Raw genomic sequence first — 71,448 nt, 5'->3', positions numbered from 1 at the left:
TCAGTTTGCAGGAGGCACTTGGCACTCTCAAATCAGCCACAGTTGCCTGCGGTGGTACTTTCGGTCTCGGAGGTATCGTGATCCGTGTGGAATTTCAGCAGGCAGCAGGCCACTCCGGGCCACCGGGCACTGCACACGATCTATGGCCTTTCCCCAGAGAAACAAAAGCACCAGGCCAGGTTCCTGATGTCAGTTTGCAGGAGGCACTTGGCACTGTCAAACCAGCCACAGTTGCCTGTCGTGGTACTTTCGGTCTGGGAGGTATCCTGATCCATGCGGAATTTCAGCAGGCAGCTGGCCATTGCGGGCCACCAGGCCCTGGACATGAACCATAGCCTTTCCCCAGAGAAACAAAAGTCACCAGGCCAGGTTCCTGATGTCAGTTTGCAGGAGGCACTAGGCACTGTCAAACCAGCCACAGTTCCCTTTTGGGTCTCCTTTCATCTTGGAGGTATCCTCAACCGTGAGGAATTTCAGTAGGAAGCAGCCGCCAACTGCGTGCCAAAGGGCACTGGGCACGAACGATGGCCTTTCCCCAGAGAAACAAAAGTCACCAGGCCAGGTTCCTGATGTCAGTTTGCAGGAGGCACTTGGCACTGTCAAACCAGCCACAGTTGCCTGTGGGAGCACCCTGCATCTGGGAGGTATCCTCAACCGTGAGGAATTTCAGCAGGCAGCCGGCCACTCCGGGCCAGCGGGCCCCGAACAAGAATGATGGCCCTTTCCCAGAGAAACAAAAGTCACCAGGCCAGGTTCCTGATGTCAGTTTGCAGGAGGCACTTGGCACTCTTAAACCAGCCACAGTTGCCTGCGGTGGTACTTTCGGTCTGGGAGGTATCGTGATCCGTGTGGAATTTCTGCAGGCAGCCGGCCACTCCTGGCCACCGGGCACTGTACACGATCTATGGCCTTTCCCCAGAGAAACAAAAGTCACCAGGCCAGGTTCCTCATGTCAGTTTGCCGGAGGCACTTGGCACTGTCAAACCAGCCACAGTTGCCTGTGTGGGCACATTGCATCCGGGACGTATCCTGATCGGTTCGGAATTTCAGCATGCAGCCGGCCACTCCGGGCCACCGGGCACTGGACATCATCTATGGCCTTTCCCCAGAGAAACAAAAGTCACCTGGCCAGGTTCCTGATGTCAGTTTGCAGGAGGCACTAGGCACTCTCAAACCAGCCACAGTTGCCTGAGGTGGTACTTTCGGTCTGGGAGGTATCCTGATCCATGCGGAATTTCAGCAGGCAGCCGGCCATTGCGGGCCACCATGCCCTGGACATGAACCATGGCCTTTCCCCAGAGTAACAAAAGCCACCAGGCCAGGTTCCTGATGTCAGTTTGCAGGAGGCACTTGGCACTCTCAAACCAGCCACAGTTGCCTGCGGTGGTACCTTTGGTCTGGGAGGTATCGTGATCCGTGCGGAATTTCAGCAGGCAGCCGGCCACTCCGGGCCACCGGGCACTGTACCCGATCTATGGCCTTTCCCCAGAGAAACAAAAGTAACCAGGCCAGGTTCCTGATGTCAGTTTGCAGGAGGCACTTGGCACTGTCAAACCAGCCACAGTTGCCTAGTGGGGGCATCTTGCATCTGGGAGGTATCCTGATCCGTGCGGAATTTCAGCAGGCAGCCGGCCACGCCGGTCCACTGGGCACTGGACAAGAATGATGGCCCTTTCCCAGAGAAACAAAAGTCACCAGGCCAGGTTCCAGATGTCAGTTTGCAGGAGGCACTAGGCACTGTCAAACCAGCCACAGTTGCTTGTGGTGGTACTTTCGGTCTGGGAGGTATCCTGATCCGTGCGGAATTTCAGCAGGCAGCCGGCCATTGCGGGCCACCAGGCCCTGGACATGAACCATGGCCTTTCCCCAGAGAAACAAAAGTCACCAGGCCAGGTTCCTGATGTCAGTTTGCAGGAGGCACTTGGCACTCTCAAACCAGCCGCAGTTGCCTATGGGGGCACCTTTAATATGGGCGGTCCTGATCCGTGCGGAATTTCAGCAGGCAGAAGGCCACTACGGGCTACCGGGCCCTGGACACGAACGATGGCCTTTCCCCAGAGAAACAAAAGTCACCAGGCCAGGTTCCTGATGTCAGTTTTCAGGACGCACTAGGCACTGTCAAACCAGCCACAGTTGCCTGTCGTAGTACTTTCGGTCTGGGAGGTATCCTGATCCATGCGGAATTTCAGCAGGCAGCCGGCCATTGCGGGCCACCTGGCCCTGGACATGAACCATGGCCTTTCCCCAGAGAAACAAAAGTCACCAGGCCAGGTTCCTGATGTCAGTTTGCAGGAGGCACTTGGCACTGTCAAACCAGCCACAGTTGCCTGTGGGAGCACCTTCCATCTGGGAGGTATCCTCAGCCGTGCGGAATTTCAGCAGGCAGCCGGCCACACCGGGCCAGCGGGCCCCGAACAAGAATGATGGCCCTTTCCCAGAGAAACAAAAGTCACCAGGCCAGGTTCCTGATGTCCGTTTGCAGGAGGCACTAGGCACTCTCAAACCAGCCACAGTTCCCTTTTGGGTCTCCTTTCATCTTGGTGGTATCCTCAACCGTGTGGAATTTCAGCAGGAAGCAGCCGCCAACTGCGTGCCAAAGGGCACTGGTCACGAACGATGGCCTTTCCCCAGAGAAACAAAAGTCACCAGGTCAGGTTCCTGATGTCAGTTTGCAGGAGGCACTTGGCACTCTCAAACCAGCCACAGTTGCCTGCGGTGGTACTTTCGGTCTCGGAGGTGTCGCGATCCGTGTGGAATTTCAGCAGGCAGCCGGCCACTCCGGGCCACTGGGCACTGTACACGATCTATGGCCTTTCCCCAGAGAAACAGAAGTCACCAGGCCAGGTTCCTCATGTCAGTTTACCGGAGGCACTTGGCACTGTCAAACCAGCCACAGTTGCCTGTCGTGGTACTTTCGGTCTGGGAGGTATCCTGATCCATGCGGAATTTCAGCAGGCAGCCGGCCACTGCGGGCCACCAGGCCCTGGACATGAACCATGGCCTTTCCCCAGAGAAACAAAAGTCACCAGGCCAGGTTCCTGATGTCAGTTTGCAGGAGGCACTAGGCACTCTCAAACCAGCCACAGTTCCCTTTTGGGTCTCCTTTCATCTTGGAGGTATCCTCAACCGTGTGGAATTTCAGCAGGAAGCAGCCGCCAACTGCGTGCCAAAGGGCACTGGGCACGAACGATGGCCTTTCCCCAGAGAAACAAAAGTCACCAGGTCAGGTTCCTGATGTCAGTTTGCAGGAGGCACTTGGCACTCTCAAACCAGCCACAGTTGCCTGCGGTGGTACTTTTGGTCTGGGAGGTATCGTGATCCGTGTGGAATTTCAGCAGGCAGCCGGCCAATCCGGACCACCGGGCACTGTACACCATCTATGGCCTTTCCCCAGAGAAACAAAAGTCACCAGGCCAGGTTCCTGATGTCAGTTTGCAGGAGGCACTTGGCACTGTCAAACCAGCCACAGTTGCCTAGTGGGGGCACCTTGCATCTGGGAGGTATCCTGATCCGTGCGGAATTTCAGCAGGCAACCGGCAACTCCGGTCCACTGGGCACTGGACAAGAATGATGGCCCTTTCCCAGAGAAACAAAAGTCACCAGGCCAGGTTCCTGATGTCAGTTTGCAGGAGGCACTAGGCACTGTCAAACCAGCCACAGTTGCCTGAGGTGGTACTTTCGGTCTGGGAGGTATCCTGATCCATGCGGAATTTCAGCAGGCAGCCGGCCATTGCGGGCCACCAGGCCCTGGACATGAACCATGGCCTTTCCCCAGAGAAACAAAAGTCACCAGGCCAGGTTCCTGATGTCAGTTTGCAGGAGGCACTAGGCACTGTCAAACCAGCCACAGTTCCCTTTTGGGGCTACTTTCTTCTTGGAGGTATCCTCAACCGTGAGGAATTTCAGCAAGCAGCCGCCAACTGCGTGCCAAAGGGCACTGTACACGATCTATGGCCTTTCCCCAGAGAAACAAAAGTCACCAGGCCAGGTTCCTGATGTCAGTTTGCAGGAGGCACTAGGCACTGTCAAACCAGCCACAATTTCCTGTGGGGGCACCTTGCATCTGGGATGTATCCTCATCCGTGCGGAAATTCAGCAGGCAGCCGGCCACTGCGGGCCACCTGGCGCTGGACATGAACCATGGCCTTTCCCCAGAGAAACAAAAGTCACCAGGCCAGGTTCCTGATGTCAGTTTGCAGGAGGCACTAGGCACTGTCAAACCAGCCACAGTTGCTTGTGGTGGTACTTTCGGTCTGGGAGGTATCCTGATCCTTGCGGAATTTCAGCAGGCAGCCGGCCATTGCGGGCCACCAGGCCCTGGACATGAACCATGGCCTTTCCCCAGAGAAACAAAAGTCACCAGGCCAGGTTCCTGATGTCAGTTTGCAGGAGGCACTAGGCACTGTCAAACCAGCCACAATTTCCTGTGGGGGCACCTTGCATCTGGGATGTATCCTCATACGTGCGGAATTTCAGCAGGCAGCCGGCCACTGCGGGCCACCTGGCGCTGGACATGAACCATGGCCTTTCTCCAGAGAAACAAAAGTCACCAGGCCAGGTTCCTGATGTCAGTTTGCAGGAGGCACTAGGCACTGTCAAACCAGCCACAGTTGCCTGAGGTGGTACTTTCGGTCTGTGAGGTATCCTGATCCATGCGGAATTTCAGCAGGCAGCCGGCCATTGCAGGCCACCAGGCCCTGGACATGAACCATGGCCTTTCTCCAGAGAAACAAAAGTCACCAGGCCAGGTTCCTGATGTCAGTTTGCAGGAGGCACTAGGCACTGTCAAACCAGCCACAATTTCCTGTGGGGGCACCTTGCATCTGGGATGTATCCTCATACGTGCGGAATTTCAGCAGGCAGCCGGCCACTGCGGGCCACCTGGCGCTGGACATGAACCATGGCCTATCCCCAGAGAAACAAAAGTCACCAGGCCAGGTTCCTGATGTCAGTTTGCAGGAGGCACTAGGCACTGTCAAACCAGCCACAGTTGCCTGAGGTGGTACTTTCGGTCTGTGAGGTATCCTGATCTATGCGGAATTTCAGCAGGCAGACGGCCATTGCAGGCCACCAGGCCCTGGACATGAACCATGGCCTTTCCCCAGAGAAACAAAAGTCACCAGGCCAGGTTCCTGATGTCAGTTTGCAGGAGGCACTAGGCACTGTCAAACCAGCCACAGTTCCCTTTTGGGGCTCCTTTCATCTTGGAGGTATCCTCAACCGTGAGGAATTTCAGCAGGAAGCAGCCGCCAACTGCGTGCCAAAGGGCACTGGGCACGAACGATGGCCTTTCCCCAGAGAAACAAAAGTCACCAGGCCAGGTTCCTGATGTCAGTTTGCAGGAGGCACTTGGCACTCTCAAACCAGCCACAGTTGCCTGCGGTGGTACTTTCGGTCTGGGAGGTATCGTGATCCGTGTGGAATTTCAGCAGGCAGCCGGCCACTCCTGGCCACCAGGCACTGTACACGATCTATGGCCTTTCCCCAGAGAAACAAAAGTCACCAGGCCAGGTTCCTGATGTCAGTTTGCAGGAGGCACTAGGCACTCTCAAACCAGCCACAGTTGCCTGTGTGGGCACATTGCATCCGGGACGTATCCTGATCGGTTCGGAATTTCAGCAGGCAGCCGGCCACTCCGGCCACTGGGCACTGGACATCATCTATGGCCTTTCCCCAGAGAAACAAAAGTCACTAGGCCCGGTTCCTGATGTCAATTTGCAGGAGGCACTTGACACTGTCAAACAAATCGCAGGTGCCTGTGGGGGCACTTGTATCTGGGAGGTATCCTGATTCGTTCGGAATTTCAGCAGGCAGCCGGCCTCTCTGGTCCAACTGGTCCAGGATATGAACCATGGCCTTTCACCTGAGAAACAAAAGTCACCAGGCCAGCTTCCTGATGTCAGTTTGCAGGAGGCACTAGGCACTGTCAAACCAGCCACAGTTCCCTTTTGGGGCTCCTTTCATCTTGGAGGTATCCTCAACCGTGAGGAATTTCAGCAGGCAGCCGGCCACTCCGGGCCAGCGGGCCCCGGACAAGAATGATGGCCCTTTCCCAGAGAAACAAAAGTCACCAGGCCAGGTTCCTGATGTCAGTTTGCAGGAGGCACTTGGCACTCTCAAACCAGCCACAGTTGCCTGCGGTGGTACTTTCGGTCTGGGAGGTATCGTGATCCGTGTGGAATTTCAGCAGGCAGCCGGCCACTCCTGGCCACCGGGCACTGTACACGATCTATGGCCTTTCCCCAGAGAAACAAAAGTCACCAGGCCAGGTTCCTGATGTCAGTTTGCCGGAGGCACTTGGCACTGTCAAACCAGCCACAGTTGCCTGTGTGGGCACATTGCATCCGGGACGTATCCTGATCGGTTCGGAATTTCAGCATGCAGCCGGCCACTCCGGGCCACCGGGCACTGGACATCATCTATGGCCTTTCCCCAGAGAAACAAAAGTCACTAGGCCCGGTTCCTGATGTCAATTTGCAGGAGGCACTTGGCACTGTCAAACAAATCGCAGGTGCCTGTGGGGGCACTTGTATCTGGGAGGTATCCTGATTCGTTCGGAATTTCAGCAGGCAGCCGGCCTCTCTGGTCCAACTGGTCCAGGATATGAACCATGGCCTTTCCCCAGAGAAACAAAAGTCACCAGGCCAGGTTCCTGATGTCAGTTTGCAGGAGGCACTTGGCACTGTCAAACCAGCCACAGTTGCCTGTGGGAGCACCTTCCATCTGGGAGGTATCCTCAGCCGTGCGGAATTTCAGCAGGCAGCCGGCCACACCGGGCCAGCGGGCCCCGAACAAGAATGATGGCCCTTTCCCAGAGAAACAAAAGTCACCAGGCCAGGTTCCTGATGTCCGTTTGCAGGAGGCACTAGGCACTCTCAAACCAGCCACAGTTCCCTTTTGGGTCTCCTTTCATCTTGGTGGTATCCTCAACCGTGTGGAATTTCAGCAGGAAGCAGCCGCCAACTGCGTGCCAAAGGGCACTGGTCACGAACGATGGCCTTTCCCCAGAGAAACAAAAGTCACCAGGTCAGGTTCCTGATGTCAGTTTGCAGGAGGCACTTGGCACTCTCAAACCAGCCACAGTTGCCTGCGGTGGTACTTTCGGTCTCGGAGGTGTCGCGATCCGTGTGGAATTTCAGCAGGCAGCCGGCCACTCCGGGCCACTGGGCACTGTACACGATCTATGGCCTTTCCCCAGAGAAACAGAAGTCACCAGGCCAGGTTCCTCATGTCAGTTTACCGGAGGCACTTGGCACTGTCAAACCAGCCACAGTTGCCTGTCGTGGTACTTTCGGTCTGGGAGGTATCCTGATCCATGCGGAATTTCAGCAGGCAGCCGGCCACTGCGGGCCACCAGGCCCTGGACATGAACCATGGCCTTTCCCCAGAGAAACAAAAGTCACCAGGCCAGGTTCCTGATGTCAGTTTGCAGGAGGCACTAGGCACTCTCAAACCAGCCACAGTTCCCTTTTGGGTCTCCTTTCATCTTGGAGGTATCCTCAACCGTGTGGAATTTCAGCAGGAAGCAGCCGCCAACTGCGTGCCAAAGGGCACTGGGCACGAACGATGGCCTTTCCCCAGAGAAACAAAAGTCACCAGGTCAGGTTCCTGATGTCAGTTTGCAGGAGGCACTTGGCACTCTCAAACCAGCCACAGTTGCCTGCGGTGGTACTTTTGGTCTGGGAGGTATCGTGATCCGTGTGGAATTTCAGCAGGCAGCCGGCCAATCCGGACCACCGGGCACTGTACACCATCTATGGCCTTTCCCCAGAGAAACAAAAGTCACCAGGCCAGGTTCCTGATGTCAGTTTGCAGGAGGCACTTGGCACTGTCAAACCAGCCACAGTTGCCTAGTGGGGGCACCTTGCATCTGGGAGGTATCCTGATCCGTGCGGAATTTCAGCAGGCAACCGGCAACTCCGGTCCACTGGGCACTGGACAAGAATGATGGCCCTTTCCCAGAGAAACAAAAGTCACCAGGCCAGGTTCCTGATGTCAGTTTGCAGGAGGCACTAGGCACTGTCAAACCAGCCACAGTTGCCTGAGGTGGTACTTTCGGTCTGGGAGGTATCCTGATCCATGCGGAATTTCAGCAGGCAGCCGGCCATTGCGGGCCACCAGGCCCTGGACATGAACCATGGCCTTTCCCCAGAGAAACAAAAGTCACCAGGCCAGGTTCCTGATGTCAGTTTGCAGGAGGCACTAGGCACTGTCAAACCAGCCACAGTTCCCTTTTGGGGCTACTTTCTTCTTGGAGGTATCCTCAACCGTGAGGAATTTCAGCAAGCAGCCGCCAACTGCGTGCCAAAGGGCACTGTACACGATCTATGGCCTTTCCCCAGAGAAACAAAAGTCACCAGGCCAGGTTCCTGATGTCAGTTTGCAGGAGGCACTAGGCACTGTCAAACCAGCCACAATTTCCTGTGGGGGCACCTTGCATCTGGGATGTATCCTCATCCGTGCGGAAATTCAGCAGGCAGCCGGCCACTGCGGGCCACCTGGCGCTGGACATGAACCATGGCCTTTCCCCAGAGAAACAAAAGTCACCAGGCCAGGTTCCTGATGTCAGTTTGCAGGAGGCACTAGGCACTGTCAAACCAGCCACAGTTGCTTGTGGTGGTACTTTCGGTCTGGGAGGTATCCTGATCCTTGCGGAATTTCAGCAGGCAGCCGGCCATTGCGGGCCACCAGGCCCTGGACATGAACCATGGCCTTTCCCCAGAGAAACAAAAGTCACCAGGCCAGGTTCCTGATGTCAGTTTGCAGGAGGCACTAGGCACTGTCAAACCAGCCACAATTTCCTGTGGGGGCACCTTGCATCTGGGATGTATCCTCATACGTGCGGAATTTCAGCAGGCAGCCGGCCACTGCGGGCCACCTGGCGCTGGACATGAACCATGGCCTTTCTCCAGAGAAACAAAAGTCACCAGGCCAGGTTCCTGATGTCAGTTTGCAGGAGGCACTAGGCACTGTCAAACCAGCCACAGTTGCCTGAGGTGGTACTTTCGGTCTGTGAGGTATCCTGATCCATGCGGAATTTCAGCAGGCAGCCGGCCATTGCAGGCCACCAGGCCCTGGACATGAACCATGGCCTTTCCCCAGAGAAACAAAAGTCACCAGGCCAGGTTCCTGATGTCAGTTTGCAGGAGGCACTAGGCACTGTCAAACCAGCCACAATTTCCTGTGGGGGCACCTTGCATCTGGGATGTATCCTCATATGTGCGGAATTTCAGCAGGCAGCCGGCCACTGCGGGCCACCTGGCGCTGGACATGAACCATGGCCTATCCCCAGAGAAACAAAAGTCACCAGGCCAGGTTCCTGATGTCAGTTTGCAGGAGGCACTAGGCACTGTCAAACCAGCCACAGTTGCCTGAGGTGGTACTTTCGGTCTGTGAGGTATCCTGATCCATGCGGAATTTCAGCAGGCAGACGGCCATTGCAGGCCACCAGGCCCTGGACATGAACCATGGCCTTTCCCCAGAGAAACAAAAGTCACCAGGCCAGGTTCCTGATGTCAGTTTGCAGGAGGCACTAGGCACTGTCAAACCAGCCACAGTTCCCTTTTGGGGCTCCTTTCATCTTGGAGGTATCCTCAACCGTGAGGAATTTCAGCAGGAAGCAGCCGCCAACTGCGTGCCAAAGGGCACTGGGCACGAACGATGGCCTTTCCCCAGAGAAACAAAAGTCACCAGGCCAGGTTCCTGATGTCAGTTTGCAGGAGGCACTTGGCACTCTCAAACCAGCCACAGTTGCCTGCGGTGGTACTTTCGGTCTGGGAGGTATCGTGATCCGTGTGGAATTTCAGCAGGCAGCCGGCCACTCCTGGCCACCAGGCACTGTACACGATCTATGGCCTTTCCCCAGAGAAACAAAAGTCACCAGGCCAGGTTCCTGATGTCAGTTTGCAGGAGGCACTAGGCACTCTCAAACCAGCCACAGTTGCCTGTGTGGGCACATTGCATCCGGGACGTATCCTGATCGGTTCGGAATTTCAGCAGGCAGCCGGCCACTCCGGCCACTGGGCACTGGACATCATCTATGGCCTTTCCCCAGAGAAACAAAAGTCACTAGGCCCGGTTCCTGATGTCAATTTGCAGGAGGCACTTGACACTGTCAAACAAATCGCAGGTGCCTGTGGGGGCACTTGTATCTGGGAGGTATCCTGATTCGTTCGGAATTTCAGCAGGCAGCCGGCCTCTCTGGTCCAACTGGTCCAGGATATGAACCATGGCCTTTCACCTGAGAAACAAAAGTCACCAGGCCAGCTTCCTGATGTCAGTTTGCAGGAGGCACTAGGCACTGTCAAACCAGCCACAGTTCCCTTTTGGGGCTCCTTTCATCTTGGAGGTATCCTCAACCGTGAGGAATTTCAGCAGGCAGCCGGCCACTCCGGGCCAGCGGGCCCCGGACAAGAATGATGGCCCTTTCCCAGAGAAACAAAAGTCACCAGGCCAGGTTCCTGATGTCAGTTTGCAGGAGGCACTTGGCACTCTCAAACCAGCCACAGTTGCCTGCGGTGGTACTTTCGGTCTGGGAGGTATCGTGATCCGTGTGGAATTTCAGCAGGCAGCCGGCCACTCCTGGCCACCGGGCACTGTACACGATCTATGGCCTTTCCCCAGAGAAACAAAAGTCACCAGGCCAGGTTCCTGATGTCAGTTTGCCGGAGGCACTTGGCACTGTCAAACCAGCCACAGTTGCCTGTGTGGGCACATTGCATCCGGGACGTATCCTGATCGGTTCGGAATTTCAGCATGCAGCCGGCCACTCCGGGCCACCGGGCACTGGACATCATCTATGGCCTTTCCCCAGAGAAACAAAAGTCACTAGGCCCGGTTCCTGATGTCAATTTGCAGGAGGCACTTGGCACTGTCAAACAAATCGCAGGTGCCTGTGGGGGCACTTGTATCTGGGAGGTATCCTGATTCGTTCGGAATTTCAGCAGGCAGCCGGCCTCTCTGGTCCAACTGGTCCAGGATATGAACCATGGCCTTTCCCCTGAGAAACAAAAGTCACCAGGCCAGGTTCCTGATGTCAGTTTGCAGGAGGCACTAGGCACTGTCAAACCAGCCACAATTTCCTGTGGGGGCACCTTGCATCTGGGATGTATCCTCATACGTGCGGAATTTCAGCAGGCAGCCGGCCATTGCGGGCCACCTGGCGCTGGATATGAACCATGGCATTTCCCCAGAGAAACAAAAGTCACCAGGCCAGGTTCCTGATGTCAGTTTGCAGGAGGCACTAGGCACTCTCAAACCAGCCACAGTTCCCTTTTGGGTCTCCTTTCATCTTGGAGGTATCCTCAACCGTGTGGAATTTCAGCAGGAAGCAGCCGCCAACTGCGTGCCAAAGGGCACTGGGCACGAACGATGGCCTTTCCCCAGAGAAACAAAAGTCACCAGGCCAGGTTCCTGATGTCAGTTTGCAGGAGGCACTTGGCACTCTCAAACCAGCCACAGTTGCCTTTGGTGATATTTTCGGTCTGGGAGGTATCCTGATCCGTTCAGAATTTCAGCAGGCGGCCGGACACTAGGGGCCACCCGGCCCTGGAAACGTACAATGGCCTTTCCCCAGAGAAACAAAAGTCACCAGGCCAGGTTCCTCATGTCAGTTTGCAGGAGGCACTTGGCACTCTCAAATCAGCCACAGTTGCCTGAGGTGGTACTTTCGGTCTGGGAGGTATCCTGATACATGCGGAATTTCAGCAGGCAGCCGGCCATTGCGGGCCACCATGCCCTGGACATGAACCATGGCCTTTCCCCAGAGTAACAAAAGTCACCAGGCCAGGTTCCTGATGTCAGTTTCCAGGAGGCACTTGGCACTCTCAAACCAGCCACAGTTGCCTGCGGTGGTACTTTTGGTCTGGGAGGTATCGTGATCCGTGCGGAATTTCAGCCGGCAGCCGGCCACGCCGGTCCACTGGGCACTGGACAAGAATGATGGCCCTTTCCCAGAGAAACAAAAGTCACCAGGCCAGGTTCCTCATGTCAGTTTGCAGGAGGCACTAGGCACTGTCAAACCAGCCACAGTTGCTTGTGGTGGTACTTTCGGTCTGGGAGGTATCCTGATCCGTGCGGAATTTCAGCAGGCAGCCGGCCATTGCGGGCCACCAGGCCCTGGACATGAACCATGGCCTTTCCCCAGAGAAACAAAAGTCACCAGGCCAGGTTCCTGATGTCAGTTTGCAGGAGGCACTTGGCACTCTCAAACCAGCCGCAGTTGCCTATGGGGGCACCTTGCATATGGGCGGTCCTGATCCGTGCGGAATTTCAGCAGGCAGAAGGCCACTACGGGCGACCGGGCCCTGGACACGAACGATGGCCTTTCCCCAGAGAAACAAAAGTCACCAGGCCAGGTTCCTGATGTCAGTTTTCAGGACGCACTAGGCACTGTCAAACCAGCCACAGTTGCCTGTCGTGGTACTTTCGGTCTGGGAGGTATCCTGATCCATGCGGAATTTCAGCAGGCAGCCGGCCATTGCGGGCCACCTGGCCCTGGACATGAACCATGGCCTTTCCCCAGAGAAACAAAAGTCACCAGGCCAGGTTCCTGATGTCAGTTTGCAGGAGGCACTTGGCACTGTCAAACCAGCCACAGTTGCCTGTAGGAGCACCTTCCATCTGGGAGGTATCCTCAACCGTGAGGAATTTCAGCAGGCAGCCGGCCACTCCGGGCCAGCGGGCCCCGAACAAGAATGATGGCCCTTTCCCAGAGAAACAAAAGTCACCAGGCCAGGTTCCTGATGTCCGTTTGCAGGAGGCACTAGGCACTCTCAAACCAGCCACAGTTCCCTTTTGGGTCTCCTTTCATCTTGGTGGTATCCTCAACCGTGTGGAATTTCAGCAGGAAGCAGCCGCCAACTGCGTGCCAAAGGGCACTGGGCACGAACGATGGCCTTTCCCCAGAGAAACAAAAGTCACCAGGTCAGGTTCCTGATGTCAGTTTGCAGGAGGCACTTGGCACTCTCAAACCAGCCACAGTTGCCTGCGGTGGTACTTTTGGTCTGGGAGGTATCGTGATCCGTGTGGAATTTCAGCAGGCAGCCGGCCAATCCGGACCACCGGGCACTGTACACCATCTATGGCCTTTCCCCAGAGAAACAAAAGTCACCAGGCCAGGTTCCTGATGTCAGTTTGCAGGAGGCACTTGGCACTGTCAAACCAGCCACAGTTGCCTAGTGGGGGCACCTTGCATCTGGGAGGTATCCTGATCCGTGCGGAATTTCAGCAGGCAACCGGCAACTCCGGTCCACTGGGCACTGGACAAGAATGATGGCCCTTTCCCAGAGAAACAAAAGTCACCAGGCCAGGTTCCTGATGTCAGTTTGCAGGAGGCACTAGGCACTGTCAAACCAGCCACAGTTGCCTGAGGTGGTACTTTCGGTCTGGGAGGTATCCTGATCCATGCGGAATTTCAGCAGGCAGCCGGCCATTGCGGGCCACCAGGCCCTGGACATGAACCATGGCCTTTCCCCAGAGAAACAAAAGTCACCAGGCCAGGTTCCTGATGTCAGTTTGCAGGAGGCACTAGGCACTGTCAAACCAGCCACAGTTCCCTTTTGGGGCTACTTTCTTCTTGGAGGTATCCTCAACCGTGAGGAATTTCAGCAAGCAGCCGCCAACTGCGTGCCAAAGGGCACTGTACACGATCTATGGCCTTTCCCCAGAGAAACAAAAGTCACCAGGCCAGGTTCCTGATGTCAGTTTGCAGGAGGCACTAGGCACTGTCAAACCAGCCACAATTTCCTGTGGGGGCACCTTGCATCTGGGATGTATCCTCATCCGTGCGGAAATTCAGCAGGCAGCCGGCCACTGCGGGCCACCTGGCGCTGGACATGAACCATGGCCTTTCCCCAGAGAAACAAAAGTCACCAGGCCAGGTTCCTGATGTCAGTTTGCAGGAGGCACTAGGCACTGTCAAACCAGCCACAGTTGCTTGTGGTGGTACTTTCGGTCTGGGAGGTATCCTGATCCTTGCGGAATTTCAGCAGGCAGCCGGCCATTGCGGGCCACCAGGCCCTGGACATGAACCATGGCCTTTCCCCAGAGAAACAAAAGTCACCAGGCCAGGTTCCTGATGTCAGTTTGCAGGAGGCACTAGGCACTGTCAAACCAGCCACAATTTCCTGTGGGGGCACCTTGCATCTGGGATGTATCCTCATACGTGCGGAATTTCAGCAGGCAGCCGGCCACTGCGGGCCACCTGGCGCTGGACATGAACCATGGCCTTTCTCCAGAGAAACAAAAGTCACCAGGCCAGGTTCCTGATGTCAGTTTGCAGGAGGCACTAGGCACTGTCAAACCAGCCACAGTTGCCTGAGGTGGTACTTTCGGTCTGTGAGGTATCCTGATCCATGCGGAATTTCAGCAGGCAGCCGGCCATTGCAGGCCACCAGGCCCTGGACATGAACCATGGCCTTTCCCCAGAGAAACAAAAGTCACCAGGCCAGGTTCCTGATGTCAGTTTGCAGGAGGCACTAGGCACTGTCAAACCAGCCACAATTTCCTGTGGGGGCACCTTGCATCTGGGATGTATCCTCATACGTGCGGAATTTCAGCAGGCAGCCGGCCACTGCGGGCCACCTGGCGCTGGACATGAACCATGGCCTATCCCCAGAGAAACAAAAGTCACCAGGCCAGGTTCCTGATGTCAGTTTGCAGGAGGCACTAGGCACTGTCAAACCAGCCACAGTTGCCTGAGGTGGTACTTTCGGTCTGTGAGGTATCCTGATCCATGCGGAATTTCAGCAGGCAGACGGCCATTGCAGGCCACCAGGCCCTGGACATGAACCATGGCCTTTCCCCAGAGAAACAAAAGTCACCAGGCCAGGTTCCTGATGTCAGTTTGCAGGAGGCACTAGGCACTGTCAAACCAGCCACAGTTCCCTTTTGGGGCTCCTTTCATCTTGGAGGTATCCTCAACCGTGAGGAATTTCAGCAGGAAGCAGCCGCCAACTGCGTGCCAAAGGGCACTGGGCACGAACGATGGCCTTTCCCCAGAGAAACAAAAGTCACCAGGCCAGGTTCCTGATGTCAGTTTGCAGGAGGCACTTGGCACTCTCAAACCAGCCACAGTTGCCTGCGGTGGTACTTTCGGTCTGGGAGGTATCGTGATCCGTGTGGAATTTCAGCAGGCAGCCGGCCACTCCTGGCCACCAGGCACTGTACACGATCTATGGCCTTTCCCCAGAGAAACAAAAGTCACCAGGCCAGGTTCCTGATGTCAGTTTGCAGGAGGCACTAGGCACTCTCAAACCAGCCACAGTTGCCTGTGTGGGCACATTGCATCCGGGACGTATCCTGATCGGTTCGGAATTTCAGCAGGCAGCCGGCCACTCCGGCCACTGGGCACTGGACATCATCTATGGCCTTTCCCCAGAGAAACAAAAGTCACTAGGCCCGGTTCCTGATGTCAATTTGCAGGAGGCACTTGACACTGTCAAACAAATCGCAGGTGCCTGTGGGGGCACTTGTATCTGGGAGGTATCCTGATTCGTTCGGAATTTCAGCAGGCAGCCGGCCTCTCTGGTCCAACTGGTCCAGGATATGAACCATGGCCTTTCACCTGAGAAACAAAAGTCACCAGGCCAGCTTCCTGATGTCAGTTTGCAGGAGGCACTAGGCACTGTCAAACCAGCCACAGTTCCCTTTTGGGGCTCCTTTCATCTTGGAGGTATCCTCAACCGTGAGGAATTTCAGCAGGCAGCCGGCCACTCCGGGCCAGCGGGCCCCGGACAAGAATGATGGCCCTTTCCCAGAGAAACAAAAGTCACCAGGCCAGGTTCCTGATGTCAGTTTGCAGGAGGCACTTGGCACTCTCAAACCAGCCACAGTTGCCTGCGGTGGTACTTTCGGTCTGGGAGGTATCGTGATCCGTGTGGAATTTCAGCAGGCAGCCGGCCACTCCTGGCCACCGGGCACTGTACACGATCTATGGCCTTTCCCCAGAGAAACAAAAGTCACCAGGCCAGGTTCCTGATGTCAGTTTGCCGGAGGCACTTGGCACTGTCAAACCAGCCACAGTTGCCTGTGTGGGCACATTGCATCCGGGACGTATCCTGATCGGTTCGGAATTTCAGCATGCAGCCGGCCACTCCGGGCCACCGGGCACTGGACATCATCTATGGCCTTTCCCCAGAGAAACAAAAGTCACTAGGCCCGGTTCCTGATGTCAATTTGCAGGAGGCACTTGGCACTGTCAAACAAATCGCAGGTGCCTGTGGGGGCACTTGTATCTGGGAGGTATCCTGATTCGTTCGGAATTTCAGCAGGCAGCCGGCCTCTCTGGTCCAACTGGTCCAGGATATGAACCATGGCCTTTCCCCTGAGAAACAAAAGTCACCAGGCCAGGTTCCTGATGTCAGTTTGCAGGAGGCACTAGGCACTGTCAAACCAGCCACAATTTCCTGTGGGGGCACCTTGCATCTGGGATGTATCCTCATACGTGCGGAATTTCAGCAGGCAGCCGGCCATTGCGGGCCACCTGGCGCTGGATATGAACCATGGCATTTCCCCAGAGAAACAAAAGTCACCAGGCCAGGTTCCTGATGTCAGTTTGCAGGAGGCACTAGGCACTCTCAAACCAGCCACAGTTCCCTTTTGGGTCTCCTTTCATCTTGGAGGTATCCTCAACCGTGTGGAATTTCAGCAGGAAGCAGCCGCCAACTGCGTGCCAAAGGGCACTGGGCACGAACGATGGCCTTTCCCCAGAGAAACAAAAGTCACCAGGCCAGGTTCCTGATGTCAGTTTGCAGGAGGCACTTGGCACTCTCAAACCAGCCACAGTTGCCTTTGGTGATATTTTCGGTCTGGGAGGTATCCTGATCCGTTCAGAATTTCAGCAGGCGGCCGGACACTAGGGGCCACCCGGCCCTGGAAACGTACAATGGCCTTTCCCCAGAGAAACAAAAGTCACCAGGCCAGGTTCCTCATGTCAGTTTGCAGGAGGCACTTGGCACTCTCAAATCAGCCACAGTTGCCTGAGGTGGTACTTTCGGTCTGGGAGGTATCCTGATACATGCGGAATTTCAGCAGGCAGCCGGCCATTGCGGGCCACCATGCCCTGGACATGAACCATGGCCTTTCCCCAGAGTAACAAAAGTCACCAGGCCAGGTTCCTGATGTCAGTTTCCAGGAGGCACTTGGCACTCTCAAACCAGCCACAGTTGCCTGCGGTGGTACTTTTGGTCTGGGAGGTATCGTGATCCGTGCGGAATTTCAGCAGGCAGCCGGCCACGCCGGTCCACTGGGCACTGGACAAGAATGATGGCCCTTTCCCAGAGAAACAAAAGTCACCAGGCCAGGTTCCTCATGTCAGTTTGCAGGAGGCACTAGGCACTGTCAAACCAGCCACAGTTGCTTGTGGTGGTACTTTCGGTCTGGGAGGTATCCTGATCCGTGCGGAATTTCAGCAGGCAGCCGGCCATTGCGGGCCACCAGGCCCTGGACATGAACCATGGCCTTTCCCCAGAGAAACAAAAGTCACCAGGCCAGGTTCCTGATGTCAGTTTGCAGGAGGCACTTGGCACTCTCAAACCAGCCGCAGTTGCCTATGGGGGCACCTTGCATATGGGCGGTCCTGATCCGTGCGGAATTTCAGCAGGCAGAAGGCCACTACGGGCGACCGGGCCCTGGACACGAACGATGGCCTTTCCCCAGAGAAACAAAAGTCACCAGGCCAGGTTCCTGATGTCAGTTTTCAGGACGCACTAGGCACTGTCAAACCAGCCACAGTTGCCTGTCGTGGTACTTTCGGTCTGGGAGGTATCCTGATCCATGCGGAATTTCAGCAGGCAGCCGGCCATTGCGGGCCACCTGGCCCTGGACATGAACCATGGCCTTTCCCCAGAGAAACAAAAGTCACCAGGCCAGGTTCCTGATGTCAGTTTGCAGGAGGCACTTGGCACTGTCAAACCAGCCACAGTTGCCTGTAGGAGCACCTTCCATCTGGGAGGTATCCTCAACCGTGAGGAATTTCAGCAGGCAGCCGGCCACTCCGGGCCAGCGGGCCCCGAACAAGAATGATGGCCCTTTCCCAGAGAAACAAAAGTCACCAGGCCAGGTTCCTGATGTCCGTTTGCAGGAGGCACTAGGCACTCTCAAACCAGCCACAGTTCCCTTTTGGGTCTCCTTTCATCTTGGTGGTATCCTCAACCGTGTGGAATTTCAGCAGGAAGCAGCCGCCAACTGCGTGCCAAAGGGCACTGGGCACGAACGATGGCCTTTCCCCAGAGAAACAAAAGTCACCAGGTCAGGTTCCTGATGTCAGTTTGCAGGAGGCACTTGGCACTCTCAAACCAGCCACAGTTGCCTGAGGTGGTACTTTCGGTCTGTGAGGTATCCTGATCCATGCGGAATTTCAGCAGGCAGCCGGCCATTGCAGGCCACCAGGCCCTGGACATGAACCATGGCCTTTCCCCAGAGAAACAAAAGTCACCAGGCCAGGTTCCTGATGTCAGTTTGCAGGAGGCACTAGGCACTGTCAAACCAGCCACAATTTCCTGTGGGGGCACCTTGCATCTGGGATGTATCCTGATCCGTGCGGAATTTCAGCAGGCAGCCGGCCACTGCGGGCCACCTGGCGCTGGACATGAACCATGGCCTTTCCCCAGAGAAACAAAAGTCACCAGGCCAGGTTCCTGATGTCAGTTTGCAGGAGGCACTAGGCACTGTCAAACCAGCCACAGTTGCCTGAGGTGGTACTTTCGGTCTGTGAGGTATCCTGATCCATGCGGAATTTCAGCAGGCAGACGGCCATTGCAGGCCACCAGGCCCTGGACATGAACCATGGCCTTTCCCCAGAGAAACAAAAGTCACCAGGCCAGGTTCCTGATGTCAGTTTGCAGGAGGCACTAGGCACTGTCAAACCAGCCACAGTTCCCTTTTGGGGCTCCTTTCATCTTGGAGGTATCCTCAACCGTGAGGAATTTCAGCAGGAAGCAGCCGCCAACTGCGTGCCAAAGGGCACTGGGCACGAACGATGGCCTTTCCCCAGAGAAACAAAAGTCACCAGGCCAGGTTCCTGATGTCAGTTTGCAGGAGGCACTTGGCACTGTCAAACCAGCCACAGTTGCCTGTGGGAGGACCCTGCATCTGGGAGGTATCCTCAACCGTGAGGAATTTCAGCAGGCAGCCGGCCACTCCGGGCCAGCGGGCCCCGGACAAGAATGATGGCCCTTTCCCAGAGAAACAAAAGTCACCAGGCCAGGTTCCTGATGTCAGTTTGCAGGAGGCACTTGGCACTCTCAAACCAGCCACAGTTGCCTGCGGTGGTACTTTCGGTCTGGGAGGTATCGTGATCCGTGTGGAATTTCAGCAGGCAGCCGGCCACTCCTGGCCACCAGGCACTGTACACGATCTATGGCCTTTCCCCAGAGAAACAAAAGTCACCAGGCCAGGTTCCTGATGTCAGTTTGCAGGAGGCACTAGGCACTCTCAAACCAGCCACAGTTGCCTGTGTGGGCACATTGCATCCGGGACGTATCCTGATCGGTTCGGAATTTCAGCAGGCAGCCGGCCACTCCGGCCACCGGGCACTGGACATCATCTATGGCCTTTCCCCAGAGAAACAAAAGTCACTAGGCCCGGTTCCTGATGTCAATTTGCAGGAGGCACTTGACACTGTCAAACAAATCGCAGGTGCCTGTGGGGGCACTTGTATCTGGGAGGTATCCTGATTCGTTCGGAATTTCAGCAGGCAGCCGGCCTCTCTGGTCCAACTGGTCCAGGATATGAACCATGGCCTTTCACCTGAGAAACAAAAGTCACCAGGCCAGCTTCCTGATGTCAGTTTGCAGGAGGCACTAGGCACTGTCAAACCAGCCACAATTTCCTGTGGGGGCACCTTGCATCTGGGATGTATCCTCATACGTGCGGAATTTCAGCAGGCAGCCGGCCATTGCGGGCCACCTGGCGCTGGACATGAACCATGGCATTTCCCCAGAGAAACAAAAGTCCCCAGGCCAGGTTCCTGATGTCATTTTGCAGGAGGCACTAGGCACTCTCAAACCAGCCACAGTTCCCTTTTGGGTCTCCTTTCATCTTGGAGGTATCCTCAACCGTGTGGAATTTCAGCAGGAAGCAGCCGCCAACTGCGTGCCAAAGGGCACTGGGCACGAATGATGGCCTTTCCCCAGAGAAACAAAAGTCACCAGGCCAGGTTCCTGATGTCAGTTTGCAGGAGGCACTTGGCACTCTCAAACCAGCCACAGTTGCCTGCGGTGGTACTTTCGGTCTGGGAGGTATCGTGATCCGTGTGGAATTTCAGCAGGCAGACGGCCACTCCTGGCCACCGGGCACTGTACACGATCTATGGCCTTTCCCCAGAGAAACAAAAGTCACCAGGCCAGGTTCCTGATGTCAGTTTGCCGGAGGCACTTGGCACTTTCAAACCAGCCACAGTTGCCTGTGTGGGCACATTGCATCCGGGACGTATCCTGATCGGTTCGGAATTTCAGCATGCAGCCGGCCACTGCGGGCCACCGGGCACTGGACATCATCTATGGCCTTTCCCCAGAGAAACAAAAGTCACTAGGCCCGGTTCCTGATGTCAATTTGCAGGAGGCACTAGGCACTGTCAAACCAGCCACAATTTCCTGTGGGGGCACCTTGCATCTGGGATGTATCCTCATACGTGCGGAATTTCAGCAGGCAGCCGGCCATTGCGGGCCACCTGGCGCTGGACAAGAACCATGGCATTTCCCCAGAGAAACAAAAGTCCCCAGGCCAGGTTCCTGATGTCAGTTTGCAGGAGGCACTAGGCACTGTCAAACCAGCCACAGTTCCCTTTTGGGGCTCCTTTCATCTTGGAGGTATCCTCAACCGTGAGGAATTTCAGCAGGCAGCCGGCCACTCCGGGCCAGCGGGCCCCGGACAAGAATGATGGCCCTTTCCCAGAGAAACAAAAGTCACCAGGCCAGGTTCCTGATGTCAGTTTGCAGGAGGCACTTGGCACTCTCAAACCAGCCACAGTTGCCTGCGGTGGTACTTTCGGTCTGGGAGGTATCGTGATCCGTGTGGAATTTCAGCAGGCAGCCGGCCACTCCGGGCCACCGGGCACTGTACACGATCTATGGCCTTTCCCCAGAGAAACAAAAGTCACCAGGCCAGGTTCCTGATGTCAGTTTGCCGGAGGCACTTGGCACTCTCAAACCAGCCACAGTTGCCTGTGTGGGCACATTGCATCCGGGACGTATCCTGATCGGTTCGGAATTTCAGCATGCAGCCGGCCACTCCGGGCCACCGGGCACTGGACATCATCTATGGCCTTTCCCCAGAGAAACAAAAGTCACTAGGCCCGGTTCCTGATGTCAATTTGCAGGAGGCACTTGGCACTGTCAAACAAATCGCAGGTGCCTGTGGGGGCACTTGTATCTGGGAGGTATCCTGATTCGTTCGGAATTTCAGCAGGCAGCCGGCCTCTCTGGTCCAACTGGTCCAGGATATGAACCATGGCCTTTCCCCTGAGAAACAAAAGTCACCAGGCCAGGTTCCTGATGTCAGTTTGCAGGAGGCACTAGGCACTGTCAAACCAGCCACAATTTCCTGTGGGGGCACCTTGCATCTGGGATGTATCCTCATACGTGCGGAATTTCAGCAGGCAGCCGGCCATTGCGGGCCACCTGGCGCTGGACATGAACCATGGCATTTCCCCAGAGAAACAAAAGTCACCAGGCCAGGTTCCTGATGTCAGTTTGCAGGAGGCACTAGGCACTCTCAAACCAGCCACAGTTCCCTTTTGGGTCTCCTTTCATCTTGGAGGTATCCTCAACCGTGTGGAATTTCAGCAGGAAGCAGCCGCCAACTGCGTGCCAAAGGGCACTGGGCACGAACGATGGCCTTTCCCCAGAGAAACAAAAGTCACCAGGCCAGGTTCCTGATGTCAGTTTGCAGGAGGCACTTGGCACTGTCAAACCAGCCACAGTTGCCTGTGGGAGCACCCTGCATCTGGGAGGTATCCTCAACCGTGAGGAATTTCAGCAGGCAGCCGGCCACTCCGGGCCAGCGGGCCCCGAACAAGAATGATGGCCCTTTCCCAGAGAAACAAAAGTCACCAGGCCAGGTTCCAGATGTCAGTTTGCAGGAGGCACTAGGCACTCTCAAACCAGCCACAGTTCCCTTTTGGGTCTCCTTTCATCTTGGAGGTATCCTCAACCGTGTGGAATTTCAGCAGGAAGCAGCCGCCAACTGCGTGCCAAAGGGCACTGGGCACGAACGATGGCCTTTCCCCAGAGAAACAAAAGTCACCAGGTCAGGTTCCTGATGTCAGTTTGCAGGAGGCACTTGGCACTCTCAAACCAGCCACAGTTGCCTGCGGTGGTACTTTCGGTCTGGGAGGTATCGCGATCCGTGTGGAATTTCAGCAGGCAGCCGGCCACTCCGGGCCACTGGGCACTGTACACGATCTATGGCCTTTCCCCAGAGAAACAGAAGTCACCAGGCCAGGTTCCTCATGTCAGTTTACCGGAGGCACTTGGCACTGTCAAACCAGCCACAGTTGCCTGTCGTGGTATTTTCGGTCTGGGAGGTATCCTGATTCATGCGGAATTTCAGCAGGCAGCCGGCCATTGCGGGCCACCAGGCCCTGGACATGAACCATGGCATTTCCCCAGAGAAACAAAAGTCACCAGGCCAGGTTCCTCATGTCAGTTTGCAGGAGGCACTAGGCACTCTCAAACCAGCCACAGTTCCCTTTTGGGTCTCCTTTCATCTTGGAGGTATCCTCAACCATGTGGAATTTCAGCAGGAAGCAGCCGCCAACTGCGTGCCAAAGGGCACTGGGCACGAACGATGGCCTTTCCCCAGAGAAACAAAAGTCACCAGGTCAGGTTCCTGATGTCAGTTTGCAGGAGGCACTTGGCACTCTCAAACCAGCCACAGTTGCCTGCGGTGGTACTTTTGGTCTGGGAGGTATCGTGATCCGTGTGGAATTTCAGCAGGCAGCCGGCCAATCCGGACCACCGGGCACTGTACACGATCTATGGCCTTTCCCCAGAGAAACAAAAGTCACCAGGCCAGGTTCCTGATGTCAGTTTGCAGGAGGCACTTGGCACTGTCAAACCAGCCACAGTTGCCTAGTGGGGGCACCTTGCATCTGGGAGGTATCCTGATCCGTGCGGAATTTCAGCAGGCAACCGGCAACTCCGGTCCACTGGGCACTGGACAAGAATGATGGCCCTTTCCCAGAGAAACAAAAGTCACCAGGCCAGGTTCCTGATGTCAGTTTGCAGGAGGCACTTGGCACTGTCAAACCAGCCACAGTTGCCTGAGGTGGTACTTTCGGTCTGGGAGGTATCCTGATCCATGCGGAATTTCAGCAGGCAGCCGGCCATTGCGGGCCACCAGGCCCTGGACATGAACCATGGCCTTTCCCCAGAGAAACAAAAGTCACCAGGCCAGGTTCCTGATGTCAGTTTGCAGGAGGCACTAGGCACTGTCATACCAGCCACAGTTCCCTTTTGGGGCTCCTTTCTTCTTGGAGGTATCCTCAACCGTGAGGAATTTCAGCAAGCAGCCGCCAACTGCGTGCCAAAGGGCACTGTACACGATCTATGGCCTTTCCCCAGAGAAACAAAAGTCACCAGGCCAGGTTCCTGATGTCAGTTTGCAGGAGGCACTAGGCACTGTCAAACCAGCCACAATTTCCTGTGGGGGCACCTTGCATCTGGGATGTATCCTCATACGTGCGGAAATTCAGCAGGCAGCCGTCCACTGCGGGCCACCTGGCGCTGGACATGAACCATGGCCTTTCCCCAGAGAAACAAAAGTCACCAGGCCAGGTTCCTGATGTCAGTTTGCAGGAGGCACTAGGCACTGTCAAACCAGCCACAGTTGCTTGTGGTGGTACTTTCGGTCTGGGAGGTATCCTGATCCTTGCGGAATTTCAGCAGGCAGCCGGCCATTGCGGGCCACCAGGCCCTGGACATGAACCATGGCCTTTCCCCAGAGAAACAAAAGTCACCAGGCCAGGTTCCTGATGTCAGTTTGCAGGAGGCACTAGGCACTGTCAAACCAGCCACAGTTCCCTTTTGGGGCTCCTTTCATCTTGGATGTAAACTCAACCGTGAGGAATTTCGGCAGGAAGCAGCCGCCAACTGCGTGCCAAAGGGCACTGGGCACGAACGATGGCCTTTCCCCAGAGAAACAAAAGTCACCAGGCGAGGTTCCTGATGTCAGTTTGCAGGAGGCACTTGGCACTGTCAAACCAGCCACAGTTGCCTGTGGGAGCACCCTGCATCTGGGAGGTATCCTCAACCGTGAGGAATTTCAGCAGGCAGCCGGCCACTCCGGGCCAGCGGGCCCCGAACAAGAATGATGGCCCTTTCCCAGAGAAACAAAAGTCACCAGGCCAGGTTCCTGATGTCAGTTTGCAGGAGGCACTTGGCACTCTTAAACCAGCCACAGTTGCCTGCGGTGGTACTTTCGGTCTGGGAGGTATCGTGATCCGTGTGGAATTTCTGCAGGCAGCCGGCCACTCCGGGCCACCGGGCACTGTACACGATCTATGGCCTTTCCCCAGAGAAACAAAAGTCACCAGGCCAGGTTCCTCATGTCAGTTTGCCGGAGGCACTTGGCACTGTCAAACCAGCCACAGTTGCCTGTGTGGGCACATTGCATCCGGGACGTATCCTGATCGGTTCGGAATTTCAGCATGATGCCGGCCACTCCGGGCCACAGGGCACTGGACATCATCTATGGCCTTTCCCCAGAGAAACAAAAGTCACCAGGCCAGGTTCCTGATGTCAGTTTGCAGGACGCTCTAGGCACTGTCAAACCAGCCACAGTTGCCTGAGGTGGTACTTTCGGTCTGGGAGGTATCCTGATCCATGCGGAATTTCAGCAGGCAGCCGGCCATTGCGGGCCACCAGGCCCTGGACATGAACCATGGCCTTTCCCCAGAGAAACAAAAGTCACCAGGCCAGGTTCCTCATGTCAGTTTGCAGGAGGCACTAGGCACTCTCAAACCAGCCACAGTTCCCTTTTGGGTCTCCTTTCATCTTGGAGGTATCCTCAACCGTGTGGAATTTCAGCAGGAAGCAGCCGCCAACTGCGTGCCAAAGGGCACTAGGCACGAACGATGGCCTTTATATAGAGAAACAAAAGTCATCAAGCCAGGTTCCTGATGTCAGTTTGCAGGAGGCACTTGGCACTCTCAAGCCAGCCACAGTTGCCTGCGGTGGTACTTTTGGTCTGGGAGGTATCGTGATCCGTGTGGAATTTCAGCAGGCGGCCGGCCACTCCGGGCCACCGGGCACAGTACACGATCTATGGCCTTTCCCCAGAGAAACAAAAGTCACCAGGCCAGGTTCCTGATGTCAGTTTGCAGGAGGCACTTGGCACTGTCAAACCAGCCACAGTTGCCTAGTGGGGGCACCTTGCATCTGGGAGGTGTCCTGATCCGTGCGGAATTTCAGCAGGCAGCCGGCCACTCCTGTCCACTGGGCACTGAACAAGAATGATGGCCCTTTCCCAGAGAAACAAAAGTCACCAGGCCAGGTTCCTGATGTCAGTTTGCAGGAGGCACTAGGCACTGTCAAACCAGCCACAGTTGCCTGTCGTGGTACTTTCGGTCGGGGAGGTATCCTGATCCATGCGGAATTTCAGCAGGCAGCCGGCCATTGCGGGCCACCTGGCCCTGGACATGAACCATGGCCTTTCCCCAGAGAAACAAAAGTCACCAGGCCAGGTTCCTCATGTCAGTTTGCAGGAGGCACTTGGCACTGTCAAACCAGCCACAGTTGCCTGTGGGAGCACCCTGCATCTGGGAGGTATCCTCAACCGTGAGGAATTTCAGCAGGCAGCCGGCCACTCCGGGCCAGCGGGCCCCGAACAAGAATGATGGCCCTTTCCCAGAGAAACAAAAGTCACCAGGCCAGGTTCCTGATGTCCGTTTGCAGGAGGCACTAGGCACTCTCAAACCAGCCACAGTTCCCTTTTGGGTCTCCTTTCATCTTGGAGGTATCCTCAACCGTGTGGAATTTCAGCAGGAAGCAGCCGCCAACTGCGTGCCAAAGGGCACTGGGCACGAACGATGGCCTTTCCCCAGAGAAACAAAAGTCACCAGGTCAGGTTCCTGATGTCAGTTTGCAGGAGGCACTTGGCACTCTCAAACCAGCCACAGTTGCCTGCGGTGGTACTTTCGGTCTCGGAGGTATCGCGATCCGTGTGGAATTTCAGCAGGCAGCCGGCCACTCCGGGCCACTGGGCACTTTACACGATCTATGGCCTTTCCCCAGAGAAGCAGAAGTCAGCAGGCCAGGTTCCTCATGTCAGTTTACCGGAGGCACTTGGCACTGTCAAACCAGCCACAGTTGCCTGTCGTGGTACTTTCGGTCTGGGAGGTATCCTGATCCATGCGGAATTTCAGCAGGCAGCCGGCCATTGCGGGCCACCAGGCCCTGGACATGAACCATGGCCTTTCCCCAGAGAAACAAAAGTCACCAGGCCAGGTTCCTGATGTCAGTTTGCAGGAGGCACTAGGCACTCTCAAACCAGCCACAGTTCCCTTTTCGGTCTCCTTTCATCTTGGAGGTATCCTCAACCGTGTGGAATTTCAGCAGGAAGCAGCCGCCAACTGCGTGCCAAAGGGCACTGGGCACGAACGATGGCCTTTCCCCAGAGAAACAAAAGTCACCAGGTCAGGTTCCTGATGTCAGTTTGCAGGAGGCACTTGGCACTCTCAAACCAGCCACAGTTGCCTGCGGTGGTACATTTGGTCTGGGAGGTATCGTGATCCGTGTGGAATTTCAGCAGGCAGCCGGCCAATCCGGACCACCGGGCACTGTACACGATCTATGGCCTTTCCCCAGAGAAACAAAAGTCACCAGGCCAGGTTCCTGATGTCAGTTTGCAGGAGGCACTTGGCACTGTCAAACCAGCCACTGTTGCCTAGTGGGGGCACCTTGCATCTGGGAGGTATCCTGATCCGTGTGGAATTTCAGCAGGCAACCGGCAACTCCGGTCCACTGGGCACTGGACAAGAATGATGGCCCTTTCCCAGAGAAACAAAAGTCACCAGGCCAGGTTCCTGATGTCAGTTTGCAGGAGGCACTAGGCACTGTCAAACCAGCCACAGTTGCCTGAGGTGGTACTTTCGGTCTGGGAGGTATCCTGATCCATGCGGAATTTCAGCAGGCAGCCGGCCATTGCGGGCCACCAGGCCCTGGACATGAACCATGGCCTTTCCCCAGAGAAACAAAAGTCACCAGGCCAGGTTCCTGATGTCAGTTTGCAGGAGGCACTAGGCACTCTCAAACCAGCCACAGTTCCCTTTTGGGGCTCCTTTCTTCTTGGAGGTATCCTCAACCGTGAGGAATTTCAGCAAGCAGCCGCCAACTGCGTGCCAAAGGGCACTGTACACGATCTATGGCCTTTCCCCAGAGAAACAAAAGTCACCAGGCCAGGTTCCTGATGTCAGTTTGCAGGAGGCACTAGGCACTGTCAAACCAGCCACAATTTCCTGTGGGGGCACCTTGCGTCTGGGATGTATCCTCATACGTGCGGAAATTCAGCAGGCAGCCGGCCACTGCGGGCCACCTGGCGCTGGACATGAACCATGGCCTTTCCCCAGAGAAACAAAAGTCACCAGGCCAGGTTCCTGATGTCAGTTTGCAGGAGGCACTAGGCACTGTCAAACCAGCCACAGTTGCTTGTGGTGGTACTTTCGGTCTGGGAGGTATCCTGATCCTTGCGGAATTTCAGCAGGCAGCCGGCCATTGCGGGCCACCAGGCCCTGGACATGAACCATGGCCTTTCCCCAGAGAAACAAAAGTCACCAGGCCAGGTTCCTGATGTCAGTTTGCAGGAGGCACTAGGCCCTGTCAAACCAGCCACAGTTCCCTTTTGGGGCTCCTTTCATCTTGGATGTAAACTCAACCGTGAGGAATTTCGGCAGGAAGCAGCCGCCAACTGCGTGCCAAAGGGCACTGGGCACGAACGATGGCCTTTCCCCAGAGAAACAAAAGTCACCAGGCCACGTTCCTGATGTCAGTTTGCAGGAGGCACTTGGCACGGTCAAACCAGCCACAGTTGCCTGTGGGAGCACCCTGCATCTGGGAGGTATCCTCAACCGTGAGGAATTTCAGCAGGCAGCCGGCCAGTCCGGGCCAGCGGGCCCCGAACAAGAATGATGGCCCTTTCCCAGAGAAACAAAAGTCACCAGGCCAGGTTCCTGATGTCAGTTTGCAGGAGGCACTTGGCACTCTCAAACCAGCCACAGTTGCCTGCGGTGGTACTTTCGGTCTGGGAGGTATCGTGATCCGTGTGGAATTTCTGCAGGCAGCCGGCCACTCCTGGCCACCGGGCACTGTACACGATCTATGGCCTTTCCCCAGAGAAACAAAAGTCACCAGGCCAGGTTCCTCATGTCAGTTTGCCGGAGGCACTTGGCACTGTCAAACCAGCCACAGTTGCCTGTGTGGGCACATTGCATCCGGGACGTATCCTGATCGGTTCGGAATTTCAGCATGCAGCCGGCCACTCCGGGCCACCGGGCACTGGACATCATCTATGGCCTTTCCCCAGAGAAACAAAACTCACTAGGCCAGGTTCCTGATGTCAGTTTGCAGGACGCTCTAGGCACTGTCAAACCAGCCACAGTTGCCTGAGGTGGTACTTTCGGTCTGGGAGGTATCCTGATCCATGCGGAATTTCAGCAGGCAGCCGGCCATTGCGGGCCACCAGGCCCTGGACATGAACCATGGCCTTTCCCCAGAGAAACAAAAGTCACCAGGCCAGGTTCCTCATGTCAGTTTGCAGGAGGCACTAGGCACTCTCAAACCAGCCACAGTTCCCTTTTGGGTCTCCTTTCATCTTGGAGGTATCCTCAACCGTGTGGAATTTCAGCAGGAAGCAGCCGCCAACTGCGTGCCAAAGGGCACTAGGCACGAACGATGGCCTTTATATAGAGAAACAAAAGTCATCAAGCCAGGTTCCTGATGTCAGTTTGCAGGAGGCACTTGGCACTCTCAAACCAGCCACAGTTGCCTGCGGTGGTACATTTGGTCTGGGAGGTATCGTGATCCGTGTGGAATTTCAGCAGGCGGCAGGCCACTCCGGGCCACCGGGCACTGTACACGATCTATGGCCTTTCCCCAGAGAAACAAAAGTCACCAGGCCAGGTTCCTGATGTCAGTTTGCAGGAGGCACTTGGCACTGTCAAACCAGCCACAGTTGCCTAGTGGGGGCACCTTGCATCTGGGAGGTGTCCTGATCCGTGCGGAATTTCAGCAGGCAGCCGGCCACTCCTGTCCACTGGGCACTGAACAAGAATGATGGCCCTTTCCCAGAGAAACAAAAGTCACCAGGCCAGGTTCCAGATGTCAGTTTGCAGGAGGCACTAGGCACTCTCAAACCAGCCACAGTTGCTTGTGGTGGTACTTTCCGTCTGGGATGTATCCTGATCCGTGCGGAATTTCAGCAGGCAGCCGGCCATTGCGGGCCACCAGGCCCTGGACATGAACCATGGCCTTTCCCCAGAGAAACAAAAGTCCCCCGGCCAGGTTCCTGATGTCAGTTTGCAGGAGGCACTAGGCACTGTCAAACCAGCCACAGTTCCCTTTTGGGGCTCCTTTCATCTTGGAGGTATCCTCAACCGTGAGGAATTTCAGCAGGCAGCCGGCCACTCCGGGCCAGCGGGCCCCGGACAAGAATGATGGCCCTTTCCCAGAGAAACAAAAGTCACCAGGCCAGGTTCCTGATGTCAGTTTGCAGGAGGCACTTGGCACTCTCAAACCAGCCACAGTTGCCTGCGGTGGTACTTTCGGTCTGGGAGGTATCGTGATCCGTGTGGAATTTCAGCAGGCAGCCGGCCACTCCGGTCCACTGGGCACTGTACACGATCTATGGCCTTTCCCCAGAGAAACAAAAGTCACCAGGCCAGGTTCCTCATGTCAGTTTACCGGAGGCACTTGGCACTGTCAAACCAGCCACAGTTGCCTGTGTGGGCACATTTCATCCGGGACGTATCCTGATCCGTGCGGAATTTCAGCATGCAGCCGGCCACTCCGGGCCACCGGGCACTGGACATAATCTATGGCCTTTCCCCAGAGAAACAAAAGTCACCAGGCCAGGTTCCTGATGTCAGTTTGCAGGACGCTCTAGGCACTGTCAAACCAGCCACAGTTGCCTGAGGTGGTACTTTCGGTCTGGGAGGTATCCTGATCCATGCGGAATTTCAGCAGGCAGCCGGCCATTGCGGGCCACCAGGCCCTGGACATGAACCATGGCCTTTCCCCAGAGAAACAAAACTCACCAGGCCAGGTTCCTGATGTCAGTTTGCAGGAGGCACTAGGCACTCTCAAACCAGCCACAGTTCCCTTTTGGGTCTCCTTTCATCTTGGAGGTATCCTCAACCGTGTGGAATTTCAGCAGGTAGCAGCCGCCAACTGCGTGCCAAAGGGCACTGGGCACGAACGATGGCCTTTCCCCAGAGAAACAAAAGTCACCAGGTCAGGTTCCTGATGTCAGTTTGCAGGAGGCACTTGGCACTCTCAAACCAGCCACAGTTGCCTGCGGTGGTACTTTTGGTCTGGGAGGTATCGTGATCCGTGTGGAATTTCAGCAGGCAGCCGGCCACTCCGGGCCACCGGGCACTGTACACGATCTATGGCCTTTCCTCAGAGAAACAAAAGTCACCAGGCCAGGTTCCTGATGTCAGTTTGCAGGAGGCACTTGGCACTGTCAAACCAGCCGCAGTTGCCTGTGGGGGCACCTTGCATATGGGCGGTCCTGATCCGTGCGGAATTTCAGCAGGCAGAAGGCCACTACGGGCTACCGGGCCCTGGACACGATCTATGGCCTTTCCCCAGAGAAACAAAAGTCACCAGGCCAGGTTCCTCATGTCAGTTTGCAGGAGGCATTAGGAACTGTCAAACCAGCCACAGTTGCTTGTGGTGGTACTTTCGGTCTGGGAGGTATCCTGATCCGTGCGGAATTTCAGCAGGCAGCCGGCCACTCCGGGCCACCGGGCACTGGACATCATCTATGGCCTTTCCCCAGAGAAACAAAAGTCACTAGGCCCGGTTCCTGATGTCAATTTGCAGGAGGCACTTTGCACTGTCAAAGAAATCGCAGGTGCCTGTGGGGGCACTTGCATTTGGGAGGTATCCTGATTCGTTTGGAATTTCAGCAGGCAGCCGGCCTCTCTGGTCCAACTGGTCCAGGATATGAACCATGGCCTTTCCCCTGAGAAACGAAAGTCACCAGGCCAGGTTCCTGATGTCAGTTTGCAGGAGGCACTAGGCACTGTCAAACCAGCCACAATTTCCTGTGGGGGCACCTTGCATCTGGGATGTATCCTCATACGTGCGGAATTTCAGCAGGCACCCGGCCACTGTGGGCCATCTGGCGCTGGACATGAACCCTGGCCTTTCCCCAGAGAAAGAAAAGTCACCAGGCCAGGTTCCTGATGTCAGTTTGCAGGAGGCACTTGGCACTGTCAAACCAACCGCAGGTGCCTGTGGCGGCACCTTGCATCTGGGCGGCATCCTGATCCGTTAGGAATTTCAGCAGGCAGCCAGCCACTCCGGTCCAACTGGTCCAGGATATGAACCCTGGCCTTTCCCCAGAGAAACAAAAGTCACCAGGCCAGGTTCCTGATGTCAGTTTGAAGGAGGCACTTGGCACTCTCAAACCAGCCACAGTTTCCTGTGGGGGCTCCTTTCGCCGGGGGCGTATCCTCAACCGTGACGAATTTCAGCAGGAAGCAAGCCCCTCCGGGCCACAGGGCCCCGGACGAGAATGATGGCCTTTCCCCAGAGAAACAAAAGTCACCAGGCCAGGGTCATGATGTCAGTTTGCAAAAGGCACTTGGCACTGTCAAACCAGCCACCGTTGCCTGTGGTGATATTTTCGGTCTGGGAGGTATCCTGATCCGTTCAGAATTTCAGCAGGCGGCCGGACACTAGGGGCCACCCGGCCCTGGAAACGTACAATGGCCTTTCCCCAGAGAAACAAAAGTCACCAGGCCAGGTTCCTCATGTCAGTTTGCAGGAGGCACTTGGCACTCTCAAATCAGCCACAGTTGCCTGCGGTCTTACTTTCGGTCTGGGAGGTATCGTGATCCGTGTGGAATTTCAGCAGGCAGCAGGCCACTCCGGGCCACCGGGCACTGTACACGATCTATGGCCTTTCCCCAGAGAAACAAAAGCAACAGGCCAGGTTCCTGATGTCTGTTTGCAGGAGGCACTTGGCACTGTCAAACCAGCCACAGTTGCGTAGTGGGGGCACCTTGCATCTGGGAGGTATCCTGATCCGTGCGGAATTTCAGCAGGCAACCGGCAACTCCGGTCCACTGGGCACTGGACAAGAATGATGGCCCTTTCCCAGAGAAACAAAAGTCACCAGGCCAGGTTCCTGATGTCAGTTTGCAGGAGGCACTAGGCACTGTCAAACCAGCCACAGTTGCCTGTCGTGGTACTTTCGGTCTGGGAGGTATCCTGATCCATGCGGAATTTCAGCAGGCAGCCGGCCATTGCGGGCCACCAGGCCCTGGACATGAACCATGGCCTTTCCCCAGAGAAACAAAAGTCACCAGGCCAGGTTCCTGATGTCAGTTTGCAGGAGGCACTAGGCACTGTCAAACCAGCCACAGTTGCCTGAGGTGGTACTTTCGGTCTGGGAGGTATCCTGATCCATGCGGAATTTCAGCAGGCAGCCGGCCATTGCGGGCCACCAGGCCCTGGACATGAACCATGGCCTTTCCCCAGAGAAACAAAAGTCACCAGGCCAGGTTCCTGATGTCAGTTTACAGGAGGCACTTGGCACTCTCTAACCAGCCACAGTTGCCTGTGGGAGCACCCTGCATCTGGGATGTATCCTCAACCGTGAGGAATTTCAGCAGGCAGCCGGCCACTCCGGGCCAGCGGGCCCCGGACAAGAATGATGGCCCTTTCCCAGAGAAACAAAAGTCACCAGGCCAGGTTCCTCATGTCAGTTTGCAGGAGGCACTTGGCACTCTCAAATCAGCCACAGTTGCCTGCGGTGGTACTTTCGGTCTGGGAGGTATCGTGATCCGTGTGGAATTTCAGCAGGCAGCAGGCCACTCCGGGCCACCGGGCACTGTACACGATCTATGGCCTTTCCCCAGAGAAACAAAAGTCACTAGGCCCGGTTCCTGATGTCAATTTGCAGGAGGCACTTGGCACTGTCAAACAAATCGCAGGTGCCTGTGGGGGCACTTGTATCTGGGAGGTATCCTGATTCGTTCGGAATTTCAGCAGGCAGCCGGCCTCTCTGGTCCAACTGGTCCAGGATATGAACCATGGCCTTTCCCCTGAGAAACAAAAGTCACCAGGCCAGGTTCCTCATGTCAGTTTGCAGGAGGCACTTGGCGCTGTCAAACCAGCCACAATTTCCTGTGGGGGCACCTTGCATATGGGATGTATCCTCATACGTGCGGAATTTCAGCAGGCAGCCGGCCACTGCGGGCCAACTGGCGCTGGACATGAACCATGGCATTTCCCCAGAGAAACAAAAGTCCCCAGGTCAGGTTCCTGATGTCAGTTTGCAGGAGGCACTTGGCACTCTCAAACCAGCCACAGTTGCCTGTGGTGATATTTTCGGTCTGGGAGGTATCCTGATCCGTTCAGAATTTCAGCAGGCGGCCGGACACTAGGGGCCACCCGGCCCTGGAAACGTACAATGGCCTTTCCCCAGAGAAACAAAAGTCACCAGGCCAGGTTCCTCATGTCAGTTTGCAGGAGGCACTTGGCACTCTCAAATCAGCCACAGTTGCCTGCGGTGGTACTTTCGGTCTGGGAGGTATCGTGATCCGTGCGGAATTTCAGCAGGCAGCCGGCCACTCCTGGCCACCAGGCCCTGGACATGAACCATGGCCTTTCCCCAGAGAAACAAAAGTCACCAGGCCAGGTTCCTGATGTCAGTTTGCAGGAGGCACTTGGCACTGTCAAACCAGCCACAGTTGCCTGTGGGAGCACCCTGCATCTGTGAGATATCCTCAACCGTGAGGAATTTCAGCAGGCAGCCGGCCACTCCGGGCCACCGGGCACTGGACATCATCTATGGCCTTTCCCCAGAGAAACAAAAGTCACTAGGCCCGGTTCCTGATGTCAATTTGCAGGAGGCACTTGGCACTGTCAAACAAATCGCAGGTGCCTGTGGGGGCACTTGTATCTGGGAGGTATCCTGATTCGTTCGGAATTTCAGCAGGCAGCCGGCCTCTCTGGTCCAACTGGTCCAGGATATGAACCATGGCCTTTCCCCTGAGAAACAAAAGTCACCAGGCCAGGTTCCTCATGTCAGTTTGCAGGAGGCACTTGGCACTGTCAAACCAGCCACAATTTCCTGTGGGGGCACCTTGCATCTGGGATGTATCCTCATACGTGCGGAATTTCAGCAGGCAGCCGGCCACTGCGGGCCACCTGGCGCTGGACATGAACCATCGCCTTTCCCCAGAGAAACAAAAGTCACCAGGCCAGGTTCCTGATGTCAGTTTGCAGGAGGCACTAGGCACTGTCAAACCAGCCTCAGTTGCCTGTCGTGGTACTTTCGGTCTGGGAGGTATCCTCATACTTGCGGAATTTCAGCAGGCAGCCGGCCACTGCGGGCCACCAGGCCCTGGACATGAACCATGGCCTTTCCCCAGAGAAACAAAAGTCACCAGGCCAGGTTCCTCATGTCAGTTTGCAGGAGGCACTAGGCACTGTCAAACCAGCCACAGTTCCCTTTTGGGGCTCCTTTCTTCTTGGAGGTATCCTCAACCGTGAGGAATTTCAGCAGGAAGCAGCCGCCAACTGCGTGCCAAAGGGCACTGGGCACGAACGATGGCCTTTCCCCAGAGAAACAAAAGTCACCAGGCCAGGTTCCTGATGTCAGTTTGCAGGAGGCACTTGGCACTGTCAAACCAGCCACAGTTGCCTGTGGGAGCACCCTGCATCTGGGAGGTATCCTCAACCGTGAGGAATTTCAGCAGGCAGCCGGCCACTCCGGGCCAGCGGGCCCCGGACAAGAATGATGGCCCTTTCCCAGAGAAACAAAAGTCACCAGGCCAGGTTCCTGATGTCAGTTTGCAGGAGGCACTTGGCACTCTCAAACCAGCCACAGTTGCCTGCGGTGGTACTTTCGGTCTGGGAGGTATCGTGATCCGTGTGGAATTTCAGCAGGCAGCCGGCCACTCCGGGCCACCGGGCACTGTACACGATCTATGGCCTTTCCCCAGAGAAACAAAAGTCACCAGGCCAGGTTCCTCATGTCAGTTTGCCGGAGGCACTTGGCACTGTCAAACCAGCCACAGTTGCCTGTGTGGGCACATTGCATCCGGGACGTATCCTGATCGGTTCGGAATTTCAGCATGCAGCCGGCCACTCCGGGCCACCGGGCACTGGACATCATCTATGGCCTTTCCCCAGAGAAACAAAAGTCACCAGGCCCGGTTCCTGATGTCAATTTGCAGGAGGCACTTGGCACTGTCAAACAAATCGCAGGTGCCTGTGGGGGCACTTGTAACTGGGAGGTATCCTGATTCGTTCAGAATTTCAGCAGGCAGCCGGCCTCTCTGGTCCAACTGGTCCAGGATATGAACCATGGCCTTTCCCCTGAGAAACAAAAGTCACCAGGCCAGGTTCCTCATGTCAGTTTGCAGGAGGCACTTGGCACTGTCAAACCAGCCACAATTTCCTGTGGGGGCACCTTGCATCTGGGATGTATCCTCATACGTGCGGAATTTCAGCAGGCAGCCGGCCACTGCGGGCCACCTGGCGCTGGAAATGAACCATGGCATTTCCCCAGAGAAACAAAAGTCCCCAGACCAGGTTCCTGATGTCAGTTTGCAGGACGCACTTGGCACTCTCAAACCAGCCACAGTTGCCTGTGGTGATATTTTCGGTCTGGGAGGTATCCTGATCCGTTCAGAATTTCAGCAGGCGGCCGGACACTAGGTGCCACCCGGCCCTGGAAACGTACAATGGCCTTTCCCCAGAGAAACAAAAGTCACCAGGCCAGGTTCCTCATGTCAGTTTGCAGGAGGCACTTGGCACTCTCAAATCAGCCACAGTTGCCTGCGGTGGTACTTTCGGTCTGGGAGGTATCGTGATCCGTGTGGAATTTCAGCAGGCAGCCGGCCACTCCTGGCCACCAGGCCCTGGACATGAACCATGGCCTTTCCCCAGAGAAACAAAAGTCACCAGGCCAGGGTCCTGATGTCAGTTTGCAGGAGGCACTTGGCACTGTCAAACCAGCCACAGTTGCCTGTGGGAGCACCCTGCATCTGTGAGATATCCTCAACCGTGAGGAATTTCAGCAGGCAGCCGGCCACTCCGGGCCACCGGGCACTGGACATCATCTATGGCCTTTCCCCAGAGAAACAAAAGTCACTAGGCCCGGTTCCTGATGTCAATTTGCAGGAGGCACTTGGCACTGTCAAACAAATCGCAGGTGCCTGTGGGGGCACTTGTATCTGGGAGGTATCCTGATTCGTTCGGAATTTCAGCAGGCAGCCGGCCTCTCTGGTCCAACTGGTCCAGGATATGAACCATGGCCTTTCCCCTGAGAAACAAAAGTCACCAGGCCAGGTTCCTCATGTCAGTTTGCAGGAGGCACTTGGCACTGTCAAACCAGCCACAATTTCCTGTGGGGGCACCTTGCATCTGGGATGTATCCTCATACGTGCGGAATTTCAGCAGGCAGCCGGCCACTGCGGGCCACCTGGCGCTGGAAATGAACCATGGCCTTTCCCCAGAGAAACAAAAGTCACCAGGCCAGGTTCCTGATGTCAGTTTGCAGGAGGCACTAGGCACTGTCAAACCAGCCACAGTTGCCTGTCGTGGTACTTTCGGTCTGGGAGGTATCCTGATCCATGCGGAATTTCAGCAGGCAGCCGGCCATTGCGGGCCACCAGGCCCTGGACATGAACCATGGCCTTTCCCCAGAGAAACAAAAGTCACCAGGCCAGGTTCCTCATGTCAGTTTGCAGGAGGCACTAGGCACTGTCAAACCAGCCACAGTTCCCTTTTGGGGCTCCTTTCTTCTTGGAGGTATCCTCAACCGTGAGGAATTTCAGCAGGAAGCAGCCGCCAACTGCGTGCCAAAGGGCACTGGGCACGAACGATGGCCTTTCCCCAGAGAAACAAAAGTCACCAGGCCAGGTTCCTGATGTCAGTTTGCAGGAGGCACTTGGCACTGTCAAACCAGCCACAGTTGCCTGTGGGAGCACCCTGCATCTGGGAGGTATCCTCAACCGTGAGGAATTTCAGCAGGCAGCCGGCCACTCCGGGCCAGCGGGCCCCGGACAAGAATGATGGCCCTTTCCCAGAGAAACAAAAGTCACCAGGCCAGGTTCCTGATGTCAGTTTGCAGGAGGCACTTGGCACTCTCAAACCAGCCACAGTTGCCTGCGGTGGTACTTTCGGTCTGGGAGGTATCGTGATCCGTGTGGAATTTCAGCAGGCAGCCGGCCACTCCGGGCCACCGGGCACTGTACACGATCTATGGCCTTTCCCCAGAGAAACAAAAGTCACCAGGCCAGGTTCCTCATGTCAGTTTGCCGGAGGCACTTGGCACTGTCAAACCAGCCACAGTTGCCTGTGTGGGCACATTGCATCCGGGACGTATCCTGATCGGTTCGGAATTTCAGCATGCAGCCGGCCACTCCGGGCCACCGGGCACTGGACATCATCTATGGCCTTTCCCCAGAGAAACAAAAGTCACCAGGCCCGGTTCCTGATGTCAATTTGCAGGAGGCACTTGGCACTGTCAAACAAATCGCAGGTGCCTGTGGGGGCACTTGTATCTGGGAGGTATCCTGATTCGTTCAGAATTTCAGCAGGCAGCCGGCCTCTCTGGTCCAACTGGTCCAGGATATGAACCATGGCCTTTCCCCTGAGAAACAAAAGTCACCAGGCCAGGTTCCTCATGTCAGTTTGCAGGAGGCACTTGGCACTGTCAAACCAGCCACAATTTCCTGTGGGGGCACCTTGCATCTGGGATGTATCCTCATACGTGCGGAATTTCAGCAGGCAGCCGGCCACTGCGGGCCACCTGGCGCTGGAAATGAACCATGGCATTTCCCCAGAGAAACAAAAGTCCCCAGACCAGGTTCCTGATGTCAGTTTGCAGGAGGCACTTGGCACTCTCAAACCAGCCACAGTTGCCTGTGGTGATATTTTCGGTCTGGGAGGTATCCTGATCCGTTCAGAATTTCAGCAGGCGGCCGGACACTAGGGGCCACCCGGCCCTGGAAACGTACAATGGCCTTTCCCCAGAGAAACAAAAGTCACCAGGCCAGGTTCCTCATGTCAGTTTGCAGGAGGCACTTGGCACTCTCAAATCAGCCACAGTTGCCTGCGGTGGTACTTTCGGTCTGGGAGGTATCGTGATCCGTGTGGAATTTCAGCAGGCAGCAGGCCACTCCGGGCCACCGGGCACTGTACACGATCTATGGCCTTTCCCCAGAGAAACAAAAGCACCAGGCCAGGTTCCTCATGTCAGTTTGCCGGAGGCACTTGGCACTGTCAAACCAGCCACAGTTGCCTGTGTGGGAACATTGCATCCGGGACGTATCCTGATCGGTTCGGAATTTCAGCATGCAGCCGGCCACTCCGGGCCACCGGGCACTGGACATCATCTATGGCCTTTCCCCAGAGAAACAAAAGTCACTAGGCCCGGTTCCTGATGTCAATTTGCAGGAGGCACTTGGCACTGTCAAAAAAATCGCAGGTGCCTGTGGGGGCACTTGTATCTGGGAGGTATCCTGATTCGTTCGGAATTTCAGCAGGCAGCCGGCCTCTCTGGTCCAACTGGTCCAGGATATGAACCATGGCCTTTCCCCTGAGAAACAAAAGTCACCAGGCCAGGTTCCTCATGTCAGTTTGCAGGAGGCACTAGGCACTGTCAAACCAGCCACAATTTCCTGTGGGGGCACCTTGCATCTGGGATGTATCCTCATACGTGCGGAATTTCAGCAGGCAGCCGGCCACTGCGGGCCACCTGGCGCTGGATATGAACCATGGCATTTCCCCAGAGAAACAAAAGTCACCAGGCCAGGTTCCTGATGTCAGTATGCAGGAGGCACTAGGCACTGTCAAACCAGCCACAGTTCCCTTTTGGGGCTCCTTTCATCTTGGAGGTATCCTCAAGCGTGTGGAATTTCAGCAGGAAGCAGCCGCCAACTGCGTGCCAAAGGGCACTGGGCACGAACGATGGCCTTTCCCCAGAGAAACAAAAGTCACCAGGCCAGGTTCCTGATGTCAGTTTGCAGGAGGCACTTGGCACTCTCAAACCAGCCACAGTTGCCTGCGGTGGTACTTTCGGTCTGGGAGGTATCGTGATCAGTGTGGAATTTCAGCAGGCAGCCGGCCACTGCGGGCCACCTGGCGCTGGATATGAACCATGGCATTTCCCCAGAGAAACAAAAGTCACCAGGCCAGGTTCCTGATGTCAGTTTGCAGGAGGCACTAGGCACTGTCAAACCAGCCACAGTTCCCTTTTGGGTCTCCTTTCATCTTGGAGGTATCCTCAACCGTGTGGAATTTCAGCAGGAAGCAGCCGCCAACTGCGTGCCAAAGGGCACTGGGCACGAACGATGGCCTTTCCCCAGAGAAACAAAAGTCACCAGGCCAGGTTCCTGATGTCAGTTTGCAGGAGGCACTTGGCACTCTCAAACCAGCCACAGTTGCCTAGTGGGGGCACCTTGCATCTGGGAGGTATCCTGATCCGTGCGGAATTTCAGCAGGCAACCGGCAACTCCGGTCCACTGGGCACTGGACAAGAATGATGGCCCTTTCCCAGAGAAACAAAAGTCACCAGGCCAGGTTCCTGATGTCAGTTTGCAGGAGGCACTAGGCACTGTCAAACCAGCCACAGTTGCCTGAGGTGGTACTTTCGGTCTGGGAGGTATCCTGATCCATGCGGAATTTCAACAGGCAGCCGGCCATTGCAGGCCACCAGGCCCTGGACATGAACCATGGCCTTTCCCCAGAGAAACAAAAGTCACCAGGCCAGGTTCCTGATGTCAGTTTGCAGGAGGCACTAGGCACTCTCAAACCAGCCACAGTTACCTTTTGGGTCTCCTTTCATCTTGGAGGTATCCTCAACCGTGTGGAATTTCAGCAGGAAGCAGCCGCCAACTGCGTGCCAAAGGGCACTGGGCACGAACGATGGCCTTTCCCTAGAGAAACAAAAGTCACCAGGCCAGGTTCCTGATGTCAGTTTGCAGGAGGCACTTGGCACTCTCAAACCAGCCACAGTTGCCTTTGGTGATATTTTCGGTCTGGGAGGTATCCTGATCCGTTCAGAATTTCAGCAGGCGGCCGGACACTAGGGGCCACCCGGCCCTGGAAACGTACAATGGCCTTTCCCCAGAGAAACAAAAGTCACCAGGCCAGGTTCCTCATGTCAGTTTGCAGGAGGCACTAGGCACTGTCAAACCAGCCACAGTTCCCTTTTGGGGCTCCTTTCTTCTTGGAGGTATCCTCAACCGTGAGGAATTTCAGCAGGAAGCAGCCGCCAACTGCGTGCCAAAGGGCACTGGGCACGAACGATGGCCTTTCCCCAGAGAAACAAAAGTCACCAGGCCAGGTTCCTGATGTCAGTTTGCAGGAGGCACTTGGCACTGTCAAACCAGCCACAGTTGCCTGTGGGAGCACCCTGCATCTGGGAGGTATCCTCAACCGTGAGGAATTTCAGCAGGCAGCCGGCCACTCCGGGCCAGCGGGCCCCGGACAAGAATGATGGCCCTTTCCCAGAGAAACAAAAGTCACCAGGCCAGGTTCCTGATGTCAGTTTGCAGGAGGCACTTGGCACTCTCAAACCAGCCACAGTTGCCTGCGGTGGTACTTTCGGTCTGGGAGGTATCGTGATCCGTGTGGAATTTCAGCAGGCAGCCGGCCACTCCGGGCCACCGGGCACTGTACACGATCTATGGCCTTTCCCCAGAGAAACAAAAGTCACCAGGCCAGGTTCCTCATGTCAGTTTGCCGGAGGCACTTGGCACTGTCAAACCAGCCACAGTTGCCTGTGTGGGCACATTGCATCCGGGACGTATCCTGATCGGTTCGGAATTTCAGCATGCAGCCGGCCACTCCGGGCCACCGGGCACTGGACATCATCTATGGCCTTTCCCCAGAGAAACAAAAGTCACCAGGCCCGGTTCCTGATGTCAATTTGCAGGAGGCACTTGGCACTGTCAAACAAATCGCAGGTGCCTGTGGGGGCACTTGTAACTGGGAGGTATCCTGATTCGTTCAGAATTTCAGCAGGCAGCCGGCCTCTCTGGTCCAACTGGTCCAGGATATGAACCATGGCCTTTCCCCTGAGAAACAAAAGTCACCAGGCCAGGTTCCTCATGTCAGTTTGCAGGAGGCACTTGGCACTGTCAAACCAGCCACAATTTCCTGTGGGGGCACCTTGCATCTGGGATGTATCCTCATACGTGCGGAATTTCAGCAGGCAGCCGGCCACTGCGGGCCACCTGGCGCTGGAAATGAACCATGGCATTTCCCCAGAGAAACAAAAGTCCCCAGACCAGGTTCCTGATGTCAGTTTGCAGGACGCACTTGGCACTCTCAAACCAGCCACAGTTGCCTGTGGTGATATTTTCGGTCTGGGAGGTATCCTGATCCGTTCAGAATTTCAGCAGGCGGCCGGACACTAGGTGCCACCCGGCCCTGGAAACGTACAATGGCCTTTCCCCAGAGAAACAAAAGTCACCAGGCCAGGTTCCTGATGTCAGTTTGCAGGAGGCACTTGGCACTCTCAAATCAGCCACAGTTGCCTGCGGTGGTACTTTCGGTCTGGGAGGTATCGTGATCCGTGTGGAATTTCAGCAGGCAGCCGGCCACTCCTGGCCACCAGGCCCTGGACATGAACCATGGCCTTTCCCCAGAGAAACAAAAGTCACCAGGCCAGGTTCCTGATGTCAGTTTGCAGGAGGCACTTGGCACTGTCAAACCAGCCACAGTTGCCTGTGGGAGCACCCTGCATCTGTGAGATATCCTCAACCGTGAGGAATTTCAGCAGGCAGCCGGCCACTCCGGGCCACCGGGCACTGGACATCATCTATGGCCTTTCCCCAGAGAAACAAAAGTCACTAGGCCCGGTTCCTGATGTCAATTTGCAGGAGGCACTTGGCACTGTCAAACAAATCGCAGGTGCCTCCGGGGGCACTTGTATCTGGGAGGTATCCTGATTCGTTCGGAATTTCAGCAGGCAGCCGGCCTCTCTGGTCCAACTGGTCCAGGATATGAACCATGGCCTTTCCCCTGAGAAACAAAAGTCACCAGGCCAGGTTCCTCATGTCAGTTTGCAGGAGGCACTTGGCACTGTCAAACCAGCCACAATTTCCTGTGGTGGCACCTTGCATCTGGGATGTATCCTCATACGTGCGGAATTTCAGCAGGCAGCCGGCCACTGCGGGCCACCTGGCGCTGGACATGAACCATGGCCTTTCCGCAGAGAAACAAAAGTCACCAGGCCAGGTTCCTGATGTCAGTTTGCAGGAGGCACTAGGCACTGTCAAACCAGCCTCAGTTGCCTGTCGTGGTACTTTCGGTCTGGGAGGTATCCTCATACTTGCGGAATTTCAGCAGGCAGCCGGCCACTGCGGGCCACCAGGCCCTGGACATGAACCATGGCCTTTCCCCAGAGAAACAAAAGTCACCAGGCCAGGTTCCTCATGTCAGTTTGCAGGAGGCACTAGGCACTGTCAAACCAGCCACAGTTCCCTTTTGGGGCTCCTTTCTTCTTGGAGGTATCCTCAACCGTGAGGAATTTCAGCAGGAAGCAGCCGCCAACTGCGTGCCAAAGGGCACTGGGCACGAACGATGGCCTTTCCCCAGAGAAACAAAAGTCACCAGGCCAGGTTCCTGATGTCAGTTTGCAGGAGGCACTTGGCACTGTCAAACCAGCCACAGTTGCCTGTGGGAGCACCCTGCATCTGGGAGGTATCCTCAACCGTGAGGAATTTCAGCAGGCAGCCGGCCACTCCGGGCCAGCGGGCCCCGGACAAGAATGATGGCCCTTTCCCAGAGAAACAAAAGTCACCAGGCCAGGTTCCTGATGTCAGTTTGCAGGAGGCACTTGGCACTCTCAAACCAGCCACAGTTGCCTGCGGTGGTACTTTCGGTCTGGGAGGTATCGTGATCCGTGTGGAATTTCAGCAGGCAGCCGGCCACTCCGGGCCACCGGGCACTGTACACGATCTATGGCCTTTCCCCAGAGAAACAAAAGTCACCAGGCCAGGTTCCTCATGTCAGTTTGCCGGAGGCACTTGGCACTCTCAAACCAGCCACAGTTGCCTGTGTGGGCACATTGCATCCGGGACGTATCCTGATCGGTTCGGAATTTCAGCATGCAGCCGGCCACTCCGGGCCACCGGGCACTGGACATCATCTATGGCCTTTCCCCAGAGAAACAAAAGTCACCAGGCCCGGTTCCTGATGTCAATTTGCAGGAGGCACTTGGCACTGTCAAACAAATCGCAGGTGCCTGTGGGGGCACTTGTATCTGGGAGGTATCCTGATTCGTTCGGAATTTCAGCAGGCAGCCGGCCTCTCTGGTCCAACTGGTCCAGGATATGAACCATGGCCTTTCCCCTGAGAAACAAAAGTCACCAGGCCAGGTTCCTCATGTCAGTTTGCAGGAGGCACTTGGCACTGTCAAACCAGCCACAATTTCCTGTGGGGGCACCTTGCATCTGGGATGTATCCTCATACGTGCGGAATTTCAGCAGGCAGCCGGCCACTGCGGGCCACCTGGCGCTGGAAATGAACCATGGCATTTCCCCAGAGAAACAAAAGTCCCCAGACCAGGTTCCTGATGTCAGTTTGCAGGAGGCACTTGGCACTCTCAAACCAGCCACAGTTGCCTGTGGTGATATTTTCGGTCTGGGAGGTATCCTGATCCGTTCAGAATTTCAGCAGGCGGCCGGACACTAGGGGCCACCCGGCCCTGGAAACGTACAATGGCCTTTCCCCAGAGAAACAAAAGTCACCAGGCCAGGTTCCTCATGTCAGTTTGCAGGAGGCACTTGGCACTCTCAAATCAGCCACAGTTGCCTGCGGTGGTACTTTCGGTCTGGGAGGTATCGTGATCCGTGTGGAATTTCAGCAGGCAGCAGGCCACTCCGGGCCACCGGGCACTGTACACGATCTATGGCCTTTCCCCAGAGAAACAAAAGCACCAGGCCAGGTTCCTCATGTCAGTTTGCCGGAGGCACTTGGCACTGTCAAACCCGCCACAGTTGCCTGTGTGGGAACATTGCATCCGGGACGTATCCTGATCGGTTCGGAATTTCAGCATGCAGCCGGCCACTCCGGGCCACCGGGCACTGGACATCATCTATGGCCTTTCCCCAGAGAAACAAAAGTCACTAGGCCCGGTTCCTGATGTCAATTTGCAGGAGGCACTTGGCACTGTCAAAAAAATCGCAGGTGCCTGTGGGGGCACTTGTATCTGGGAGGTATCCTGATTCGTTCGGAATTTCAGCAGGCAGCCGGCCTCTCTGGTCCAACTGGTCCAGGATATGAACCATGGCCTTTCCCCTGAGAAACAAAAGTCACCAGGCCAGGTTCCTCATGTCAGTTTGCAGGAGGCACTAGGCACTGTCAAACCAGCCACAATTTCCTGTGGGGGCACCTTGCATCTGGGATGTATCCTCATACGTGCGGAATTTCAGCAGGCAGCCGGCCACTGCGGGCCACCTGGCGCTGGATATGAACCATGGCATTTCCCCAGAGAAACAAAAGTCACCAGGCCAGGTTCCTGATGTCAGTATGCAGGAGGCACTAGGCACTGTCAAACCAGCCACAGTTCCCTTTTGGGGCTCCTTTCATCTTGGAGGTATCCTCAACCGTGTGGAATTTCAGCAGGAAGCAGCCGCCAACTGCGTGCCAAAGGGCACTGGGCACGAACGATGGCCTTTCCCCAGAGAAACAAAAGTCACCAGGCCAGGTTCCTGATGTCAGTTTGCAGGAGGCACTTGGCACTCTCAAACCAGCCACAGTTGCCTGCGGTGGTACTTTCGGTCTGGGAGGTATCGTGATCCGTGTGGAATTTCAGCAGGCAGCCGGCCACTGCGGGCCACCTGGCGCTGGATATGAACCATGGCATTTCCCCAGAGAAACAAAAGTCACCAGGCCAGGTTCCTGATGTCAGTTTGCAGGAGGCACTAGGCACTGTCAAACCAGCCACAGTTCCCTTTTGGGTCTCCTTTCATCTTGGAGGTATCCTCAACCGTGTGGAATTTCAGCAGGAAGCAGCGGCCAACTGCGTGCCAAAGGGCACTGGGCACGAACGATGGCCTTTCCCCAGAGAAACAAAAGTCACCAGGCCAGGTTCCTGATGTCAGTTTGCAGGAGGCACTTGGCACTCTCAAACCAGCCACAGTTGCCTAGTGGGGGCACCTTGCATCTGGGAGGTATCCTGATCCGTGCGGAATTTCAGCAGGCAACCGGCAACTCCGGTCCACTGGGCACTGGACAAGAATGATGGCCCTTTCCCAGAGAAACAAAAGTCACCAGGCCAGGTTCCTGATGTCAGTTTGCAGGAGGCACTAGGCACTGTCAAACCAGCCACAGTTGCCTGTGTGGGCACATTGCATCCGGGACGTATCCTGATCGGTTCGGAATTTCAGCATGCAGCCGGCCACTCCGGACCACCGGGCACTGGACATCATCTATGGCCTTTCCCCAGAGAAACAAAAGTCACCAGGCCCGGTTCCTGATGTCAATTTGCAGGAGGCACTTGGCACTGTCAAACAAATCGCAGGTGCCTGTGGGGGCACTTGTAACTGGGAGGTATCCTGATTCGTTCAGAATTTCAGCAGGCAGCCGGCCTCTCTGGTCCAACTGGTCCAGGATATGAACCATGGCCTTTCCCCTGAGAAACAAAAGTCACCAGGCCAGGTTCCTGATGTCAGTTTGCAGGAGGCACTTGGCACTGTCAAACCAGCCACAATTTCCTGTGGGGGCACCTTGCATCTGGGATGTATCCTCATACGTGCGGAATTTCAGCAGGCAGCCGGCCACTGCGGGCCACCTGGCGCTGGAAATGAACCATGGCATTTCCCCAGAGAAACAAAAGTCCCCAGACCAGGTTCCTGATGTCAGTTTGCAGGACGCACTTGGCACTCTCAAACCAGCCACAGTTGCCTGTGGTGATATTTTCGGTCTGGGAGGTATCCTGATCCGTTCAGAATTTCAGCAGGCGGCCGGACACTAGGTGCCACCCGGCCCTGGAAACGTACAATGGCCTTTCCCCAGAGAAACAAAAGTCACCAGGCCAGGTTCCTCATGTCAGTTTGCAGGAGGCACTTGGCACTCTCAAATCAGCCACAGTTGCCTGCGGTGGTACTTTCGGTCTGGGAGGTATCGTGATCCGTGTGGAATTTCAGCAGGCAGCCGGCCACTCCTGGCCACCAGGCCCTGGACATGAACCATGGCCTTTCCCCAGAGAAACAAAAGTCACCAGGCCAGGTTCCTGATGTCAGTTTGCAGGAGGCACTTGGCACTGTCAAACCAGCCACAGTTGCCTGTGGGAGCACCCTGCATCTGTGAGATATCCTCAACCGTGAGGAATTTCAGCAGGCAGCCGGCCACTCCGGGCCACCGGGCACTGGACATCATCTATGGCCTTTCCCCAGAGAAACAAAAGTCACTAGGCCCGGTTCCTGATGTCAATTTGCAGGAGGCACTTGGCACTGTCAAACAAATCGCAGGTGCCTGTGGGGGCACTTGTATCTGGGAGGTATCCTGATTCGTTCGGAATTTCAGCAGGCAGCCGGCCTCTCTGGTCCAACTGGTCCAGGATATGAACCATGGCCTTTCCCCTGAGAAACAAAAGTCACCAGGCCAGGTTCCTCATGTCAGTTTGCAGGAGGCACTTGGCACTGTCAAACCAGCCACAATTTCCTGTGGTGGCACCTTGCATCTGGGATGTATCCTCATACGTGCGGAATTTCAGCAGGCAGCCGGCCACTGCGGGCCACCTGGCGCTGGACATGAACCATGGCCTTTCCCCAGAGAAACAAAAGTCACCAGGCCAGGTTCCTGATGTCAGTTTGCAGGAGGCACTAGGCACTGTCAAACCAGCCTCAGTTGCCTGTCGTGGTACTTTCGGTCTGGGAGGTATCCTCATACTTGCGGAATTTCAGCAGGCAGCCGGCCACTGCGGGCCACCAGGCCCTGGACATGAACCATGGCCTTTCCCCAGAGAAACAAAAGTCACCAGGCCAGGTTCCTCATGTCAGTTTGCAGGAGGCACTAGGCACTGTCAAACCAGCCACAGTTCCCTTTTGGGGCTCCTTTCTTCTTGGAGGTATCCTCAACCGTGAGGAATTTCAGCAGGAAGCAGCCGCCAACTGCGTGCCAAAGGGCACTGGGCACGAACGATGGCCTTTCCCCAGAGAAACAAAAGTCACCAGGCCAGGTTCCTGATGTCAGTTTGCAGGAGGCACTTGGCACTGTCAAACCAGCCACAGTTGCCTGTGGGAGCACCCTGCATCTGGGAGGTATCCTCAACCGTGAGGAATTTCAGCAGGCAGCCGGCCACTCCGGGCCAGCGGGCCCCGGACAAGAATGATGGCCCTTTCCCAGAGAAACAAAAGTCACCAGGCCAGGTTCCTGATGTCAGTTTGCAGGAGGCACTTGGCACTCTCAAACCAGCCACAGTTGCCTGCGGTGGTACTTTCGGTCTGGGAGGTATCGTGATCCGTGTGGAATTTCAGCAGGCAGCCGGCCACTCCGGGCCACCGGGCACTGTACACGATCTATGGCCTTTCCCCAGAGAAACAAAAGTCACCAGGCCAGGTTCCTCATGTCAGTTTGCCGGAGGCACTTGGCACTCTCAAACCAGCCACAGTTGCCTGTGTGGGCACATTGCATCCGGGACGTATCCTGATCGGTTCGGAATTTCAGCATGCAGCCGGCCACTCCGGGCCACCGGGCACTGGACATCATCTATGGCCTTTCCCCAGAGAAACAAAAGTCACCAGGCCCGGTTCCTGATGTCAATTTGCAGGAGGCACTTGGCACTGTCAAACAAATCGCAGGTGCCTGTGGGGGCACTTGTATCTGGGAGGTATCCTGATTCGTTCGGAATTTCAGCAGACAGCCGGCCTCTCTGGTCCAACTGGTCCAGGATATGAACCATGGCCTTTCCCCTGAGAAACAAAAGTCACCAGGCCAGGTTCCTCATGTCAGTTTGCAGGAGGCACTTGGCACTGTCAAACCAGCCACAATTTCCTGTGGGGGCACCTTGCATCTGGGATGTATCCTCATACGTGCGGAATTTCAGCAGGCAGCCGGCCACTGCGGGCCACCTGGCGCTGGAAATGAACCATGGCATTTCCCCAGAGAAACAAAAGTCCCCAGACCAGGTTCCTGATGTCAGTTTGCAGGAGGCACTTGGCACTCTCAAACCAGCCACAGTTGCCTGTGGTGATATTTTCGGTCTGGGAGGTATCCTGATCCGTTCAGAATTTCAGCAGGCGGCCGGACACTAGGGGCCACCCGGCCCTGGAAACGTACAATGGCCTTTCCCCAGAGAAACAAAAGTCACCAGGCCAGGTTCCTCATGTCAGTTTGCAGGAGGCACTTGGCACTCTCAAATCAGCCACAGTTGCCTGCGGTGGTACTTTCGGTCTGGGAGGTATCGTGATCCGTGTGGAATTTCAGCAGGCAGCAGGCCACTCCGGGCCACCGGGCACTGTACACGATCTATGGCCTTTCCCCAGAGAAACAAAAGCACCAGGCCAGGTTCCTCATGTCAGTTTGCCGGAGGCACTTGGCACTGTCAAACCCGCCACAGTTGCCTGTGTGGGAACATTGCATCCGGGACGTATCCTGATCGGTTCGGAATTTCAGCATGCAGCCGGCCACTCCGGGCCACCGGGCACTGGACATCATCTATGGCCTTTCCCCAGAGAAACAAAAGTCACTAGGCCCGGTTCCTGATGTCAATTTGCAGGAGGCACTTGGCACTGTCAAAAAAATCGCAGGTGCCTGTGGGGGCACTTGTATCTGGGAGGTATCCTGATTCGTTCGGAATTTCAGCAGGCAGCCGGCCTCTCTGGTCCAACTGGTCCAGGATATGAACCATGGCCTTTCCCCTGAGAAACAAAAGTCACCAGGCCAGGTTCCTCATGTCAGTTTGCAGGAGGCACTAGGCACTGTCAAACCAGCCACAATTTCCTGTGGGGGCACCTTGCATCTGGGATGTATCCTCATACGTGCGGAATTTCAGCAGGCAGCCGGCCACTGCGGGCCACCTGGCGCTGGAAATGAACCATGGCATTTCCCCAGAGAAACAAAAGTCCCCAGACCAGGTTCCTGATGTCAGTTTGCAGGAGGCACTTGGCACTCTCAAACCAGCCACAGTTGCCTGTGGTGATATTTTCGGTCTGGGAGGTATCCTGATCCGTTCAGAATTTCAGCAGGCGGCCGGACACTAGGGGCCACCCGGCCCTGGAAACGTACAATGGCCTTTCCCCAGAGAAACAAAAGTCACCAGGCCAGGTTCCTCATGTCAGTTTGCAGGAGGCACTTGGCACTCTCAAATCAGCCACAGTTGCCTGCGGTGGTACTTTCGGTCTGGGAGGTATCGTGATCCGTGTGGAATTTCAGCAGGCAGCAGGCCACTCCGGGCCACCGGGCACTGTACACGATCTATGGCCTTTCCCCAGAGAAACAAAAGCACCAGGCCAGGTTCCTCATGTCAGTTTGCCGGAGGCACTTGGCACTGTCAAACCCGCCACAGTTGCCTGTGTGGGAACATTGCATCCGGGACGTATCCTGATCGGTTCGGAATTTCAGCATGCAGCCGGCCACTCCGGGCCACCGGGCACTGGACATCATCTATGGCCTTTCCCCAGAGAAACAAAAGTCACTAGGCCCGGTTCCTGATGTCAATTTGCAGGAGGCACTTGGCACTGTCAAAAAAATCGCAGGTGCCTGTGGGGGCACTTGTATCTGGGAGGTATCCTGATTCGTTCGGAATTTCAGCAGGCAGCCGGCCTCTCTGGTCCAACTGGTCCAGGATATGAACCATGGCCTTTCCCCTGAGAAACAAAAGTCACCAGGCCAGGTTCCTCATGTCAGTTTGCAGGAGGCACTAGGCACTGTCAAACCAGCCACAATTTCCTGTGGGGGCACCTTGCATCTGGGATGTATCCTCATACGTGCGGAATTTCAGCAGGCAGCCGGCCACTGCGGGCCACCTGGCGCTGGATATGAACCATGGCATTTCCCCAGAGAAACAAAAGTCACCAGGCCAGGTTCCTGATGTCAGTATGCAGGAGGCACTAGGCACTGTCAAACCAGCCACAGTTCCCTTTTGGGGCTCCTTTCATCTTGGAGGTATCCTCAAGCGTGTGGAATTTCAGCAGGAAGCAGCCGCCAACTGCGTGCCAAAGGGCACTGGGCACGAACGATGGCCTTTCCCCAGAGAAACAAAAGTCACCAGGCCAGGTTCCTGATGTCAGTTTGCAGGAGGCACTTGGCACTCTCAAACCAGCCACAGTTGCCTGCGGTGGTACTTTCGGTCTGGGAGGTATCGTGATCCGTGTGGAATTTCAGCAGGCAGCCGGCCACTGCGGGCCACCTGGCGCTGGATATGAACCATGGCATTTCCCCAGAGAAACAAAAGTCACCAGGCCAGGTTCCTGATGTCAGTTTGCAGGAGGCACTAGGCACTGTCAAACCAGCCACAGTTCCCTTTTGGGTCTCCTTTCATCTTGGAGGTATCCTCAACCGTGTGGAATTTCAGCAGGAAGCAGCGGCCAACTGCGTGCCAAAGGGCACTGGGCACGAACAATGGCCTTTCCCCAGAGAAACAAAAGTCACCAGGCCAGGTTCCTGATGTCAGTTTGCAGGAGGCACTTGGCACTCTCAAACCAGCCACAGTTGCCTAGTGGGGGCACCTTGCATCTGGGAGGTATCCTGATCCGTGCGGAATTTCAGCAGGCAACCGGCAACTCCGGTCCACTGGGCACTGGACAAGAATGATGGCCCTTTCCCAGAGAAACAAAAGTCACCAGGCCAGGTTCCTGATGTCAGTTTGCAGGAGGCACTAGGCACTGTCAAACCAGCCACAGTTGCCTGAGGTGGTACTTTCGGTCTGGGAGGTATCCTGATCCATGCGGAATTTCAGCAGGCAGCCGGCCATTGCAGGCCACCAGGCCCTGGACATGAACCATGGCCTTTCCCCAGAGAAACAAAAGTCACCAGGCCAGGTTCCTGATGTCAGTTTGCAGGAGGCACTAGGCACTCTCAAACCAGCCACAGTTCCCTTTTGGGTCTCCTTTCATCTTGGAGGTATCCTCAACCGTGTGGAATTTCAGCAGGAAGCAGCCGCCAACTGCGTGCCAAAGGGCACTGGGCACGAACGATGGCCTTTCCCTAGAGAAACAAAAGTCACCAGGCCAGGTTCCTGATGTCAGTTTGCAGGAGGCACTTGGCACTCTCAAACCAGCCACAGTTGCCTTTGGTGATATTTTCGGTCTGGGAGGTATCCTGATCCGTTCAGAATTTCAGCAGGCGGCCGGACACTAGGGGCCACCCGGCCCTGGAAACGTACAATGGCCTTTCCCCAGAGAAACAAAAGTCACCAGGCCAGGTTCCTGATGTCAGTTTGCAGGAGGCACTTGGCACTCTCAAATCAGCCACAGTTGCCTGCGGTGGTACTTTCGGTCTGGGAGGTATCGTGATCCGTGTGGAATTTCAGCAGGCAGCAGGCCACTCCGGGCCACCGGGCACTGTACACGATCTATGGCCTTTCCCCAGAGAAACAAAAGTCACCAGGCCAGGTTCCTCATGTCAGTTTGCCGGAGGCACTTGGCACTCTCAAACCAGCCACAGTTGCCTGTGTGGGCACATTGCATCCGGGACGTATCCTGATCGGTTCGGAATTTCAGCATGCAGCCGGCCACTCCGGGCCACCGGGCACTGGACATCATCTATGGCCTTTCCCCAGAGAAACAAAAGTCACTAGGCCCGGTTCCTGATGTCAATTTGCAGGAGGCACTTGGCACTGTCAAACAAATCGCAGGTGCCTCTGGGGGCACTTGTATCTGGGAGGTATCCTGATTCGTTCGGAATTTCAGCAGGCAGCCGGCCTCTCTGGTCCAACTGGTCCAGGATATGAACCATGGCCTTTCCCCTGAGAAACAAAAGTCACCAGGCCAGGTTCCTGATGTCAGTTTGCAGGAGGCACTTGGCACTGTCAAACCAGCCACAATTTCCTGTGGTGGCACCTTGCATCTGGGATGTATCCTCATACGTGCGGAATTTCAGCAGGCAGCCGGCCACTGCGGGCCACCTGGCGCTGGACACGAACCATGGCATTTCCCCAGAGAAACAAAAGTCCCCAGGCCAGGTTCCTGATGTCAGTTTGCAGGAGGCACGTGGCACTCTCAAACCAGCCACAGTTGCCTGTGGTGATATTTTTGGTCTGGGAGTGAACTGGTTTAGGACAAATTAGGGAAAATATCTCCAAAGGAGCCCCCTATAGGAAACAAAACCCTCCGCACCTTCCCCCCTCCCCACCACTGGGTTCGGGAAGAATTTCTTCAGAGGGGAAGTGGAAAAAGCTTGTTTATTAAAGAACAACAAAAAAACACTCCCAGCACAAGAGAAATAGCCCGAGATGGCAACAGATGTTTCACCAGTCCAAGGGGTCGAGCCGTTTCTCTCTTCGCTGCGGAGGGTACGAAGCTTCTCTTGCAGACCCCGGACAGAGCCCCTTGCCCGGTGCCGGTCCGATATCTTCGGGGGGGAAAGGGGGGGGGGGGGGGAAAGGGGAAGGAAGGGAACAACAGAAACCGGGGAAAGGAGGGAAAAAGAAAAAAATGGCGAAAAAAACCAAGCGAGCTAAAAAAGCAAGAAAAAAAAAGAAAGAGAAGCGAAGCTAGAAGAGCAAGCAAGCAGCCAGCCGGCCAAGCAAGCATGCAAAAAAACCCAGCCCCAAGGCAGGGGGGGGGGGAAGGACAAAAACGATAGACACAACAAACGGAGCAGGGGACAGAAACCACGATTTGGGATAATAAGCATGAAAATGTCCTGTCCCCACGACATTCCACCCCTTATCCCATATCGTGAACATGTTATTGAACAACGTAAACTTTCTTCTCACTTGCTCCAACCTTCCACACTTACACGTTTTCTTTCATTCTTACTTGCTCAGACCTTCGACACTTTCATATTTCCTTCTGTTTCATGTCTGTATGATCTAATGTACAGACAATGGTGGTCACGCTTAACAAACAATGATATCATCCCACAATCAGATCTCCCTGAGGTACGCAACGGGTTGTCCCATCTTTCTGCATTATCCACCAGGTATAACCTGGTCCTTGAGCAAAGACAATCCCACGAATGGGTTTGCCTGTACTCGAGGCAGGATTAATCCATACTGTCTTCCCCAACAAACCTCTGACCTGGGCCACTGGGACTTTATCTCCATCTACTATATTGAGGGACTCAGACTGGGCAGGACCTGCTCGGTTGGTGGAACCTCGAGTGTTAACTAACCAGGTGGCCCTGGCTAAATGCTGCTCCCAGTTCTTGAGAGACCCCCCACCCAATGCCTTCAAGGTGGTCTTTAACAATCCATTGCATCTCTCCACTTTACCTGCAGCTGGTGCATGGTAGGGGATGTGGTATACCCACTCAATGCCATGTTCCCTAGCCCAGGTGTTAATAAGATTATTTTTAAAATGAGTCCCATTGTCTGACTCAATCCTCTCAGGGGTACCATGCCTCCAAAGGACCTGCTTTTCAAGGCCCAGGATGGTGTTACGGGCGGTAGCATGAGACACAGGGTAGGTTTCCAACCATCCTGTGGTGGCTTCTACCATTGTGAGCACGTAGCGCTTGCCTTGGCGGGTTTGAGGCAGTGTGATGTAATCAATCTGCCAGGCCTCCCCATACTTGTATTTGGACCACCGCCCACCGTACCATAGGGGCTTCACTCGCTTGGCCTGTTTGATGGCAGCACACGTCTCACAGTCATGGATAACCTGAGAAACACTGTCCATGGTTAAATCCACCCCTCGGTCTCGTGCCCACTTGTAGGTGGCATCTCTACCCTGATGGCCTGAGGCATCATGGGCCCATCGAGCTAGGAATAACTCTCCCTTGTGTTCCCAATCTAGGTCTATCTTTGACACCCCTATCCTCGCAGCCTGATCTACCTGATGATTGTTTTGCTGCTCTTCATTAGCTCTGCTTCTGGGGACATGGGCATCTACGTGGCGAACCTTCACAGGTAGTTTCTCTAACCTGGTGGCAATATCTTTCCATTCTTCAGCAGCCCAAATTGGCTTTCCTCTACGCTGCCAGTTAGCCCCTTTCCATCTCTCCAGCCAGCCCCACAGCGCATTGGCTACCATCCACGAATCAGTGTAGAGGTAGAGCTTTGGCCACTTCTCTCTTTCAGCAATGTCCAGAGCCAGCTGAACGGCCTTAAGTTCAGTGAGTTGGCTTGATCCACCCTCTCCTTCAGTGGCTTCTGCGACCTGTCGTGTGGGGCTCCATACAGCTGCTTTCCACTTCCGTTTCATTCCCACAATGCGGCAAGAACCATCAGTAAAAAGAGCATACCGTGTTTCTTCTGCCGGCAGTTGGTTGTATGGTGGTGCTTCTTCCGCTCGTGTCACTTCTTGTTCTTCTTCATCAGCGAGACCAAAATTCTCACCTTCAGGCCAGTTTGTAATTACTTCCAGAATCCCAGGTCGATTCAGGTTTCCAATACGGGCACGCTGTGTGATGAGAGCAATCCACTTGCTCCATGTTGCACTGGTGGCATGGTGGGTAGAGGGAGTCTTTCCTCTGAACATCCACCCCAGCACTGGTAGTCGGGGTGCCAGGAGGAGTTGTGCCTCCGTGCCAATCACCTCCGAGGCGGCTTGGACTCCTTCATAGGCTGCCAAAATTTCCTTCTCTGTAGGAGTGTAGCTGGCTTCAGACCCTCTATAGCTTCGACTCCAGAATCCTAATGGTCGGCCTCGAGTCTCACCAGGCACCTTCTGCCAAAGGCTCCAGGACAGGCCATGGTTCCCGGCTGCAGTGTAGAGCACGTTCTTCACATCTGGTCCTGTCCTGACTGGGCCAAGGGCTACAGCATGAGCAATCTCCTGCTTGATCTGGGCAAAGGCTTGCTGCTGTTCAGGGCCCCAGTGGAAATCGTTCTTCTTGCGGGTGACCAGGTAGAGAGGGCTCACAATCTGGCTATACTCCGGAATGTGCATTCTCCAAAACCCTATGGCGCCTAGGAAAGCTTGTGTTTCCTTTTTGCTGGTTGGTGGGGACATAGCTGTGATCTTATTGATGACATCGGTGGGAATCTGACGCCGTCCATCTTGCCACTTCACTCCAAGGAACTGGATCTCTCGAGCAGGTCCCTTGACTTTGCTCTTCTTGATGGCAAAGCCGGCTTTCAGGAGAATCTGGATTATTTTCTCTCCTTTCTCAAACACTTCTGTTGCCGTTTTCCCCCACACAATGATATCATCGATGTATTGCAGATGTTCTGGAGCCTCACCCTCCTCTAATGCAGTTTGGATCAGTCCATGGCAGATAGTGGGACTGTGTTTCCACCCCTGGGGCAGTCGGTTCCAGGTGTACTGCACGCCCCTCCAGGTGAAAGCAAACTGAGGCCTGCATTCTGCTGCCAGAGGAATGGAGAAAAATGCATTAGCAATATCAATAGTGGCATACCACTTCGCTGCCTTGGACTCCAGCTCATACTGGAGTTCCAGCATGTCCGGCACAGCAGCGCTCAGTGGTGGTGTCACTTCATTCAAGGCACGATAGTCCACCGTCAATCTCCATTCCCCTTCAGATTTACGCACAGGCCAGATGGGGCTGTTGAAGGGTGAGTGGGTTTTGCTAACCACCCCTTGGCTCTCCAGCTCACGAATCATTTTGTGGATGGGGATCACGGCATCTCGATTCGTTCTATACTGCCGGCGATGCACTGTCGAGGTCGCAATTGGCACGAGCTGCTCTTCTACCCTCAGGAGTCCTACTGCAGATGGGTTTTCTGTCAGTCCAGGCAAGGTGTTCAGTTGCTTAACATTCTCTGCCTCTACAGCAGCTATGCCAAAAGCCCATCTGAGTCCCTTTGGGTCTTTGTAATAACCGTTCCGGAGGAAGTCTATGCCCAGAATACACGGAGCCCCTGGGCCAGTCACAATGGGATGTTTCTTCCACTCCTTCCCAGTCAGGCTCACCTCAGCTTCCACCAGGGTCAGTTGTTGTGATCCCCCTGTCACACCAGCAATGGAAACAGGTTCGGCCCCCACATGTCCCGATGGTATTAGAGTACACTGTGCACCAGTATCCACTAAAGCGTCATATTTTTGTGGTTCTGATGTGCCAGGCCATCGGATCCACACCGTCCAAAAGATACGGTTTTCCCATGCCTCTACCTGGCTAGAGGCAGGGCCCCTCTACGCCTGTTTATCCTTCTTTCCTGGGGCATATGTCTTGGAGGTTCCCTCAAGGGGATCAGACATGTCATCATCATCATCATACCTGGCTGTTCGGCTACGGGCAACTGGGGCTGCTTTCCTTTTCTTACCTTCCTTCAATTCACGCACTCGTTGTGCCAGAACAGCAGTAGGCTTCCCATCCCATTTCCTCATGTTTTCTCCAGACTCACGTAAGAAGAACCACAACTCAGCTCGTGGGGTGTACCTTCTCTCCCCAACAAGGGAACGTCTGCGTTGGGTACCAGGGCCTCTAATTTGTACAGCTGAAATTTGGAGGAGGTCTTCCTTAATCTCTTCCCTGAGTTTCTTGCTGCTTTTCTCTATTTTGTCTTCTAGTTCCTGCAGTCGTGTTTCCACAGCTGCAATTCTGGCATGAGTCGGGCCATGTACAGCATCCGCATATGCCCGAAGTTTCTTCGCCATATCGAGTACAGTCTCATATACCTCCTCCCGCTTCATTATTGCTAGCGCAGAAGCATATTCAGGTGGCCCAAGTCGCACCAGTTTCCTCCACATTACAGGTGTGCATGGTACAAAGTCTGGATTCCTAGTTGTTACATCGTCTGAAAAAATGATCTCCACCACTGCCATCTCCCTCAGGCGTTGGATCCCCTGTTCTATGGTCTTCCATCGTGTCTGCTGAACATAGAGGTCATCGGCACACAGATATCTCTGTGCCACGCTGTCCAGGACCCGTTCCCAGAGGCTGTGAGGGCTAGCCCCCCTCATCATGCCTTGGTCGATGACGGGATCATGTGACAGGGATCCCAAATGCCTCGCTTCAGTGCCATCCAGAATGGTAGCCTCCCCTGCCGCATCCCAAAGGCGGACCAGCCAACTAATTATAGATTCGTCGGGCTGTCGCCGATAATCCTTCCTTAGGCCTCGAAGGTCCTTCAGGGAGAAGGAATCAATAGTGGCCTCTGATCTTGTGCCAGTTGCTCTGACTCCTGATTTTATGTCAGGAGGTGTTGAGGGTCCTTCTCCTGCATCGTAATCATCATCATCCTCCACTGGTCGGTCAGTCTTATCTGTACACTTTCCACTTCTTGTACTAGTAGCAACAGCCCTTGGCTGAGGCTCACTGTCTGATTTAACTGCTGGCTTCGAGCCTGGGGTGTTAGCTGCAGCCTGAGTAACTGGGATAGCTGCTGATTTATCTCCCTGCCCCCCTGCCTCTGTCTGCTGCCCTACAGTATCTAGCAGGGTACGATAAGCATATGCCAGGGCCCAGCTCACTGCAAGGATCCTTTCCTCCTTAGGGTTATCCTGGCATTTCCCTTTCAGGTACTTCGCCACCTCAGCCGGGTTCTGAATTTGTTCAGATGGAAAGTCCCAGTCTACCGGATCAGAAAACTCCCTTAAAATTTGGCCCATATCCTCCCATTTCCCACACCACTCAGGACTTTTTACCCTTGGTTGTACCCCTAAATCAGGGGTCTCACCAGCCCCTCTAGAAATTTCAGCCTTCATCTTATATAAACTGTAGACAGTATAGAGCAAGGTTGTTAAATTAAATAACAGAAAGATGGTGTCCTTGGCAGTCAGGGAGAAGTGATCATTTTCTAATAGAAATGTAAACAATTCGGAGGAGGAAAAGGAAAACAAAGGCTGAATAACCTCCTCCCCCATAACAAATTTAACACACAGCCGCAACCACGAATTATACATTCCTGGAACCGATAACAACATTTTTATAAGCCCCTTGCAAAATATCACACCCAAGCCCAGCCCGATGAATATTCTGGTTAGTGCCCCTCTGCTACAAAAGCTACGTATTAGGGACAATACCGGAGCTATTTCTGGATGAGAAAATAACCCCAGTGACCATAAGGCTATGAAAACTTCAAAGAACCCTAATGACCAGAGATAGAGGCAGGCTTTCACTCCAAATGACATTACAACTTTAAAAGGAGACATACCAATATTCCCACAAACAGTTAAAGCCAAAAAATATTATTAGAGTAAAGCTTTTTCCACTTTGTCCTTTTCCCCGTACGGGCCACCAAATTATTTGAACTGGTTTAGGACAAATTAGGGAAAATATCTCCAAAGGAGCCCCCTATAGGAAACAAAACCCTCCGCACCTTCCCCCCTCCCCACCACTGGGTTCGGGAAGAATTTCTTCAGAGGGGAAGTGGAAAAAGCTTGTTTATTAAAGAACAACAAAAAAACACTCCCAGCACAAGAGAAATAGCCCGAGATGGCAACAGATGTTTCACCAGTCCAAGGGGTCGAGCCGTTTCTCTCTTCGCTGCGGAGGGTACGAAGCTTCTCTTGCAGACCCCGGACAGAGCCCCTTGCCCGGTGCCGGTCCGATATCTTCGGGGGGGAAAGGGGGGGGGGGGGGGAAGGGGAAGGAAGGGAACAACAGAAACCGGGGAAAGGAGGGAAAAAGAAAAAAATGGCGAAAAAAACCAAGCGAGCTAAAAAAGCAAGAAAAAAAAAGAAAGAGAAGCGAAGCTAGAAGAGCAAGCAAGCAGCCAGCCGGCCAAGCAAGCATGAAAAAAAACCCAGCCCCAAGGCAGGGGGGGGGGGAAGGACAAAAACGATAGACACAACAAACGGAGCAGGGGACAGAAACCACGATTTGGGATAATAAGCATGAAAATGTCCTGTCCCCACGACAGGGAGGTATCCTGATCCGTTCAGAATTTCAGCAGGCGGCCGGACACTAGGGGCCACCCGGACCTGGAAACGTACAATGGCCTTTCCCCAGAGAAACAAAAGTCACCAGGCCAGGTTCCTGATGTCAGTTTGCAGGAGGCACTTGGCACTCTCAAACCAGCCACAGTTGCCTGCAGTGGTACTTTCGGTCTGGGAGGTATCGTGATCCGTGTGGAATTTCAGCAGGCAGCAGGCCACTCCGGGCCACCGGGCACTGTACACGATCTATGGCCTTTCCCCAGAGAAACAAAAGCACCAGGCCAGGTTCCTGATGTCAGTTTGCAGGAGGCACTTGGCACTGTCAAACCAGCCACAGTTGCCTAGTGGGGGCACCTTGCATCTGGGAGGTATCCTGATCCGTGCGGAATTTCAGCAGGCAACCGGCAACTCCGGTCCACTGGGCACTGGACAAGAATGATGGCCCTTTTCCAGAGAAACAAAAGTCACCAGGCCACGTTCCTGATGTCAGTTTGCAGGAGGCACTAGGCACTGTCAAACCAGCCACAGTTGCCTGAGGTGGTACTTTCGGTCTGGGAGGTATCCTGATCCATGCGGAATTTCAGCAGGCAGCCGGCCATTGCGGGCCACCAGGCCCTGGACATGAACCATGGCCTTTCCCCAGAGAAACAAAACTCACCAGGCCAGGTTCCTGATGTCAGTTTGCAGGAGGCACTAGGCACTCTCAAACCAGCCACAGTTCCCTTTTGGGGCTCCTTTCTTCTTGGAGGTATCCTCAACCGTGAGGAATTTCAGCAAGCAGCCGCCAACTGCGTGCCAAAGTGCACTGGGCACGAACGATGGCCTTTCCCCAGAGAAACAAAAGTCACCAGGCCAGGTTGCTGATGTCAGTTTGCAGGAGGCACTTGGCACTGTCAAACCAGCCACAGTTGCCTGTGGGAGCACCCTGCATCTGGGAGGTATCCTCAACCGTGAGGAATTTCAGCAGGCAGCCGGCCACTCCGGGCCAGCGGGCCCCGAACAAGAATGATGGCCCTTTCCCAGAGAAACAAAAGTCACCAGGCCAGGTTCCTGATGTCAGTTTGCAGGAGGCACTTGGCACTCTCAAACCAGCCACAGTTGCCTGCGGTGGTACTTTCGGTCTGGGAGGTATCGTGATCCGTGTGGAATTTCAGCAGGCAGCCGGCCACTCCGGGCCACCGGGCACTGTACACGATCTATGGCCTTTCCCCAGAGAAACAAAAGTCACCAGGCCAGGTTCCTCATGTCAGTTTGCCGGAGGCACTTGGCACTGTCAAACCAGCCACAGTTGCCTGTGTGGGCACATTGCATCCGGGACGTATCCTGATCGGTTCTGAATTTCAGCATGCAGCTGGCCACTCCGGGCCACCGGGCACTGGACATCATCTATGGCCTTTCCCCAGAGAAACAAAAGTCACTAGGCCCGGTTCCTGATGACAATTTGCAGGAGGCACTTGGCACTGTCAAACAAATCGCAGGTGCCTGTGGGGGCACTTGTATCTGGGAGGTATCCTGATTCGTTCGGAATTTCAGCAGGCAGCCGGCCTCTCTGGTCCAACTGGTCCAGGATATGAACCATGGCCTTTCCCCTGAGAAACAAAAGTCACCAGGCCAGGTTCCTGATGTCAGTTTGCAGGAGGCACTAGGCACTGTCAAACCAGCCACAATTTCCTGTGGGGGCACCTTGCATCTGGGATGTATCCTCATACGTGCGGAATTTCAGCAGGCAGCCGGCCACTGCGGGCCACCTGGCGCTGGACATGAACCATGGCATTTCCCCAGAGAAACAAAAGTCACCAGGCCAGGTTCCTGATGTCAGTTTGCAGGAGGCACTAGGCACTCTCAAACCAGCCACAGTTCCCTTTTGGGTCTCCTTTCATCTTGGAGGTATCCTCAACCGTGTGGAATTTCAGCAGGAAGCAGCCGCCAACTGCGTGCCAAAGGGCACTGGGCACGAACGATGGCCTTTCCCCAGAGAAACAAAAGTCACCAGGCCAGGTTCCTGATGTCAGTTTGCAGGAGGCACTTGGCACTGTCAAACCAGCCACAGTTGCCTGCGGTGGTACTTTCGGTCTGGGAGGTATCGTGATCCGTGTGGAATTTCAGCATGCAGCCGGCCACTCCGGGCCACCGGGCACTGCACACGATCTATGGCCTTTCCCCAGAGAAACAAAAGTCACCAGGCCAGGTTCCTGATGTCAGTTTGCAGGAGGCACTTGGCACTGTCAAACCAGCCACAGTTGCCTAGTGGGGGCAACTTGCATCTGGGACGTATCCTGATCCGTGCGGAATTTCAGCAGGCAGCCGGCCACTCCGGTCCACTGGGCACTGGACCAGAATGATGGCCCTTTCCCAGAGAAACAAAAGTCACCAGGCCAGGTTCCTGATGTCAGTTTGCAAGAGGCACTTGGCACTGTCAAACAAATCGCCGGTGCCTGTGGGGGCACTTGTATCTGGGAGGTATCCTGATTCGTTCGGAATTTCAGCAGGCAGCCGGCCTCTCTGGTCCAAATGGTCCAGGATATGAACCATGGCCTTTCCCCTGAGAAACAAAAGTCATCAGGCCAGGTTCCTCATGTCAGTTTGCAGGAGGCACTTGGCACTGTCAAACCAGCCACAGTTGCCTGCGGTGGTACTTTCGGTCTGGGAGGTATTGTGATCCGTGTGGAATTTCAGCAGGCAGCCGGCCACTCCGGGCCACCGGGCACTGTACACAATCTATGGCCTTTCCCCAGAGAAACAAAAGTCACCAGGCCAGGTTCCTGATGTCAGTTTGCAGGAGGCACTTGGCACTGTCAAACCAGCCACAGTTGCCTAGTGGGGGCACCTTGCATCTGGGAGGTATCCTGATCCGTGCGGAATTTCAGCAGGCAACCGACAACTCCGGTCCACTGGGCACTGGACAAGAATGATGGCCCTTTCCCAGAGAAACAAAAGTCACCAGGCCAGGTTCCTCATGTCAGTTTGCAAGAGGCACTTGGCACTGTCAAACCAGCCACAGTTGCCTGTCGTGGTACTTTCGGTATGGGAGGTATCCTGATCCATGCGGAATCTCAGCAGGCAGCCGGCCACTGTGGGCCACCTGGCGCTGGAAATGAACCATGGCATTTCCCCAGAGAAACAAAAGTCCCCAGACCAGGTTCCTGATGTCAGTTTGCAGGAGGCACTTGGCACTCTCAAACCAGCCACAGTTGCCGGCGGTGGTACTTTCGGTCTGGGAGGTATCGTGATCCGTGTGGAATTTCAGCAGGCAGCCGGCCACTCCTGGCCACCAGGCCCTGGACATGAACCATGGCCTTTCCCTAGAGAAACAAAAGTCACCAGGCCAGGTTCCTGATGTCAGTTTGCAGGAGGCACTTGGCACTGTCAAACCAGCCACAGTTGCCGGTGTGGGCACATTGCATCCGGGACGTATCCTGATCGGTTCGGAATTTCAGCATGCAGCCGGCCACTCCGGGCCACCGGGCACTGGACATCATCTATGGCCTTTCCCCAGAGAAACAAAAGTCACTAGGCCCGGTTCCTGATGTCAATTTGCAGGAGGCACTTGGCACTGTCAAACAAATCGCAGGTGCCTGTGGGGGCACTTGTATCTGGGAGGTATCCTGATTCGTTCGGAATTTCAGCAGGCAGCCGGCCTCTCCGGTCCACTGGGCACTGGACAAGAATGATGGCCCTTTCCCAGAGAAACAAAAGTCACCAGGCCAGGTTCCTGATGTCAGTTTGCAAGAGGCACTTGGCACTGTCAAACAAATCGCAGGTGCCTGTCGTGGTACTTTCGGTATGGGAGGTATCCTGATCCATGCGGAATTTCAGCAGGCAGCCGGCCACTGCGGGCCACCTGGCGCTGGACATGAACCATGGCCATTCCCCAGAGAAACAAAAGTCACCAGGCCAGGTTCCTCATGTCACTTTGCAGGAGGCTCTTGGGACTGTCAAACCAGCCGCAGTTGCCTGTGGGGGCACCTTGCATATGGGTGGTCCTGATCCGTTAGGAATTTCAGCAGGCAGAAGGCCACTACGGGCTACCGGGCCCTGGACACGAACAATGGGCTTTCCCCAGAGAAACAAAAGTCACCAGGCCAGGTTCCTGATGTCAGTTTGCAGGAGGCACTTGGCACTGTCAAACCAGCCACAGTTGCCTAGTGGGGGCACCTTGCATCTGGGAGGTATCCCGATCCGTGCGGAATTTCAGCAGGCAGCCGGCAACTCCGGTCCACTGGGCACTGGACAAGAATGATGGCCCTTTCCCAGAGAAACAAAAGTCACCAGGCCAGGTTCCTCATGTCAGGTTGCAGGAGGCACTAGGCACTGTCAAACCAGCCACAGTTGCCTGAGGTGGTACTTTCGGTCTGGGAGGCATCCTGATCCATGCGGAATTTCAGCAGGCAGCCGGGCATTGCGGGCCACCAGGCCCTGGACATGAACCATGGCCTTTCCCCAGAGAAACAAAACTCACCAGGCCAGGTTCCTGATGTCAGTTTGCAGGAGGCACTAGGCACTCTCAAACCAGCCACAGTTCCCTTTTGGGTCTCCTTTCATCTTGGAGGTATCCTCAACCGTGTGGAATTTCAGCAGGTAGCAGCCGCCAACTGCGTGCCAAAGGGCACTGGGCACGAACGATGGCCTTTCCCCAGAGAAACAAAAGTCACCAGGCCAGGTTCCTGATGTCAATTTGCAGGAGGCACTTGGCACTCTCAAACCAGCCACAGTTGCCTTTGGTGATATTTTCGGTCTGGGAGGTATCCTGATCCGTTCAGAATTTCAGCAGGCGGCCGGACACTAGGGGCCACCCGGCCCTGGAAACGTACAATGGCCTTTCCCCAGAGAAACAAAAGTCACCAGGCCAGGTTCCTCATGTCAGTTTGCAGGAGGCACTTGGCACTCTCAAACCAGCCACAGTTGCCTGCGGTGGTACTTTCGGTCTGGGAGGTATCGTGATCCGTGTGGAATTTCAGCAGGCAGCAGGCCACTCCGGGCCACCGGGCACTGTACACGATCTATGGCCTTTCCCCAGAGAAACAAAAGCACCAGGCCAGGTTCCTGATGTCTGTTTGCAGGAGGCACTTGGCACTGTCAAACCAGCCACAGTTGCCTAGTGGGGGCACCTTGCATCTGGGAGGTATCCTGATCCGTGCGGAATTTCAGCAGGCAACCGGCAACTCCGGTCCACTGGGCACTGGACAAGAATGATGGCCCTTTCCCAGAGAAACAAAAGTCACCAGGCCAGGTTCCTGATGTCAGTTTGCAGGAGGCACTAGGCACTGTCAAACCAGCCACAGTTGCCTGAGGTGGTACTTTGGGTCTGGGAGGTATCCTGATCCATGCGGAATTTCAGCAGGCAGCCGGCCATTGCGGGCCACCAGGCCCTGGACATGAACCATGGCCTTTCCCCAGAGAAACAAAAGTCACCAGGCCAGGTTCCTGATGTCAGTTTGCAGGAGGCACTAGGCACTGTCAAACCAGCCACAATTTCCTGTGGGGGCACCTTGCATCTGGGATGTATCCTCATACGTGCGGAATTTCAGCAGGCAGCCGGCCACTGCGGGCCACCTGGCGCTGGACATGAACCATGGCCTTTCCCCAGAGAAACAAAAGTCACCAGGCCAGGTTCCTGATGTCAGTTTGCAGGAGGCACTAGGTACTGTCAAACCAGCCACAGTTGCCTGAGGTGGTACTTTGGGTCTGGGAGGTATCCTGATCCATGCGGAATTTCAGCAGGCAGCCGGCCATTGCGGGCCACCAGGCCCTGGACATGAACCATGGCCTTTCCCCAGAGAAACAAAACTCACCAGGCCAGGTTCCTGATGTCAGTTTGCAGGAGGCACTAGGCACTGTCAAACCAGCCACAGTTCCCTTTTGGGGCTCCTTTCTTCTTGGAGGTATCCTCAACCGTGAGGAATTTCAGCAGGAAGCAGCCGCCAACTGCGTGCCAAAGGGCACTGGGCACGAACGATGGCCTTTCCCCAGAGAAACAAAAGTCACCAGGCCAGGTTCCTCATGTCAGTTTGCAGGAGGCACTTGGCACTGTCAAACCAGCCACAGTTGCCTGTGGGAGCACCCTGCATCTGGGAGGTATCCTCAACCGTGAGGAATTTCAGCAGGCAGCCGGCCACTCCGGGCCACCGGGCACTGGACATCATCTATGGCCTTTCCCCAGAGAAACAAAAGTCACTAGGCCCGGTTCCTGATGTCAATTTGCAGGAGGCACTTGGCACTGTCAAACAAATCGCAGGTGCCTGTGGGGGCACTTGTATCTGGGAGGTATCCTGATTCGTTCGGAATTTCAGCAGGCAGCCGGCCTCTCTGGTCCAAATGGTCCAGGATATGAACCATGGCCTTTCCCCTGAGAAACAAAAGTCATCAGGCCAGGTTCCTCATGTCAGTTTGCAGGAGGCACTTGGCACTGTCAAACCAGCCACAGTTGCCTGCGGTGGTACTTTCGGTCTGGGAGGTATTGTGATCCGTGTGGAATTTCAGCAGGCAGCCGGCCACTCCGGGCCACCGGGCACTGTACACAATCTATGGCCTTTCCCCAGAGAAACAAAAGTCACCAGGCCAGGTTCCTGATGTCAGTTTGCAGGAGGCACTTGGCACTGTCAAACCAGCCACAGTTGCCTAGTGGGGGCACCTTGCATCTGGGAGGTATCCTGATCCGTGCGGAATTTCAGCAGGCAACCGGCAACTCCGGTCCACTGGGCACTGGACAAGAATGATGGCCCTTTCCCAGAGAAACAAAAGTCACCAGGCCAGGTTCCTCATGTCAGTTTGCAAGAGGCACTTGGCACTGTCAAACCAGCCACAGTTGCCTGTCGTGGTACTTTCGGTATGGGAGGTATCCTGATCCATGCGGAATTTCAGCAGGCAGCCGGCCACTGCGGGCCACCTGGCGCTGGACATGAACCATGGCCATTCCCCAGAGAAACAAAAGTCACCAGGCCAGGTTCCTCATGTCACTTTGCAGGAGGCTCTTGGCACTGTCAAACCAGCCGCAGTTGCCTGTGGGGGCACCTTGCATATGGGTGGTCCTGATCCGTTAGGAATTTCAGCAGGCAGAAGGCCACTACGGGCTACCGGGCCCTGGACACGAACAATGGGCTTTCCCCAGAGAAACAAAAGTCACCAGGCCAGGTTCCTGATGTCAGTTTGCAGGAGGCACTTGGCACTGTCAAACCAGCCACAGTTGCCTAGTGGGGGCACCTTGCATCTGGGAGGTATCCCGATCCGTGCGGAATTTCAGCAGGCAGCCGGCAACTCCGGTCCACTGGGCACTGGACAAGAATGATGGCCCTTTCCCAGAGAAACAAAAGTCACCAGGCCAGGTTCCTGATGTCAGTTTGCAGGAGGCACTTGGCACTCTCAAACCAGCCACAGTTGCCTGCGGTGGTACTTTCGGTCTGGGAGGTATCGTGATCCGTGTGGAATTTCAGCAGGCAGCCGGCCACTCCTGGCCACCAGGCCCTGGACATGAACCATGGCGTTTCCCTAGAGAAACAAAAGTCACCAGGCCAGGTTCCTGATGTCAGTTTGCAGGAGGCCCTTGGCACTGTCAAACCAGCCACAGTTGCCTGTGTGGGCACATTGCATCCGGGACGTATCCTGATCGGTTCGGAATTTCAGCATGCAGCCGGCCACTCCGGGCCACCGGGCACTGGACATCATCTATGGCCTTTCCCCAGAGAAACAAAAGTCACTAGGCCCGGTTCCTGATGTCAATTTGCAGGAGGCACTTGGCACTGTCAAACAAATCGCAGGTGCCTGTGGGGGCACTTGTATCTGGGAGGTATCCTGATTCGTTCGGAATTTCAGCAGGCAGCCGGCCACTCCGGTCCACTGGGCACTGGACAAGAATGATGGCCCTTTCCCCTGAGAAACAAAAGTCACCAGGCCAGGTTCCTGATGTCAGTTTGCAAGAGGCACTTGGCACTGTCAAACCAGCCACAGTTGCCTGTCGTGGTACTTTCGGTATGGGAGGTATCCTGATCCATGCGGAATTTCAGCAGGCAGCCGGCCACTGCGGGCCACCTGGCGCTGGACATGAACCATGGCCATTCCCCAGAGAAACAAAAGTCACCAGGCCAGGTCCCTCATGTCACTTTGCAGGAGGCTCTTGGCACTGTCAAACCAGCCGCAGTTGCCTGTGGGGGCACCTTGCATATGGGAGGTATCCCGATCCGTGCGGAATTTCAGCAGGCAACCGGCAACTCCGGTCCACTGGGCACTGGACAAGAATGATGGCCCTTTCCCAGAGAAACAAAAGTCACCAGGCCAGGTTCCTCATGTCAGTTTGCAGGAGGCACTAGGCACTGTCAAACCAGCCACAGTTGCCTGAGGTGGTACTTTCGGTCTGGGAGGTATCCTGATCCATGCGGAATTTCAGCAGGCAGCCGGCCATTGCAGGCCACCAGGCCCTGGACATGAACCATGGCCTTTCCCCAGAGAAACAAAAGTCACCAGGCCAGGTTCCTGATGTCAGTTTGCAGGAGGCACTAGGCACTCTCAAACCAGCCACAGTTCCCTTTTGGGTCTCCTTTCATCTTGGAGGTATCCTCAACCGTGTGGAATTTCAGCAGGAAGCAGCCGCCAACTGCGTGCCAAAGGGCACTGGGCACGAACGATGGCCTTTCCCCAGAGAAACAAAAGTCACCAGGCCAGGTTCCTGATGTCAGTTTGCAGGAGGCACTAGGCACTCTCAAACCAGCCACAGTTGCCTTTGGTGATATTTTCGGTCTGGGAGGTATCCTGATCCGTTCAGAATTTCAGCAGGCGGCCGGACACTAGGGGCCACCCGGCCCTGGAAACGTACAATGGCCTTTCCCCAGAGAAACAAAAGTCACCAGGCCAGGTTCCTCATGTCAGTTTGCAGGAGGCACTTGGCACTCTCAAACCAGCCACAGTTGCCTGCGGTGGTATTTTCGGTCTGGGAGGTATCGTGATCCGTGTGGAATTTCAGCAGGCAGCAGGCCACTCCGGGCCACCGGGCACTGTACACGATCTATGGCCTTTCCCCAGAGAAACAAAAGCACCAGGCCAGGTTCCTGATGTCAGTTTGCAGGAGGCACTAGGCACTGTCAAACCAGCCACAATTTCCTGTTGGGGCACCTTGCATCTGGGATGTATCCTCATACGTGCGGAATTTCAGCAGGCAGCCGGCCACTGCGGGCCACCTGGCGCTGGACATGAACCATGGCCTTTCCCCAGAGAAACAAAAGTCACCAGGCCAGGTTCCTGATGTCAGTTTGCAGGACGCTCTAGGCACTGTCAAACCAGCCACAGTTGCCTGAGGTGGTACTTTCGGTCTGGGAGGTATCCTGATCCATGCGGAATTTCAGCAGGCAGCCGGCCATTGCGGGCCACCAGGCCCTGGACATGAATCATGGCCTATCCCCAGAGAAACAAAACTCACCAGGCCAGGTTCCTGATGTCAGTTTGCAGGAGGCACTAGGCACTGTCAAACCAGCCACAGTTCCCTTTTGGGGCTCCTTTCTTCTTGGAGGTATCCTCAACCGTGAGGAATTTCAGCAGGAAGCAGCCGCCAACTGCGTGCCAAAGTGCACTGGGCACGAACGATGGCCTTTCCCCAGAGAAACAAAAGTCACCAGGCCAGGTTCCTGATGTCAGTTTGCAGGAGGCACTTGGCACTGTCAAACCAGCCACAGTTGCCTGTGGGAGCACCCTGCATCTGGGAGGTATCCTCAACCGTGAGGAATTTCAGCAGGCAGCCGGCCACTCCGGGCCACCGGGCACTGGACATCATCTATGGCCTTTCCCCAGAGAAACAAAAGTCACTAGGCCCGGTTCCTGATGTCAATTTGCAGGAGGCACTTGGCACTGTCAAACAAATCGCAGGTGCCTGTGGGGGCACTTGTATCTGGGAGGTATCCTGATTCGTTCGGAATTTCAGCAGGCAGCCGGCCTCTCTGGTCCAAATGGTCCAGGATATGAACCATGGCCTTTCCCCTGAGAAACAAAAGTCATCAGGCCAGGTTCCTCATGTCAGTTTGCAGGAGGCACTTGGCACTGTCAAACCAGCCACAGTTGCCTGCGGTGGTACTTTCGGTCTGGGAGGTATTGTGATCCGTGTGGAATTTCAGCATGCAGCCGGCCACTCCGGGCCACCGGGCACTGTACACAATCTATGGCCTTTCCCCAGAGAAACAAAAGTCACCAGGCCAGGTTCCTGATGTCAGTTTGCAGGAGGCACTTGGCACTGTCAAACCAGCCACAGTTGCCTAGTGGGGGCACCTTGCATCTGGGAGGTATCCTGATCCGTGCGGAATTTCAGCAGGCAACCGGCAACTCCGGTCCACTGGGCACTGAACAAGAATGATGGCCCTTTCCCAGAGAAACAAAAGTCACCAGGCCAGGTTCCTCATGTCAGTTTGCAAGAGGCACTTGGCACTGTCAAACCAGCCACAGTTGCCTGTCGTGGTACTTTCGGTATGGGAGGTATCCTGATCCATGCGGAATTTCAGCAGGCAGCCGGCCACTGCGGGCCACCTGGCGCTGGACATGAACCATGGCCATTCCCCAGAGAAACAAAAGTCACCAGGCCAGGTTCCTCATGTCACTTTGCAGGAGGCTCTTGGCACTGTCAAACCAGCCGCAGTTGCCTGTGGGGGCACCTTGCATATGGGTGGTCCTGATCCGTTAGGAATTTCAGCAGGCAGAAGGCCACTACGGGCTACCGGGCCCTGGACACGAACAATGGGCTTTCCCCAGAGAAACAAAAGTCACCAGGCCAGGTTGCTGATGTCAGTTTGCAGGAGGCACTTGGCACTCTCAAACCAGCCACAGTTGCCTGCGGTGGTACTTTCGGTCTGGGAGGTATCGTGATCCGTGTGGAATTTCAGCAGGCAGCCGGCCACTCCTGGCCACCAGGCCCTGGACATGAACCATGGCGTTTCCCTAGAGAAACAAAAGTCACCAGGCCAGGTTCCTGATGTCAGTTTGCAGGAGGCCCTTGGCACTGTCAAACCAGCCACAGTTGCCTGTGTGGGCACATTGCATCCGGGACGTATCCTGATCGGTTCGGAATTTCAGCATGCAGCCGGCCACTCCGGGCCACCGGGCACTGGACATCATCTATGGCCTTTCCCCAGAGAAACAAAAGTCACTAGGCCCGGTTCCTGATGTCAATTTGCAGGAGGCACTTGGCACTGTCAAACAAATCGCAGGTGCCTGTGGGGGCACTTGTATCTGGGAGGTATCCTGATTCGTTCGGAATTTCAGCAGGCAGCCGGCCACTCCGGTCCACTGGGCACTGGACAAGAATGATGGCCCTTTCCCCTGAGAAACAAAAGTCACCAGGCCAGGTTCCTGATGTCAGTTTGCAAGTGGCACTTGGCACTGTCAAACCAGCCACAGTTGCCTGTCGTGGTACTTTCGGTATGGGAGGTATCCTGATCCATGCGGAATTTCAGCAGGCAGCCGGCCACTGCGGGCCACCTGGCGCTGGACATGAACCATGGCCATTCCCCAGAGAAACAAAAGTCACCAGGCCAGGTCCCTCATGTCACTTTGCAGGAGGCTCTTGGCACTGTCAAACCAGCCGCAGTTGCCTGTGGGGGCACCTTGCATATGGGAGGTATCCCGATCCGTGCGGAATTTCAGCAGGCAACCGGCAACTCCGGTCCACTGGGCACTGGACAAGAATGATGGCCCTTTCCCAGAGAAACAAAAGTCACCAGGCCAGGTTCCTCATGTCAGTTTGCAGGAGGCACTAGGCACTGTCAAACCAGCCACAGTTGCCTGAGGTGGTACTTTCGGTCTGGGAGGTATCCTGATCCATGCGGAATTTCAGCAGGCAGCCGGCCATTGCAGGCCACCAGGCCCTGGACATGAACCATGGCCTTTCCCCAGAGAAACAAAAGTCACCAGGCCAGGTTCCTGATGTCAGTTTGCAGGAGGCACTAGGCACTCTCAAACCAGCCACAGTTCCCTTTTGGGTCTCCTTTCATCTTGGAGGTATCCTCAACCGTGTGGAATTTCAGCAGGAAGCAGCCGCCAACTGCGTGCCAAAGGGCACTGGGCACGAACGATGGCCTTTCCCCAGAGAAACAAAAGTCACCAGGCCAGGTTCCTGATGTCAGTTTGCAGGAGGCACTAGGCACTCTCAAACCAGCCACAGTTGCCTTTGGTGATATTTTCGGTCTGGGAGGTATCCTGATCCGTTCAGAATTTCAGCAGGCGGCCGGACACTAGGGGCCACCCGGCCCTGGAAACGTACAATGGCCTTTCCCCAGAGAAACAAAAGTCACCAGGCCAGGTTCCTCATGTCAGTTTGCAGGAGGCACTTGGCACTCTCAAACCAGCCACAGTTGCCTGCGGTGGTATTTTCGGTCTGGGAGGTATCGTGATCCGTG

Source organism: Passer domesticus, chromosome 11 (genome assembly GCF_036417665.1).
Source record: "Passer domesticus isolate bPasDom1 chromosome 11, bPasDom1.hap1, whole genome shotgun sequence".
Taxonomy (NCBI): Eukaryota; Metazoa; Chordata; class Aves; order Passeriformes; family Passeridae; genus Passer; species Passer domesticus.
The sequence above is the reverse complement of the archived record's forward strand: the minus strand, read 5'-3'. Positions refer to the sequence as shown.